The sequence below is a fragment of the Psammomys obesus genome, unplaced genomic scaffold (genome assembly GCF_907164565.1).
Source record: "Psammomys obesus unplaced genomic scaffold, mPsaObe1.curated_primary_1811, whole genome shotgun sequence".
NCBI classification, from domain to species: Eukaryota; Metazoa; Chordata; class Mammalia; order Rodentia; family Muridae; genus Psammomys; species Psammomys obesus.
In genome coordinates, this window is record NW_026596064.1 from 7115551 (window position 1) to 7181850 (window position 66300).

The following is a 66300-nucleotide window of genomic DNA, read 5'->3' on the forward strand; positions in this document are numbered from 1 at the left end:
GAAAGAAAGAAAGAAAGAAAGAAAGAAAGAAAGAAAGAAAGAAAGAAGAAAAATAGAAAGCAAAAGTTAATGTGTTATTTTTTTTTATGTGCAAACGATTCTACTTTGGTGAATTCATGCAGTCAAGGAACATTCTTTGAGGTTTCCTTCTGCAATTTAGAGAGCACATATGTCCTAAGAGATTTTTTAAACCATGGTCTATATTTATTTACTATCAACAACAGAGAAAAATGAAGCTAAATCTGGTCTGTCCCTTTCCTCCCTATAATTTGCTCTGTTTCTATTTTTGTAGCAATCAAGTTTCAATGATTTAATCAAATGTCTCTTGTTTGGCAGGTGCTAGAGTGCTCACTTATATTAGTGTACAAAGTGCCATATTTAGGAACTCAGTCTGTCGGTTTACTGGCTACAGGCATGGCTTTAAAACACTAAATACATGTATTTAAACTCAGCGTTTATTTTTACAGCTCCCTATCCAAATGATCAGGATGTGGCTATCTGTTAGAGGATACATTAAAACTGTTTTTCTATATACACCCAAGCTCCAAAATACATGTGTCAGATATAATCATCAATACTGCGAACACAATCATCCTGTTACATTTATAAGCCTGTGGGCATGGAAGGAACTTGGTTGGTGAGACGTTTGTAAAAATAGTTAAAGAAAGTCCACATAGAAAGACTTGTAAAACAGGGCAATTTGGCACTTGAAAACTATTTTTAGCATAATAAAAACTAAGGGAGGTAAACATCACAATTGTAATTTACCGCTGATTAAATGGGAGTGTTGCTTTTTAAAGTAGATGTATAAAAATATGAGAATATTTTTAGATACAGCTATACTTTTTAAATATCTTTCTCTGTATAGATGAAAATAAAAGAAAAGTAAGCAAAATCTTCAGGAAAAATATAAACAAGAAAGTGGCTGGTTTTCTGAAGGAAAAACTAATGCAATTTTGGTTGATATTTTAATCAAATGATTAAGAACTGTGTTCTCTCAAGATGTATGATTTCTGTGTTTGGAAATATTATCTCATTTATCATTTTCCAGTACTCACTGAAAACCTCAACTCAGTACCAAGTTGGCAAACAGAAACCCCCAAATTTACTGTTCCTTTGTAGGAAATGGTAGAATACAGACAAGGGACTAGTGACTTGTCTTAGTCATAAGACTCCAAAAGAAAATAATTAATGTCATAATGAACAAGTAGCTTATGCTAAATTATTGTTACATTTGGTAAGACAAACATTGTAAACATGGTGATGATATTTTTCATTTTAAATCTTAAGGAACACACATAATAGAGAAGTGACTCTGTCTATACAAAATAATTCATCTTGTAACATATAACAGAAATTGCTAAGAGCTATAGTCAAAGTTCATGACAATAATAAGAAAGTATAAAGTAGGAGGACACATCAACACATGTGTGATTACTAAAGTAATGTTGAGTAATGGCACATAGATGTTCCTTAGCGTGCAAATGATAAGCAGCATTTGAGATAAAGGCTTTAAGGATGAAGCAATTCCATCTCCATGAACTCTTTTGATGTGGTAATTATTTCTCACATCATACATAAGAAAACAGAAGCGCAAGTGAGTTAGATAACCCATGTCCAAGGTCACAGCAATACTAAAGCAAAATGAGACTGAAAACCAATTATTCAACATCCAAAGTCTCTTAATCTTTGTCCCAGAAAGTGTTCTAAGGGATAGTTTATGGAGATATTAACACCCAAGCCTGTGGTCTTTCCTCAGTGGACAATGCCTCTTCCTTCACTGTGCAGTATTTTAATATGGTCATATCAGACTCCCAGGCAGCAAATCTAATGGAATAAATGATGAGTTATAATTAGAAGCATAGTGTTTTAATCTAAAAATTCTGAGATTTGTAAATGATCTTTCCATGCTTACTGCTCAGCATTAACAAGTATAGTTTACTCATGTGTATTTGCTTTCTAAAAATAATTTCCTTATGTTTCTTTCAAATCTTATTCATTTTATTTCTTCTTCTTTTTTCCTTACTCAGAGGCAACCATAATCGAGAATCAAGTTCTATTGAAATACACACACACTATATATAAATGATGATGATGATGATGATAGATAGATGATACATAGGTGATAGATAAATAAATAGATGATAAATTATTGACAGATAATTGATCAGTGTAGATAGATAGATGGCTGATTAGATATATAAATAGATAGATAGAGATAATCCAATATATATAATTACTTCAAATATTTACATAGTACTTTATGTAATGAATATATGTTACATTTCCATATCCACTCAAAAAAATTTATTTGAAATCCACATCTACAAATAAACACTAAATTCATTTTTTAATCATAAATATACATCTGAGTAACATAATTTAAGCCCATATTTTGAATGTCTCTCATTTAATCCTGTCATCATGTCTTGGATAGAACACATAAATTGATTCTTAATTTTTACTGTTAAAACTACAGAGGCTATGAACTTTCCAACAGCTATATCCTTACAAGCATGTGGACATTTGTCAGGGATATAAACCTAGAAGTGAAATGAAGATACACTTGTTAAAACATGACCATTTTCAACCTTTCTTTGTATTGCCCAATTTTCCTCAAACAAGCGTATCTAATTCCACCTTTATCAAGACTTTAAAAAAAATTGTTCAAATATTATTCTAACATTTGCAGTGAAGAATTTCTTTTTCTTAATGTGATATATATAAAACACCATGGTATTTGTGTTGTGGGACATTTATTTCCAATTGCGTTCTCTCTTTTCTATGAAATATCAATTTATAACAGGACTATTTTTATTTACTTGATCGTCAGTTTTTTATACTTATCAGACTTAGTAAGTTTTTCCTTACTTATGCATGTTGAAAATATCATCTGTGTTACACTTTGTTCCTTGATTTTGTTATTTTGATTTTGTTGGTACCTCCATGCAGAATTTTCTAATTTTAGAATGTTAAATTTCAATACTTTAAAATAACATATTCACCTTTTGAATTTTGCTTACAGAATCCTGATCCAACACAAGAATATAAATATATTCTTTTATTTAATGTGTAGTGTTTCAAGGTTTTTAATTCTTGCAGGTGTACCATGATTCTGTCTCAGACATTCAAAGCTTTATTCTCTCACATTTTGCTAATATGCAGCTGTAACCACTACCCCAATAATAAAGTTATATGATATTGTTTTCTCAGATATTTTGCTAGATTTAATTAAATTATTATTAATTATATACATACAATGTAACTTTCCTGGGAAATGAATTCTTTATATAATTTATTACAGGAGATTGTAATAAATTTTTACATAATTTAAATAAAACAAATTTTATTAGGCCTTACTTACGCTGGTAGACATCTACTGCAGACCATACAAGTGATTGGCTTTATTTCTAAGAAGCTTTTCTTTAGATTCTGTTTTCTGTGTTTATACTTCAAATTAACTAATATCAACCCTGATGTATCTGCGCCTAGATGCTGGACTGGAGATTGGCGAGTGCACACTTCGTCCTGGTTATGATTCTGATGCTATGGGGCTCAGGAAAGGCGTTCTCCGTGGACGTAGCAACAGAGGTAATAGAAACCAGCTTAGGATGTCACATGAAAGGGCAAAGGAGATGGCTCAGGCAATAAGACGCTAGCCAAGTAAGCATGTGGACCTGAATTCAGATTCCCAGCACCCACATGCAAGCTGGCTACAGAAACCAGTACTACCGATTCCAGTGCTGGGGGTGTGAAGACAGAATCTCTGGGACTTATTAGCTCCGCTGTCTGGCCTCGTCAGTGAGCTCCAGATTCTTCTAGAGCCCCTATTTTAAAAATTAAACTAAAGGAAAATACTTGATTTTAGCTTCTAGCCTCCATATTCACACACACACACACACACACACACACACACACACACACACAGAGCATGTTTCTATTTTAACAGACATAAGCTTTTTCTACCATAGCCAGAAGATACAAGTGAGAATATCTTCAGAACAGAAAACCAAGAAGACAAGCATTTTTAGGTTACCTTACTCTCATTGCCAATGACATTTAAGTTTGCCAACTTCAAATATATAAATGATGATAACTATTGAGTTCAGATAATTCAGAGAGAGTGACTTTAAATATTTTTAAAAGTTAGTAAAATTTGTATTCCTCAAATAATAAAAAATCTATTATCATTACAAACATATTTTACTTTGCATCAACAGGAGATGTTGTTACATAAAATGTGAAGTTGGTTTCAGGCCAAATTTTAAGTAGTTTTGGTCAAGCCTTTTATTACAATAGGAGACAAAGTTCTAGTTTTTGTATTGTATTAGTTGGAAGAATCAAGCCACTTCCCAGATATTTTAGTTTCCATATTTTCTGACTGTGGCCATTTGTTCTCCCAACAAGAAGCTTTTCCAGTGCTTGGTAGGTTGTGACCGTTGGCTTCAGAAAGCAGCCAAGAGTAGTGGAGGCAGACCAGCAGGGCAGTGCTGAGTGACTAATGTGCCAGCCTTCCTGCAGGCCACAGGTACAGCGTGCTTTCCCTAAGGTGGCAAGTGTTACAACCTGGTGTAGCCCAAGGATGTTCAGCTTTCCCAACCCTTAAAAGCAACATGTGGTACAGTCCCTGGTCCTAAAGCATCTGAGGTCTTAGGTCCTTAAGGCCTGCCAAAATCTCTGGAAGGATTCCGGTAACTACAGTTTTACTTTTCTGGCTGTCCTTCAGACTAGGGTGCCTGATCATTCTTACCTTCTCTTTACTCTCTCCATTTATTTCGTGTCTACCTCGAACCCTGTGTAGTGGAGATCCTTTCAGCTCTCTATATTTGCTGAGGTTGTTGTCACAGCTGCCATCGAAGGGAAAGTAACTGCCATTCCCTTGTACCTCTGTTGATACTGTCTCTGCAGTCAGCCAGCTCCTACTTTTCTGTTGTCGAAATGTCAACTGCTACTGAAGCTTTGCCTTGCCTCTGTAACAACAAAAACAGACAGGAAAAGCCACTGGAGAGAAGAACCTTTGCAATGGGCCTAGTGTTGTTAAGGGCAGAAAAGGGTATCTATCAGCAAGCTTACAAAATGAGCTCAATGAGCTGAACTATCTGCTTGTACAGCCACATACACAGATTATTTACAGAAAAATCCTCATGCAAATGAAGGCATGTGTTTACACCAATTGTGGCATTACTGGTGTTATACCAAGCACATCAGTCCTTCTGCTAGGTCACTCGTCTGGCCTTGGTAGAAATATTTGCAGGGAAAATCTAGCCCAGCCAATCTGAAATAGTCATGAATAGCATCATATCTTCAGGAGCCAGCATCATGCCTCAGCAGGAAACAGCTCCAATTGTCATACAACTTCCTCCAGCTACCTCTCTAGCACCCAAAGTACTAGCATAAGGATAGACCAGCTGGCCCTTTGACTAATAATCAATCCTTTGCTCACGGCCACCAAGAGAAAAGTCTATCAATTGTTATTTAAGGACTTGAGTTACTCCATCCCTCTTTTATTTTGGATAACTCAAAAGAAAATAAACATCAAAGAGAATACCTACAATGAGAACTTATTAAAAATTAATGTTGATTTTTAAGTGCTAGCTGCAGTTTAATGATGCGGACCCTATGGAGAAATAGAACTCCCCAATTTGTCTCTCTTTGGTCAAAGATTGTTGCCCTTTGAAGTTATTTCTGCTACTCTTTAGGGACTCTTTACTATAATGTAACATCCTTCCCCTGTTGTAATCCACCCTGTGGCACAAGAAAGTATGTAACCAAAAGGGAGAAGAGAAGAAATACTGGAGCTCAAACGTCCTCCTGGAAATAGTCTCAGGCATCGAGAACAGAAGTTATATTCCTTAACTACAGAGGAGCCTGGGGTTTTAAACAAAAGCAGTTTCTAAAACTCTTGTTACTAGGCTTCAGAAGGGAAAAAAAGACTTCCCACACTAAACACTCATTGATTTAGACCTACATGAAGTACAAAAAAGAAAACACAGGTAGAAGATAAACAAATCAAATTTGCCTGTAATCGGTGTTATTCTTGGGATGGTTCTACATCTTGTTTATGTTTTGTTAATAAATTACATGAACTGAGATATTCATTTTCTTGGGCACAGAAATAGGATTTTGGTTTTTTTTTTCTTCTTTTTTTGTATTTTTTCTTTTTTATTATTATCATTTATTACAATTTATTCGATTTGTATCCAGGCTGTGGCCCCCTCCCTCGTCTCATCCCAAGCCCACCATCCCTCCCTCTTCTTCCCCTATGCCTCTCCAAATCCTCCTGATTGAGGAGGTCCTCCTCCCCTTCCCTCTGATCCTGACCTATCAGGTGTCATCAGGACTGGCTGCATTGTCTTCCTCTGTGGCCTGGCAAGGCTGCATCCCCCAGAAGGAGGTGATCAGAGAGCCTGCTGTTGAGTTCATGCTAGAAATGGTCCCTACTCCCCTTACTAAGAAAACCACCTGGAGGCTGATTCTATGGGCTACATCTGAGCGGGGGTTTTAGATTATCTCCATGCATTGTCCTTGGTTAGGGTATCATTCTCTTCAGAGACCCCTTTGCCCCAGTTTTTTGGTTCTGTTGCCTCCTTGTGGAGCTCCTGTCCCCTCCAGATCTTCCTCTCTCCCCTTTCTTTCAAAGATTCCCTGCCCTCTGCCCAAAGTTTAGCTATGAGTCTCAGCCTCTGCTTTGATACCTCAATCAGTGAAGTCTTTCAGAGGAATTCCATGGAAAGCTCCTGTCCTGTTCCTTTTTTCTACTTCCAATGTCTATCCTGTTTGCCCCTCTGAATGAGGATTGAGCATCTTTCCTAGGGTCTTCCTTGTTGGTTAGCTTCTTTAGTAGTATAGATTTTAGTATGTTTATCCTATATTATTAGGCTAATGCCCTTTTATGAGTGAGTATATACCATATGTGTCTTTCTGCTCCTGGGATGACTGACTCAGGATGATCTTTTCTAGTTCCCACCGTTTCCATCCAAATTTCATGATTTCCTTGTTTTTAATAGCTGAGTAGTATTCCATTGTGTAAATGTATCACAATTTCAGTATCCATTCCTCCATTGAGGGACATCTAGGTTGTTTCCAGACTCTGGTTATTACGAATAGAGCTACTATGAAGATGGTTGAGCAAATGTCCTTGTTGTATAGTTGAGCATATTTTGGCTATATGCCTAGGAGTGGTATTGCTGTATCTTGAGGTAGCACTATTCCTAATTTTCTGAGAAGGCACCAGATTGATTTCCAAAGTGGTTGCACAAGTTTACACTCCCACCAACAATGGAGGCTTTTTATATGCCTTAGTTCTTATGCAGAACCAGGGACACAATGGGATGTTAGTGGTTTGCATAGATTATAAATAAATCATGAAAGTGAAATATCATGACATTTAGAATTTTGCTTTCAGAAAACAAATACAGATTTTGTTAAATACTGGCATGGGCATTAAACAGAAGAAATAAAAGCTTCATCAGATAACCATGGTTCATACGTTACTTATACTTTAATAGGAAATACGAATTTTTTGTAACAGATATTATTGTAAATAAAATTTGATGAGTGCAGTGATGAAAAGAGATACATGAAAAATGCCAGGAGGTCAAGGAAGGACGCAGCTATATCTGATGCTAAATCTAGAAGACCAATGAGTAAATATATTATATTTTAGAAACGAGCTGGGAGGATTGTTTTGTTATTTTTCTCTTGGGTGTATTCCTCCTCTGTATGTTTCAGTTTCCCCGAGTCTTTAGAAAGAAAACCCCAAGACATCATAAGGTGAGCAACAGGCATGTTATGTTGTGGTAGAAAATGCTTATCCAAACTTGTTTTTCGTGGTCTGAGTGAATGAGTCCACCTCTCTCTGTGCTGTAGGCCTCTGAGTTTGGAGCCACGGGCTTGCAGTCACCACCCACAGTCAAGGAACAGAAGTCGGCCACTGAGCTTTCGTCTAAGCTCCTTCTTCTTGATGACCTGGTGTCACTGGAGAACGACGTATCCGAGACCAAGAGGAAAAGGAGCTTCTCTGGCTTTGGATCTCCCCTTGACAGACTCTCAGCTGGGTCTGTGGAGCACAAAGGGAAACAGAGGTGGGTGAACAAGGAAAAGTACCCCACTCTCCCCATCTTCTGTTCCAGGCTCTGCAGTGGAATCCCACACCTAAAACATCGTCAATAACTTGAATGTGTCCAGAAATTGAGTGTGCTGACCAACGTGTGGGTCAAATTATGAACTGGGATGGAAATGCTTTGGAAGCAGCGGGACTATGGTGGTGTGCTTGAATATCTTACTGTGCTTCCTAGGGAAGAACTTCTTACAAGTAGTTTACAACATAAGTTACTCTAAGACAGCATTGTTTGTAGCAGGTAAGGGAAGAAGTGTCTGTGATGGGTACTCCTGTCACTTGAAATTGATATTTAAGAGGAATAGTCAGAACAGTGGTTTCATGTTTTTTTCCTTTCTTTTTTCTTTTTTTTTTCAGATTATTCTTAATACAGAGCTTTTTAAAAATCATATTAATTTAATTCATCTCCTACAGCGAGAATTAGCAAAGGATGCTCAAAATTTGTTTCATTGTGCATGCGTTTAAAATCAAATTTCTTTTTTGATCATGTGTCTCATACAAAATTCTCCATTGTTCTCAGCTTATTTCTCTCTAAAATGGATATAAGTACTTACCTATATAAAATCAGATGATACAATCAAATGGAAGTGTTTTGTAAGCTACTACTTGTTATAAAATAATTAGAATATATTTCTTGATGCTCTCCCTTACTTAATGACTGAAGAATCATTGAATTACTCTCCATACTGTTAAACCATCATTCTAAACATAATTTATCTTCTACCATCAGCATTTGTTCCTCTTGCATATTTTATATTATAGTGGTATGAGTCCCCTGTACCACATCTTATAGTGACCTGCCATATTTTCACTGTCCTCTAAGCCCTATTTTTTATGTTACATAAATATTTCCCCCTCACTACAGCTTCTCTGATTTTATTTTATTTTAAATTATTTGTTTTTATATTGATTCTTTCTTGGGTCTTTATCTCTTTCTCTGTACTATCCCCACCATTTTTTCACCAGTTCACCTTCTCCTGTCCCTTGATGATAATCATCTATATAGAAACATTTGTCTGAGACATTCCCTACTGATTACAGAGTTAAAATAAACTGCTCATAAAATATTGCACAGGATGTCTGGAAGAGCACCCCATGTTTTTCCATCAGCTGCTTATCCTCTGCCAAGGACCCTTTGGTTTACTTGGAGTTTTATGATTTGCTCTCTTCTGGTCCATGACTATGTTGATAATAAGGGTTTAGAAAGCAATTACTCCCTATCCTGAGAGAGTCTCAGAGTTCTACTAGGAATGACCACTCCTTAAAGATTGAAGTTTGTCTAACCTATAATGAAAACCAATTTCATAACTATTTTGAAATCTATACACTCTAAAATAGACAATCACAAAGTTTTAGACATCACACAAAGGTGTGATGTCGTAATCTAGTTATAAGGAGAATCAACATATAACTCTTTCTCTCTCTCTCTCTGTCTCTGTCTCTCTGTCTCTCTCTCTCTTTCTCTGTCTCTCTCTCACACACACATACACACACACACACACACACACACACACACACACACACACACTTACCCCAGATCCAAAGTATGTCTATCACTATAGATCAACTTCATGAACCAATGAGTTTATTGGGGGTCACTTAGAGAAATGTGGCTGAAGGGTCACGGAAATGACTCAAAGACAGCTGCATCACCAAAGCTCACCCCAGAATGGGGGACAGTACACAAAATCTGGGAACTTGTAACATACTGTGCAGCCTACAGGCAGCGCAACAGATGGGAGAATGTCCTTTCCAGGTTCATCAGTTGTTCTGAGCTTCATCCAGGCAGCTCATCTTGTCTTTGCTTGGCTGGTTTCTGAGCCATCTAGGTCAGGGGTCTACCTCAGTATGACTTTACTACTTATACGCTCTTGGAGAAAGAAAGGGCCAAGTCAGTTTCAGGGACTTTCTGATTCTAATTTGAGTTGTTTATTTCATGTCTGGAGAAGCTTCCCTAAGGACGGCATATTTTTCTTTTTTTAATTAAATTTTTATTAATTACATTTGATTCACTTTGTATCCCAGCTGTAGCACAATCCCTCATCCCCTCCCAAACCTACCTTTCTTCCCTCATCTCCTCCCATGTCCCTTCTCAAGTCCGCTGATAGGGGAAGTCCTCCTCCCTTTCCATCTGAACCTAGCCTATCAGGTCTCTTCAGGACTGGCTGCATTGTTTTCCTCTGTGGCCTAGTAAAGCTGCTCCCCTCTCAGTGAGAGGTGATCAAAGAGCTAGCCACAGAGTTCCTGTTAAGAACAGCCCCTGTTCCCCATACTAGTGCACCCACATGGAGACTGAGCTGCCATGGGCTACATCTGAACAGGTGTATTCTAAGTTATCTTCATGCATGGTCCTTGGTTGGAATATCAGTGTAAGAAAAGACCCTTGGGCTCTGATTTTTTTTTTTTTGGTTCTATTGCTCTCTTTGTGGAGTTCCTGTCCCCTCCAGTTCTTTCTATCTCTCCCTTCTTTCATAAGGTTCCCTGTACTCTGTCCAAAGTTTGGGTATGAGTCTCTGCATCATCCTCAATACACTGCTGGGTAGAGTCTTTCAGAGGCCCTATGTAGTAGGCTCCTGTCCTGTTCCCTGTTTTCTCCCTCTTCCAATGTCTGTCCCATTAGCCTTTCTGAGTGAGGATTGATTCTCTTACCCAAGCAACCTTCTTGCTTAGCTTCTTTAGATTTTAGTGGGTTTATCCTATATTATATGTCTAATATCCACTTATAAGTGAGTATATACCATGTGTGTCTTTCTGCTTCTGGGATACCTCACTCAGGATGATCTTTTCTAATTTCTATCATTTGTCTGCAAATTTCATGATTTCCTTGTTTTTAATGGCTGAGTAGTATTACATTGTGTAAATGTACCACAATTTCTGTATCCATTCCTCAACTGAGGAACGTTTGGGTGGTTTCCAGGGTCTGGCTATTACAAATAAAGCTGCTACAAATACGGTTCAGCAAATGTCCTTGTTGAATACTTGTGCCTATTTGGAGATATCCTAGGAGTGGCATAGCTGGATCTTGAGGAAGTGCTATTCCTAATTGTCTGAGAAAGCACCAGATTGATTTCCAAAGTGGGTGTACAAGTTTACATTCCCACCAGCATTGGAGGAAGGTTCCCCTTACTCCATATCCTCTCCAGCATGTGTTGTCACTTAAGTCTTTGATCTTAGCCATTCTGATGGGTGTAAGGTGAAATCTCAGGGCTGTTTTGATTTGCATTTCCCTGATAACCAAGGACATTGAGCATTTCTTTAAGTGTTTCTCTACCATACAATATTACTCCATTGAGAACGATCTGTTTAGCTCTGTACCCCATTTTTTAATTGGATTACTTGATTTGTTGCTTTTTAACTTCTTGAGTTCTTTATATATTCTGGATATTAGCCCTCTGTCAGATATAGGGTTGGTGAAGATCCTTTCCCAGTCTGCAGGCAGTTGTTTTGTTCTGATGACAGTATCCTTTGCTTTACAGAAGCTTTTCAGTTTCATGATGTCCCATTTATTGATTGTTGCTCTTAGATCCTGTGCTGTTAGTGTTCTGTTCAGGAAGTTGTTTCTTGTGCCAATGAGTTCAAGGCTCTTCCTCACAGTTTATTCTAACAGATGTAGTGTGTCTGGTTTTATATTGAGGTCTTTGATCCACTTGGTCTTTAGTTTTGTTCAGGGTGATACATATGGATCTATTTGCATTTTTCTACATTTAGACATCCAGTTATACCAGCACTGTTTGTTGATGATGCTATCTTTTTTTTCCCCAGTGTATTATTTTGGCTTCTTTGTCAAAAATCAAGTATCTGTTGGTGTGTGGGTTTATTTCTGGGTCTTTTATTCAATTCCGTTGGTCCACTACTCTGTTTCTATGCCATTACCATACAGTTTTTATTACTACTGCTCTGTAGTACAGCTTGAGATCAGGGATGGAAATACTGCCAGATAATCTGTTGTTGTTCAGGATTGTTTTAGTAATTCTGGGTTTTTTGTTTTTCCATATGAAACTGAGAATTGTTCTTTTAAGGTCTGTAAAGAATTGTGTTGGTATTTTGATGGGAATTGCATTGAATCTGTAGATTGCTTTTGGCAGGATGGCCATTTTCACTATGTTAATCCTACCAATCCTTGAGCATGAGAGATCTTTCCAACTTCTGATATCTTCTTCAATTTCTTTCTTCAGAGGCTTGAAGTTTTTTTTTTTTTTTTTGTACAGGTCTTTCACTTGTTAGGTTACAGTCACACCAAGACACTTTATATTATTAGTGGCTATTGTGAAGCATGTAGCTTCCCTAATTTCTTTCTCAGCACTTTTGTTTTCATATACAGGAGGATTACTGATATTTTTGAGCTAATTTTTATCTAGCCACTTTGCGGAAGATGTTTATCAGATGAAGGAGTGCTCTGGTTGAATTTCTGGGGTTACTCATGTATACTATCATATCATCTGCAAATAGTGATATGATAGCATTTTTTTCAATCTCAGATGACCAAAGCAACCGGAAAAACATTGTCTTAAAAATTAGCCACATCATTACTTTCAACACTAAGCTTGAATGTTTGTTTTAAGGAAGAGAGAGTTGTATTGTATTATATGACCTAACTTTATTTATAAGGCATAACTAGCAAACATTCAGGAGTAATGATGATAGCAGATAAAATTCTTAATGAAATGTTATTATTTTATGATTATGAAATGGGAATAAAGCTATTTTACAAGTAGATGCTTGGTGATCTGAAAAACAAGAAAAACAGTAAGATTAAATATTATATTGAATGTCTTTGTCTTAAAGAATAATAGCTAATAGATTTTTAAAAAACTCAAAGTTATATAAAAACATTAGTACAAAAGCACCATAAAATTGAAATTGATAACATTCCTATAAAAAATAAAGATGAAAATGGAAACACCATGGAGGCATTCCATAACATAAAAATTTATAGCCATAACTGCTACAGTATTATTAAAATCAATCATATCCATAAAAGAAAATGGGGTTAATTTGTCTATTAGTATCTGAGTGCTTTCAGGGCATGTGGCACACGAATCCCTGTGCCATTCTCCACACTGAAAATAAAGTGATAAAATATCTGTCTTCTCAGAATGCCTGATAAAGGAAAGTCCAGTCCTGATTTGTATTTAAGGGATACGATTAGAAGGAAGACCGTTTAGAAGTGCCAACAAAAAGGAACATGCAAATGCAAATTACATACCCAATAAATAACTTCAGGAATGGAAAGACTGTTCAGTCATTAAGAGTACTTGCTGCTCTTGTAGAGGACCTGCGTTTGATTCCCAGCACCCACAGAAAAGCTCACAACCACTTGTAATTCCAGTTCTAGGGGATCCGATGACCTCTTTTCCCTTCTGCAGGCACCAGGCATGCATGTCTTAGGCACATATGCATGCAAAATATACATAAAAATCTTAATTTTAAGATGGAAAGTATTCAACAGCATTCATCTAGGAGAAAACACGGAAATTTCTAAGAAGTAGAAAATTAAATATTAAATCATGAAATACTGCTATCTAAATATTTAAAGTATTTATTAAAATGTAATATAAAGTACTGCTAGATAATATAGCTAGTTCATGAGCTGAAAAAATGAAATTATATATTTCAGTTGATAATATAGTTACTACAAGAAAAGGATTTACACCAAAGTAACAGTAAGAAATAATTTTAGCACACATCTCTGGGAAAATAAATAGGAAAAAGCAACATTGGTGATAAGGGTGCATGTTTAGATGCACAAACTTGTGAGGTTGAAAATAATAAATAAAACAAGAAAATAATGAATAAAACAAACCTTAAATTTTTCTCCAGAAATTATATTATGGCTGGCAATTTGATATTTCTATCCTAACAGTATTGATCATATATTATACGATGAAGTGTATAAACATTTATTTAATAATCTTTTTCTGTAGTTCCTGATGCTAACAAGAACTGAAGTTCACAGAAGGAAAAGAAATGAGATAAATGAGATAAAGTGATTAGGTGAAATTTCCAAACAAAATTTAAGCCCCAGATATCACAAGATTTCAAATGGCTTATAAAATATTTGTATTACTCTAAACAACAAAACTTTTGATTCAATTTGTGTATATTGAATAATTCCTCAGAAAAAAAAATTAAGCAATTTTTAACAAGCAGTCTGAGGTCCAGACTGTCATCATGCAATGTCACTTCTTATGTCAAGGAACAGTGAGACTTCTCAGAGACAGAGAAGTACTGAATTGGCTTCAAGATTTTGATATAGCTGATATAATAGAGCTTTCTGGTACGAAGTCCTGGGCAAGCAAAATAATCTGATCTGCCGTTGAAACACAAGCTAGAGAGTGCTAAACCTTCACAAATAGGAATGGTGATTAAAACTATTTGTTCCCTTTAAAGAATGCCGTTTTCCAGCTCACAGTGTAAAAACTTCTAAATGAAGGGGGTGTAAAGCCTCCCTTTCTTATGTGAGCTGTACCAGTAACAGATGCGGAATTTTCTATTTATTCTCAAATATCTGAAACAATTAAGGAATGATGAACTGATAGATGAGGAGGAAAGCTTCTTTTACAGAAATATTGCGGCTAACAAATGCAAAATGGAATAATAGTGAATCTGTAACCTAAAGTTTTAAAGCTGTGCTGGATCCAGACATTGTTACTGCTGCTGCCACTGAAAAACAGAAAGAAAGGGGGAAAAAAAGAGAAAAGAAACAAAAATCATTCCTATCTTTATCTCAATTTTAGCAACTCTGAACTCAAGGAAAGCAAGCAAGTGCAAAATCTAGACTGCAGAAAACAAAAACAAAAACAAACAAACAAAAAACCAAATAGCTTGAATTTTGAAATACACAATTACAAGAATTTGTGTAGGCAAAAATAATGGAAGAAAAGGGGATACTAACATAAGTAGACAAAAGAGACTCGTGGACTGCTTCAGTGCCTTTGCGAAGTCCTGATTTTGTTTAAAGTGAAATCTGTAATCATGAATTTATAGGTGCCGCTTCATTTGATTTGTTGTTTTCAAATCAACAACAGAGTAGACTGGAAGCTCTATCAGTGTAATAAGTGTTTATCACACCTAAGACACTGCTTAGTGATGTATCACCTGTAGAAGTTGTCATATTCACTCTGGCTGAGTGGAGCTCCAAAGAACCATCTAGATTTCCAGCTTGGGAATAGACCAGAATTCAAAAGACAATTTCTACTAAATATCCATGGCTTTCCTGCTATCATAAAAACAAAAATTGTACCACAATTTCTGTATCCATTCCTCTGTTGAGGAATATCTAGGTTGTTTCCAGATTTTGGCTATTACGAATAAAGCTGCTACGAATATGGTTGAGCAAATGTCCTAGTTGTGTACTTGAGAATATTTTGGATATATGCCTAGAAGTGGTATAGCTGGATCTTGAGGTAGCGCTATTCCTAATTGTCTGAGAAAGTACCAGATTGATTTCCAAAGTGGTTGTCATTCACACCAACAATGGAGGAGGGTTCCCCTTTCTCCACAACCTCCCCAGCATGTGTTGTCATTTCAGTTTTTGATCTTAGCCATTCTGATAGGTGTAGGTGAAATCTCAGGGTTGTTTTGATTTGCATTTCCTGATGACTAAGAAAATGCTGATGGTCAAAGGCCACCCATATCTATCTGAAATTTGCTTGAAAATAATACAGTAGTGGGGACAAAAGAGAATGAAGCAAGATAAGGGGTCCATTGTACTATTTTATCTTGGAAACTGAATGAAACATCATACAAATTTTCAATTAAATGATGAAACAAATAGTAAATTAGACCAGACATATGAAGAGATAAGGAAGTGACTCTAAATAAGTCCAAAACATCTGGAGAATAGAGTGAGAAATTGAAACGTGTCATTCAAGCTACCAAGGATTTTTATGGAAACAAAAGGAAGAGCAGAAATAATATTTAAAGATACAATTTTTGGAAGCTTGTCATAAATAGTATATATTTTTTTCAAGTAGAACAATAACCACAAATTTTGACAGAGATAGCTAGTAATTTTTTGACAGATTAAGTGAATTAAGGACATTATTTTTCATGATAGCACATGCTTGTAGTCCCACTATATGGGAGGCTAAAGGAGATTGTGGATTCAAGGAAACAACAACCACAGAAACAGAAAGGGAGAAAAGAAAAGAAAAGAAAAGAAAAAAAAAAGAAAAGAAAAATGTCCTTACTAAAAAGAAAATCAAAACAGAACAAACTATAAGACAAACCTGTAGGACAAGTTCTTGAGAGGACTACAGAGGTCAGTGCAAGCTCCACATGGGGAGAACAGGAAAGACATGAATATATGTAAAGGGTAAAAAGAGAAAAGAAAATATAATAAAATTAAAATAAAAATACCCCAACTAGGTAAAATTGGAAAAATAAAAAAGAAAAGTCCTGGCACAACATAATGAGACAACAAACCTTCAAGGAATATATAAAAAGAGAGAGAGAGAGATAGAGAAAGAAACAAAAATAAAACCCACAGGAGGAGAACTACTGCCACACACCGGGATGCTACATTTCACAGCAATTCATACCATTGGCCTCAGGATCTACACTGCAAAGCCAGAGTAGCATTAGGCAATATTTTTGGAGCCAGGTTGTGGAGAAAGCACCATCCAATGTGGACTCTCATAGAGCTGATTGCTAAGTTGAGGTGGAAGGGGGTCTTTTATCTTTTTCCCTTTTCACTGGCTTCCCCTCACCTCCAAGCATTTGGCCATGCTGAAGAGAAGGAAGGCATTTGTTCATCCAGTGGTTGGCCTTCATGTTTGAGAAATTTAAGATTTATTCTAATTTAACGTCTTAAATGATTCATGCTTAATTTGAAACTTGCGTTACGTATTAGAATCACAGTTCAAGGGCATTCCCTCTAAGGTTTGCGTCGTTTGTTCTCATGGGAAGATCATGGGACTTCTTGTTCTTACCCTTAAAGAAAATAGTAAGTCATTTGTATACTGAAAAGGCAGAAAACTGAAAGTGGTGTGTAGTGTAGAAAGCATTTCTACAGACCTGGAATCTGAAAACATTTTTATTCATACTCAAGGTTTTCTACATGTGACAAAGTTCCAAGCATTTAATACCTTAGAACTGACAATTGAAGGAAAGACCACATTTCAGTTACAAGCTAATAAACCGAAAGAGCCATTCCTGTCCACATTTGCAGATGAGGTTTATATGAGTGCATGTCCCTGGTTTGAGAGAACATAGTCGTGAGTGTACACACACTATTGTATACCCATAATACAATATTCAGGAATTAAAAAAAAAAACATCCTATGCTTTGGAAAGGACTATTAAGAGGTGAACTCAGAAGGATGGAGGAACAACTAAGGAAAACTAAAACATAATAAGTGAGAAGAGAATTAAATAGAGCAGGGTCTGTGTCAGAGTCTATGAAGTAAAGAGGAATCCAATCCTGATTTTCTCCTATTTGACATATTTCTCATCTGAATATGATGCCAAATTTATTTCCAGAAGCTTAGGAAAATTACTTTAAGGTAAATTTAACTATGTTTCAAATGTAAATATTTTCCCATGTCAGCATATGTATTTAATATCTGAAGTAAATGACTGTTCCTAGTATTTGTGTAAATTAAAAGAAGTAGGCATAATTGCATCCTCAGTTAATAGAATGATCCTTTAATGAAATTTATACTGATGATTAGCCTGGTATTTTTCTCAAGAATGACTTCCCACAATATTGAACATACTTTGCAAATGCAATAACACTAGTCTCTACATTTGAACATTTTTGCAAGTATTATTCGTATCATCCCTTTAATATTTTGAGGTCAGCAGAGCAAGTGATGTTATTGTATCCCTCTGTCTCGCAGCAAGAAATAGGTGACACTTCAAAAATAGAGATTTTTGAAGATGCTATGTCACCAGAAAGCTGTTTACAAATTCTAAATATAGACAAATGACAGAGGATGAACAATGGCCAAGGGCTTGGCCTAAGCACACGCTGAAAGAGGTTTCAGCAAGTCAGAGCAAAATTAGGAAGTTAAGAGCCCTGTGGATTTCATTCAAGAACATAATTCACTGGAAATATTCACACTTGAGTTTGAAGAGAACAGGGAAAAATAATCCCAAGTTCTCTCTTGTTCTTCCTCTCCTATTTCTACGCAAGGCCAGCGATCGCTTGACTCAACGTAAAACCAAAAGACAGGGAACATTTAAGTAATCCAAATAGTTTAACCTCCTAGGGAATGAATGTTAAATGAGAAAAGATAAACAGACAAATCTGAAGAGAAGATGAAAGACACATAATCCTACCACACACACTCTACGGATCTGGATCTGTGCACACTTCGTTCTACATCATTATTTTTATAAATTTCGGACGGAAGAACCCCATAGGATATAATCAGAATGTTTATACCTCACCCACAAGTATTTAGGTCAACCTGGGAAGATTTTCTCCATTCTTTGGTTGATATCAAAGGCAGGTACTATGATGCCCCTACTCACATGTACATAATAAGCATGTTTCTCTCTACCTGTGTCTTTTTAAAAAGTCACTAATTAACATATCCACTTATGTTCCTTCATCCAATCTTCAGTCTTACAAAAACTTTCCTTTGTCTGACTTCAGCCCAAGCATGGGAGTTAAACTGAGGGGGCTGTGATCTCTTATATTTATTCTGTTTTCTCCATGACTTCCCTGCACGAAGCTGTCATTTTCTCTCTTCCAACCAAATTCGAAGTAGAGCAATACTGACATGCACTACCAAAACCTTCTCAATTGTGGTCCCAAAGACCAAGATGAGCAGCCTAATCTGTCTCAACCTTTTTGATTCCTTGTAAAGCAGCGAGCGTGACAAACCTGGGCCAGCTGAGTCATCTCACAGTCTGTGATAGTTTTTTTTCCAGTTTCTATTTGGTGATGCCTGGAGGCGGGTAATTCAGATGGGCGCCATTTCCAATGTCAGAACACAGGAAGGGACCTAGAAGGTAATATGCCTTTTACAGGCCCCTGTGCTCCTTGTTAAAAGGCCTGGCTAAGCACAGAGAAATGCCATTGAGCATAATGATCTTGGTGCCCGCTTGTCAGAGCTTGCTTTTTATTGGCAGTCTCTTCTCACCTCAGGTCAGCACCACAGGGTTGTCAACCTTGCATAACTTTCATGTGAAAGTCGAAAACTCTCTCAAAAGGATAATGCTGAGTGAATAGTGTGTAATGTGCCTTATTCGCCCTTCCAAACAGAGATTTCTATGCCATATTTTAGTGTAAATATTTGCTACATGGGCATGCAGTCAGGATGTAACGGATGTCTTTAAAAAAAATAAGGATGTTTTTATAAGTACAAAGTAGAGAAATAAAAAGTTAAAAGTTAAAGAAAAAAGTTTTGTTAGCTCCTTAAGGCGGTCGTGAGTAAAGCCAGTAAGGCTTGTCATTGCCTCCAAAGGTGCAGAGTGTTCTTAGTGAGTTGAGACTGGGTTATTTTGGTTCCTAAAAGTCTCACTATTCAATTAAGTGCTTGTAGTTTCTGGCTGAATGCCAGTTTGTTCACACAACTCATTCCTTGGAGAAAATACTTTATTAGATAACATGACAGGGTCAGCACTATCATCACAAATATAATAAGATCCGTGTAAGCTAAACTGCTACTTTGAGGTAGAACGCTCAATCAGATATAACCTCTCACTGGAGCAGTGTTTCCCTTTATGATCTGAACTCACCCATGCCCCACAACTTAAGAAAGCACTTGTTAGGAAATGACTGACACCTTGCCCCACCCCTTAATCTTCCCTTCCTGGGGAAAGAATAGCCTCTAGCTGCTTGCTCATTTGGGCAAAGAGGGACACAACATGTTCACCTCATCTGCTTCCTTCCTGTCTTGATGTGACAACAAGACATTTCCGTGCAACTCTAGCTAATGCCCGGAGGCCTTTGACATGCTGGCAGACCGCTATGTTTTTCTTTGTTTCCTTTGGAGAAAAATCAAGGCATGTTTGTCTTCCTCATTATGCACAGAAACTATATGAGAACAAAAGTCTTGGAATACTCAGTTTTAAATATTTTTGCCTAGTAGTTCATTGTCTAATAGGGCAAGATAAGTGAGACTAGAGGCATACTTAATTGGTGGGGGGGGGGGGTTCTCTGAACAACTTAGGGAGCATACAGAAGTGTGTGGTCAGACACCCTTGACTTCTGCAATTTTCATTACTGATATGGTAATTAAAGAAAGCGTGAGGGTTACACTGAAATGTAACTAACCAGCTTGCAATGAATAGTATGACATTTGACAGCAGACTAAAGAGGGCCCCAGCAAGGACCTGAAAAGTACTAAAGAAACGCCCACAACTCATGTTTAATTTTGAAAATAGACAGCTAGACTTTAAGTTCCAATCCCCCAATATTAGGGTGACAAAGAACACTTAATCTGAGTCATGAAGTTGTATTAAGTAGTCAGGCAGAATATAATGCCTTTTTTTTTCTTCAAAACCACATTTAGGGATAATAATAATAAAAAAAGATGTAAATATCAACACACGTCCTTGGCTTAACTTCTCTGCAAGGCTGCAGTCATCTGTGGTTCCCTGAAAGCCAGAAAGAACATCTGCTTTCAAAATGTCCCACTCACATGAATAGAGTGTCTCGTTTTCTCTCAGATTATTGACAGGAGGTTTTGGTAGTTTGCCATGTGGACTTTTTATGGGACTCTTGGGGAAATGGCTGCTAGCTGCCCAGCAGAACTAGTGGTTCAGCTAGGAAAGGGAGAAGGCACAGCAGTTTACAGGACTTTGCACGGTGCTCTTTCCACACTGGCTGTAGAAGTTGGCTCTGTCCAGGGTAGGAGACCACAGAGTGAGAGAATTATTGGGGCCCTAAATTGGAGCCTGGCTGTTTCAGCCTTGTTGATTTTTTTTTAACTATAATACAATTCCTAGTTTTCTAATCTAAATTGCAGACCTATTGAAAATAATGATTACTGCATCCTCTTCACAGTGTTGGTTAGATGATGGCCTTTGCCAAAGGAGCCTAGCATTTTATTGTGTTCTTAAAATTCAACAACAAGCCCAGAGTGTTGTTGTTGGGGAACATCACCCATATCTATATTCTAAGTTTCTTTCCTTGGTACCTGAAACTACAAACAGTACAAGCAAAATGTTTCATACCCACGAGTTGGCACACATGAACCAACATTTACATATAAAATTCATGCACTTCTAGTCTGCAAGTGAGCCTTAAAAACCCAACAGGATTACCTCCCTTCCCTGGAAAGAAGGTGTAATCCTCATCCCATTTAATGAAAGTTGCCCAAATATTAAAACCACATAGAGAATGAACAGAAAAAGCAACCGCAGAATACACTCTTCTTGCAAAAATAGCTCAGTGAATTCGGTAAGGTATGTAAAACAACACACTATTATCTCACTGGATTGCTCTAAAAACGTGATTTACTTTAGAAAATTAAATAAAGGAGTTAACACATCATCACAACAAATGCTAGAATTCACTCCACAAAATCTAATTCCATTCATGACTAAAGTCACCAGTAAATTAACACTACAAGTAAAATTTTTAAACAAGAAAAAGACAGATATGTATGTATATGTATATATGTATATGTATACATATATGATAAATCATCTTGGATAGCAAGACATATTCATAAAGATTTTACTTTTGTACAGAACAACTTACACCCTAGAGTCAGTGCAACCCTAGTCAAAGCTGCAATAAGATTTCCAAAACACTCAATAAGCTGGATCTGTTACTACGAGAGGAAATAAACTCATTAACTAAAATGAAAACATATTGATATGCATTGAGGTAACATTAAAGATTGCCTTAATAAAAACAGGAATGTCCATGGCAGAGGCAGAAGATACTAATTACATAAAACTGACAAAGTGTCATATTCAGTGTCTTCGAAGCCCATGTTCCATCAATATTTGAAAGAAAAGCAATTTAATATGAAAAAATGAACAGATTTATTCAGACACCTTCAAAAGAAGAAATCCAAGTAAACAATGAGCAGATGAAATGTTAGGAGGCTACATGAGCAACGTAAGAGTCAATTATAACCAGTATGAGATGGTGGTTAAGATATCAGACTGTCAAAACTATAAAGACATGTCCCAGGGCCTGGCATAATCTTGACATAGGTCTCAGGTGTGTAAAAGGGTGAAAATGGGAAAAACATTCTGGTAATAAATAATAAAATTAAATATAGTCATAGATGGCAACATTAATTTTGGACATACACTGTCCAGAAGTCCATAAAATTGAAAGATGTTCATGAGGCAGTTTTCAACTGAACATTATATAACAACACCAAACAATTCAATTCCTGAGACATTCCTGGGAAACAGGATGAATGGATGAATGCTATATAGCCATTCAAAGCAACACTCTAGAAAAGAAAAAAGAAGAAAAGAAAATCAGCTATAGCCATAGTGTCAACACAAACACATTTCAAAATGCACAGCCTTGCTGAAATAGAAAATTCATATATGATGCCTTTTATTTCCGATTTACGAATGACAAATATAAAGTTTCTGCTTTGACATAAACTTGGGCTGGCAATATGACTCAGAGAGTAAAGATGCTTGCCTAGTGGCTGGTTGAACTCCTGGGACCCACATCGTTAAGAGAACTGATTCCCAAAAGTTTCACCTAAACCACATACCAAAGGGGGTTGGGGACAGGGACAGACAGACAGAGATTTAAATACAAAAACAAATACAAATAAAAAATGATACTTGACATGTAGATGCATTGTGGAATTATTGCCATAGTCAAGCCAATTGACACATCCATTGCCTCACATGGTACCTGATTTTATAATGAGAACACAGGACTTACTCTTCTAACAAACTACTGCTGTATCATACATTCTACAGGTGTAATTAGTAATGCAGGTATTTGTAATAACAGTATTACTCACACTTGTAACACAATCCATCATAACTAGCATTAGTTTGTATGTTAGATCTGCAGCACATAAAATTCTAAAACTGCCTGAAGTAAGTATCGTGGTTTTGAACAATGCCCACAAGATAATGAGATCCAAGAACAAGACTGAACTAAGCTTGAGTTCACAGACAACTCCTGGGACTGGGCCACCAAAAGCATGTCACCTAGGAGGGGAGAGTGTGATGTTTACTGTATCATTTGCTGGTGCTGCAAGTACGGATGCTCTTTTATGTTTCCTTTAATCATGCAGAGATGATTCGTGGATCCATTGGCATATGTGGGGTAATCCTTCATAGAATGCTTAAATACAGTTTTATCTACTGCTCTTTTACAATGGTAAGCCAGCTTTACAAAGAAGAATAGACAGGGATATTAAAGAAAATCCTATTGACATGAAAAGTGTATGTATATTGCAAATATAAAAGTCATGTTGAAAATAAACAATCAAAACACTGAGCTTGCATTGACAGATAATCCATCTCTTTAAACTTCAAACAGGCTATTTTTCAGTGAAAAGCGAAGATTCTTCCTCCTGCATCTAATCTAAGCCATGTCATTCCATCATTTAGTCACAAGAGGGCCTAGACAGTTAGAAGTGTGTGATCTTAGCTTGCCTAACTTTCCTTCTGTGCACCCGGCACTACTGTCAGTGTAAATTCTGTTACAGAATTAGGTATGTATTCGGTATCAGCAAAAATGTTAAGGAAACCATCAGCTTGCCATTTTGTTTCTGAGTTGCTATGAAAATATAGAGAAACTCCTTGACTTCATAAGCCATTTTGACTTTTAAGGAACCTTTTGAATATAATTGTTTTTGTGTTTTATATGTGCTAATCTTTTTATATGTTGAGAAGATTTATATGTACAAGCCTCTAATCAATTTTTTTCTAAATAACTGTAAGCTTTTGCAGTGCATCCACATTTGTTTCTGTCCACTGATCCTGGTCCTCTGATCTGAAGGTAGCTCAAATAGTCCAGAAATAATTAAGCTGGACTAGTGAGAGCACCAGCTGAAGATGTGTATAAATGTGTGTGTGTGTGTGTGTGTGTGTGTGTGTGTGTGTGTGTGTGTATCACCACAGTTACTGTTTTCAACACCAACTAGGCACTTGGAGAAGTAAAACAAAAATATAACCAAACAGTACCTAACAAGTAAGTGTGCTGGATGAAAAAATAATTTCAACAGATAGGAATACCAGGTATTATTGGAATTTTACCAGAAAATAAAGTTTCTTAGAATAACAGAATTGTAAAGGATCCCAGAAACATTAAATAAAAGAATTAATAAAGACCACATCCTATTTCCTGGTTCTGCACACAGATCATATCTGGAAACAGTCAGAGTATAGAATATTTGTGGGGTTCAGATAGAGGGAAGTTAATTATTTTGCTTTCTCCACTAGCACAGCCTCTGCTCATTTGTTTAAGCAGGAAAGCATCAGCTACAGCAAAGCAAGAAAACTGTTATTTACAGTTATTTTACCTTAGTTTTGGAAAATAATTGTAATAGCCAATGAATGTTCTGTTGTGACTTATATACTCTGTAAGAATAGAATGATTTTTTTTTTCCCATCTGTGATCTTAAAGTGCTGAGATCGGTAAGCATGACATTTAAATCTCAGCTGCCATTTCCTTCCCCTTTTCAAACTTGGGAGGATTTGATTACTTACTTCCTTTTCTGCTTGTTGCCCTGAGCATTCTCCTCTGTCCATTATTGGCTCTGCTTACACATGTCCTGGGGTTGTAATGATGGATAGTCAGTGAAGAAATCAATTTAAAGAAAGGGGAAAATATCATATCAATTTACTATCATGTATATATTAGCCCGATAGTACTTAGACACAAACCCTATAGATTACACAGAAATGTATTTGTTCTTGTTTATACCATAATAAATTACAATCAACTGCTCTCTCACGGTTTTGTTGGTTGTGCACTCCCCATCATTTCAGGATGATTTTCCCATTCTCTTCTGTGAGGTGGAGGTGTGGCTGATTTCTGGCCAATGGGTGGTGTATAAACTCCCTTTGTGTCCTTGCACTCTCTTGCCTTCTCTTCCACCTGGACACAGATGTTGTGAAAGTGTCAGCAGGCTGTAATCTTCCACCTATCTCTGGGGGGAAGCATGTTCATCTTATTTGAACTGCTGGAAGAATTTACTCTTTAAGCTTGAAGGTATGGAGTCCCATTTTCCTTGCAAACACTTCAAGGGGCCATAGCATTTCTTCATTCTTGACTCCTCTGTCTTTCTTCTGTCATATGTACACAATCTATATCTATATCATCTATATCTATATACCATCTATATCCGCAGTAAATAGTTTTTTTCCTAGATTTACTCTTAGGTATTTAATTTGTTTAGGAGATAATTCCTTATAATATGGCATATAATCAATGCACATAAGTAAATCAAGAGCCTAAGAAGGGGGATGATGTACTAATGGCAAAGAAGGTTGAATAGGGGACAATACAGCATGGGACCCTTGTTCTTATGACTCACTTGATGGCAAGCACTGCATCAGGTTCTGTATTTGTGCCATCTTTGTATACACCACATCAAAAGCGGCCATGTAGAAGGCACTGGGGAAACATTAGCTTCTCTTGAATTAAAGCAGCATTTACAGATTTTTACATGCAAGGTATGGGTGTAAAAATCCCTCGGTGTCCTCACAGCCTTTAAATACATTGCTTTTTTAAAAAAACTAATAACATAATTAATGGAAAACTTGAACCCAATAAAATAGAACAGTTATTCCTGTACTATTTGCCTTCAGCCATCATCACTTCTGAGAGTAACCGAGGCTTTTGAAAACAAGTAACTATTTCTGATTGCGAATTTCAGGACACACAAAAGAAGCTCCTTATACATATAGAGACATAGTAAATTATAGATGAAATGTTTATTGAATGATAGAAAATCACTGAGGTCTTCATTCATTTTCAGTATTTATGGTGTGAAACTGACAGCCCAACACAAGTACATAGGAAAATAGAATAAAGGCCTTGAAGACCTTCTGAAGCAAGTCTTTGTTTTTTTCAGTTCTGAGGTGTTAAACATTGAGTTATCTTATAAGGTAGTAAGTTTCGCTTCGTGGAAGTGGTGATAACCTGAATGAGAGTGTGCCCCTTAGGGAAGGCTCAACCATTGGAGTATTTGGTCTCAAGTCAGTGGTGCTGTTTGAGCAGCTTTAGGAAATGTGACTTTGCTGGAGGAGGTATGTCACTGCAGATGGGCTTTGAGGGAAAACTTCCCACCATTCCTAGTGCACTCCCACTGCTAGGTGCTGGGGATTTCAGCTGTAAACTCTCTAGGCTTGCTGCTCCAGCTGACATGCCTGCTCTCTGCTACACTTCCCTGCTGTGATGGGAAATAACTCTCATCCTTCTGGAACCCCAGTCCCAAATAAACCCTTCCTTCTACAAGTCGCCTTGGCCATGGTGTCTTACAACAGCAATAGAAAATTAATACAAAAGTCAGCAAGCAGGAAATTGCATTATTATAGTTCATTTCTTCAACCAATACTTGGCATAAAAAAAAAAAACATCTATGCAGACATAGATCACATACAAAGCATTTCTAAGTGAAAACATCTAAGTGAAGGCAGGGGAGATAGTCTTCCTCCAGGTCAGTTTTAGATCTATTTATTTTCTTTTGGCCAACCATCATCCTTCCTCACAGGAACCATTCAGAATCACAAGAGCAACAAGAGAATGCATCGACAGAAGGAGAGAGGTTTATCATTAGGTCATAAGCAGTTTAATATGCTAAGATCTGGGTTTTCATGTGAGCAAACTGATTTTAATCAGCCTCTCAAACTTTAATTTTCTTGACAACCTGGCAGAGATGAGAATGGTAACTGATAAACACTAACTATAATGTTTTGTTCCCACTTCTGAAGAGAGCCCCAGGACTGCAGAAAGAAAAAAAAAAAAACACAAAAGTAATTTTTAAAAACTTGGACATTAGTTTGAAATATTCTCTATGGTATGTTACAGGAAAGTAGTAGATCATTCAAAAAAGCGTTTTGGTATCCCCATGGATCGGATTGGTAGAAACCGGCTTTCCAGTTCCAGAGGCTGATGGATTCTCTTCCTGAGTTCAGTTCCAACAAGAAGCCCATGGGTGAGTGCTGGAAAACATCTCACTCTAGATGAATGGATTCATCCTTACCTGCAAATGTCCCACTTGGATTTATTTTTTAGCTCATATATACACATTTGCAAATATGTCTTTGGTCAATTAATGTACTCAAGTTACATAATTTATGGGACTTTTAGAAATGAAACAAACATCCTACCAAGACTGTCCAAACTTTTGAGACTAAACATGGCATTTTTATCTATTTGCAAAGTTCACACTCAACATAAAATCACGTTTAAAAATTCACACACACACATGTACACACCAATCTTATAAAAGGTGAAGCAAGTTGACAGTTTGTATTGGGCTGCATTCATAGATACCAGGAGGCATATGCAGCTAAGGCTGCAGGCTGGAGACACTTGGGGGACACCTAGATTTTATCTTTCAAATAGAAAAGTCACCCATGCATATGCTTCATAGAATAAATTTAATTATTTTCATCCAGTCCTGAGCAATTATCTGTTAACATTCAAGGAAGGGTTCAGATTCCATTTAACATATTTTCTAGTTAACATTCGTTATTAATGTTGCATAGCACAGAATTCTCTGAGAGCCAAGAGGAATGCTGCCTTCTGAATAGCGCCACCTTCAAATTCATATGGAGCTCTTTCCCTCACATCTACAAATAGACTAAATGTGATCACTCCTTGGGTCTGCTAACAACTGCTGCACTTATATTTGAGCATCCATTAGCTAATACCTATTAAAAGCCAAGTACTTCCTAGAATCAAGGGCACATCTTCCAATTCCCTGATCCATTAATATAACCCTGAGATTGATATAATTCTCACTGATTACTGCATATTATTTTGCCACTCCTCATTATCACATACTTTAATAGCTATGAAATTCTGAAAAATGTTCAAGATACCCAACATTGGAAATTCATTTTCATATAAACTTTGATACAACGGCACTCTCGACAGAAAGAAGATAGTGCAGCTGTTACCATGTCCAATACCGATGTCCAAGCTTGTGCATTAACATACCCTGAACAAACTTCAAAGTGTCTTCACAAGTCTGGTTCTTACCACTCAAACCTGTAGACAGTTCTATGATCAGAGAAGGCTTAGAAGAGAATTTAACATCGCATATTTTCTCTCTTTCTATCAGTCACTGTGGTTCACCTGCTCAGTCCTTATATTTTTGAAAACTCCCACCATTTTCACCAGTGTGACCTATTCTCTGGCTCCAGGCTGTTGATGTTGATTGTGAGTCTCACTGGTCATACCAAAAACGACCGTTTTCAACATTTATTCTCAGATATTTGTTTCCTCATGTGAAATATTGTGTTTTGAATGGGTAACAAAACCAATAAAATAGCATGTAATTTTCATTCATATTTCTGTTATTTCTAATACATTTTTCTTACGGTCACAATATCCCTTTGAATTAAACAGTACGTGTAATTTGTACAGCATAGCATTTACAAAATAAGATTCTGAGCGTTGTTAAATAATGATCACACAGTTAGATAATTAGATAATTAAAGATTAGAGAACATAAAGTCTTGTGTAACCCAAGCAATTAAGAAATGTGAGCTGCTGCTGGACATTTCTATAATCTCCATCGAACTATTCTTGTGCAGAGCAAGATGGAGAAATGAGCTGTTTCACCTTCCAGGCCAGTGTTCCCTTTGTGACCCATCACACTCTCTGGTTCCAGGCTGTTGATGTTGATTCTGAGCCTCACCGGTCATTTTTGGTCAGTCAGTTGGTGCCATGGATCAAACACAAATGTCTTTTATATGCTAGGCAAGTGTAAAACCCCTAAGCTATACCTCCAACCCTAACTTGTCACATGGTGGCAAGCCACAGAGAAAGCATCCTCTGACCATCTCTGTTTCACTTCTGTAGAGATGAAGTGCTTTCCCTTGCAGAAGGCTTGGCTGTGGGTTTTTACCTTCTGAGTTTCGCTTTCAGTTTTCACACTAAGTGAAACTTCCCCCTAGTCAAAGAAAATTTGCTTGGTTTAAGGTCAAGTCTATATTTAGCTGCTGGAAACTAACAAATCTCCAGAGAAAATGCCAATTTCTTCTCTGTTGTATTTTGGAGAGGAATAAAATCTGATATATATATATCTGATTTATTCTAACCATCACTAAAGTTTTAAGATTGTAGAAGTATTGACTTACGCAACTTACATTAAGTAGGTATTCTGCCTGCACTTTCATAGCTTTTCTATGTGCAATTAGAAACTGCAGTATTGAAGTCAGAATTGCCTACCTAATGATGTTAAAAACAGAGCCATTGACATGGCAGTCTCTTGCTAGCACTTGAATTAAGACTCCCTTTTAGTTTTGTGAAGCATGTATCATTGTTTTAAACTGACAATTTTATTTTACCATGATATTGACACCATTTTTCATATAACTTAGTAGAACCCTGAAATGAAACAGGAATTTCACATGTAAATGGGAACATCAGGTTACATTCTTGGTATCAGGAGCAAAATACACAGTTTTCAATGTGTACCTAAAATTAAAGAAACTGTAGTCATTTTTCCTTGTATTTCCTTTCTTTTTCATGACAACATCTTTTGATATAAAACCTAACAGAAATAGGATACTGTTGATATCTGAAGAAAGAACTGAAAAATAGAATTTTCACTAACACTTGAGCATAAGCTCTTAGCATACACATCACAATGGTCTTTAAACTCACAGTTATTTGAAATTATCATTTTACCTTATGGTATGAAATAAATCAATAAAATACGTCATGTGACTAAAAGCTGACATGCGGTACCATATGATTGAAGGATTATATCATCGCTGTTGAAGTTGTGGATTTCCATGTGATTTACAGAGTACAATAAACAATTTTCTAACATCAACTTTCACATTTACAGATAGGACTTACTTGCATGAGACGGCACAGACCTACAGAAGATGCTTCAGTGAAGTTCTTCATTACTCCTCCAGGTTAAACTGTTAAGGAACTGACCTTCTGCAAACCTTCCCGAAGCTTGAACCTCAATTCATCACGTCATACTGTTGCCTTGGATGTAGTTAAGTTGTGTAGATCGTTTCAGTGCATGAATATATTTGGAGATATTCTGTAATGATTCATAAATTGTAACATGAACCCAAACATACTTTTTAGAATAATAGTCAACCATTATTCACTCTTATGGCGTTAATGTTTTCACAATTCAATTACTCAATGTGCTCTCTAGTAACCTCGTATTTAAGTATCTGATGATGTAAAGAAATGAGCATGTTTAGAGAATCCATAGTGATTTATACAAGGCTTTTTGCTTGTTCTCAAGTTTGTCAAATTGTTGAAATTTTCAGGTCCAAGCTTAGAAAAAAAAAAAAAAAAGCAACAAATGAGTATTTGATTCAACCGTATCAGAAGACTGTAGCGAACGGAAATAAAGTTTGAGTAAGCTGAGCAATGTGTTCTCTGGGAACTAATAACTAAAAGTTAATATAAGGAAAGCTAATATAATTGGCCCATGTGTAATATTCCACATAACTCTGAATTTAAAAGATTTATCTGAAATGAAGTTACTCTTTTGTTTACATTTCTCACCCTTGGAGTGAATTGTACAAAGGTTTCATATGTTAGAAGCTTTTTTTTACTTTTTCTCTCCATTAGATGTTTATAAGCTATCAGTCTGATCAAATAGTGTTTTGTGCTTTGAAAAAGGGGGTATTAAAATCAACATTAGCCTAAAACATCTCACATTAAAAGTTTGAATTTGAGCTTAACTGATTTTCTGTATTATTTTAATTAAAAAATAGGCTGTGAGAGCAAAGAACACAGATCAATGGCAAAATTCCTGCCTAGAATGAAAGAGACAAATTTTCTGTCTAATTAGTACAATGGCTCATGCCTGTCATCCCAGCACTGGGAAGTAAGGGCAGGAAGATCCGGAATTCAAGGCCACCATCAGCTAAGTAGAAAGTTTAAGGCCACGGTACGCAACATGAGACCTCTGTTCCAAAAGGAGAAAGAAACAGGGAGAGAAAGACAGACAGAAAGACAGAGAAAGAAAAGACAATTATGCAATCATGTCCATTTTAAATAGGTCACAACATATTGATCTGTGCTTCATTCTGTGTAGCGAGTGCACTTCTCTCATAATATGAACATCAATGAAGAAAAAGAGAAACAATCTTCTTAACTTAAAATTACTTTACTTCATAAGTCTTAGGTTTTACCACCACATTGGAAAAAGTAGAAAACTAAACAGCAATATTGCAGCTGAAATGGAGTCTTCTTAACCATAAATTAAAACATTAGTTATGTTGATAATGTGATGTCATTTATGTTAATACAATATATATCAGTTAACTTAACTATATTTCCCTGGTACGTCACCAGTTTAAAAAGTCATGATTTAGAGATTTATATTGACCTTTGACTCTTTGCTTCTAAATAGAGATACACAGAATAATTGAATATATAAATATGAATTTCTGAGTTATACTGTTAATTACATAACCAACACTGCATGTGAGGGTGTAGTATAGGCTACAACGTCTTAAAATTTACACAACACAAAATCTATCAAATTGTGTACTTTTAATCTTCACATTATTTGGGAAATTAAATTTCTTAATTTATTAAAAACTGAATTGAATCTTCTAAAGCACAGCAGTGTCATTCTGTTTGATGCCTAAGTTTCAATGCACCTGGAATATTATCCAACTCTTCCAAAATAAATAAATGAAGGATGAGGGAGGAACGCAGAAGTTTTAATCTTTTTTTTAATAGCATTGGGATTGTGCTCACAAATCTTGTAATACATAGAGCTTCCAATTCTTGTCACCTCATGTTTAGTCGTGTGTGTTTGTGTAGCTCCCGAAGGGCACACTAGCATGTAGTTAAGCTGGTTGCTTCACTTTCTCCTTGCTTTCCTTTTTATTTAATGGGAGATCTAGTTTTAATCCAATCTGTTATCTATATTTCCAGATTTTTTAAAGCTTTTAAGTAGACAATACCATTTATAGGTAAATTTTATGCCTAAATATTTAGTTAACAGACACTGAAATTTATTATCTGCAAGCTCATTCCACAGCAGCTGTGGCTAGAATAAGAGCCTTGTGGTCAGAGGAGCATCATCTGTGCCCTGTGGCTTGTCCTTCCTGACAGGTGAAGGAAAGAGGCATCCTCTGTGGTCTCAAAGCGGGGAAGTCATGTCTCAAAGACTTGAAACGTGTGGATCTTGTTCTGGTTTTCATCTGTCAGAGGAAAGGTTGTTTGTTTATTTGTTTGTTTGTTTAGAATAAAATACCAGCCATTTGTCTTTGCCTAATGGGCTGTAAACCACCAGCCTAACTTAGTGCACAAACACACCGACTCATTAAATACCGCACAATTAGTAGTACGTAGACAAAAATGCACTTCTCAGTATTATAAAGAAAAAAGAATGGATGTGACCCGCATCCCAGCGCAGTCATTCATATTTCTTAATTATGAAGTTACTTTGAGAATGCCTCTGTGCCAGAATGGATGTCAGACAAGAGTAAGCTCAAACTCTGAGCCTTGAATTCATTTAGCAGGCTTGTTCATCTATAAGAAACAAACAAACAAAACAAAACAATGTAGTGATGGGAAATTAAAACTAAATAAGGAAAAGCCTATGCGTTCTGAACTCAGAGTCTCACCTGTTCGACTAGGCATACAGAGTTACAAAGAGTTCCTGGTGCTCTGCAGGAAGCATATGTAATGAATAAGAATCCCAAAGCAAGTCATTTTATTAACCTTTTCTTCATACTATTTTTGAGAAATCCAGTATTACTGTCTTCTATACTTAGGTAAGCTAAGTATCTCTGTTCCTTAGTGGTGTATTCATTCTTATAATTCTCAGTGGCCAACTGTCCTAATTAATACAGAAGAAGCACAATGATAAAAATGAGAAGGAAGCACCATGCATATTTTCCACGTGAATTGAGACAATATCATTTATTTTAACATTCTAAGATGCTTTTTCAACATATTTTTTTATTGACAGCCAACAACAGTACATTGAGAGAGAGAGAGAGAGAGAGAGAGAGAGAGAGAGAGAGAGAGAAAGAGAGACAATGGACTTCTACAAAGCATACAATAGATAAAAAAAAAAAAAACCTCTCCCAGTTTCACCTCTAAAGTCATTTTAATGGAGAGTTCCATCCAAGAGGTCACCAGGTGTCAATCTTCACCACACGAGCATTAATCAAACCGTAACCCAGGTGGCAGAAGTTTAACAAAGTGAGAAAAATGATGCAAGTACAAGGGTCAGTTTCTTAACACTTGAAACAAATGTAAACTTTAAGCAGAATATACGTATATAATTTTTCTAGTGTTCTTTCCTTTTGTATATTCAGAGAGGACTCAGACACAGTATTTCCAAAAGCAAGCTAAAAAAGAAAACAAAGCACGTTATTAAAAGGATTATTTTTCAGTCTTCCATTTGCATAAAATAATCTATGTGCTCAAGGAAGAGTCAGAAACAATTTAAAAAAATTTTGTTCAATATGGTAGTTGCTAGATTTATGTGGACTTAAAATTAAATAAGCTAATTGTAGTATTTAGCCATAGGTCTTCGCTGTACTGGCTAGAAATATGTGACGTTCACAATAACACCTTGAGGCCAGTGACTATCAGAATGGGCAGTGTAAATCAGAAAATGGTCCCACTGTGAAAGTTCTGTGGGGCACACTCTTGCATTATGGTGTATGTTACTACAATCCAAGAACCTCAGGAGCTGATCTGGAGACTCACACTTCTATTTCACGTTTTGTATAACAGCAAGGCTAAGGAGGACATAGTATAAGTAAAAGGGGGAGCTACATGATGTTCTACTTATTAAGGGAAGAAAATGGGAGCTTACTGATCAGTCACCTTCCAAATTACCAAATGATATTTAGGTAAGGTATTCTTCATCACACTGAGCCTTAATGTTCTGATCATTAACTTCCTTCAGACAAATAAAAACCAAATTTAGCATATTTCAGTCTTCAGACACATCAGTGAGTCATTTTAAAACTTTTCAGCAGGAAGAGCTCTCCTTCTGAAAACTTGATTTCGCTCCTGTGTAGGCAGGAGTCTATTTTCAGGTCTGAGCTGAGAACTGGCCCTTTAATCCATTCTTCCTTTAATAGAGTGTTATGGAAAGTCCTCGTCACCGTGCAGTTTGTTCCTTTAGATATCTTTGGATATCTCTGTCTGGCACAAAAATACAACGAACACAGAGCCAAGACTTACATCACATGAGCAGTGCAGTTAAGTCTGAAATGGAATACAGTTTGGGGAAATATTTTGGGCCTGGTTGAAAGGGACTACCATCAGTGGCACTACGAATACAGTCAGCTCTTTTCATGCAAATCATCTCTCAGCTTCATGAAGTGAACTCCCTTCCAGCTTAACTGCTGCTGGCCCTTGAGGTCTGTTCAGTGCTGAGCACCGTTGCTTATAGCAGCTCTCAGCTGGCTATATTCGATTTGTTAAGAAAATTATTTCAGTAATTGAAAATTCTTACTGTCTTCAGCAAGATTTGGGCGTCTATTTCACCTTCTTACATGGCTGCTCATAATGACTACTTTTTAGATATACCCATCCTACTGACTTCATGAAGAATGTGTATTTTTTCATGAGCTAAGCTTGCCATCTACTCCATGTAGTCATCACTACAACACCCTCTTGTTTGCTAGCACATAGGAGCATGCCTTCATATCTCTGCTTAAAAACAAAAGACTTTACTGGATGCTAAAATCACCACAAAAAAAAAAGTGTTCTTCAAAAGAGCTGTCTATACACGTAGAACTCTATGTGTAGCTGGCTTTCCAGCTGGCACAGCCTAACTGGAAAACTCACGCAGCATTATGAGGCATTGTCTCAAAAAATATGGTTGACAGTGTCTAAAGAACACCTGAGATTATCCTCTGGCCTCTACACAAACTGTTGTATGCACTTGTGTTCATATACACACATGAATTCATATACACTCAAGACAATGGATGTTGTCTGTGTTTCCAATTGTTTAATCATAACCCTTTCCGTAAAGAGTTGGCCCACTTGCGATGACCTTTTTGTTTCTGTATTCATCTGGAAGGGCTTGGCTTTCACCTTACTGGCGCTATCATAATTCAGATGCAGTGAAGTGTCTTAAAGTTTGTTTGTACTTGGCTTCCATGAATTTTGTTCTGTGCTGCTTCCTTCCTTAGCATCTGCTTCTGATCAACCCTTGTTGCTTATTTTCTCTCATTTTCACAACATCTGCTCTTTAACTGGCATGAAAGTTAGTTCTTGAATAGCATCTCTCTACAGTATCACTCCACGGATGATCTCATCAAAATTCCAGATGTGAATTCATCGATAAATGTCAAATTTATACTTTCTATCTGAATTGCTTTCCTAAGTTTCAGATTCATCTATTCACTACCAGCACACCTTTGTTATCCATGACATAAGTCAAAATATCAGTACATGGACAGGGTTTATAACTATCCATTATGCTCCCTGATATCCTCAACTTCACACAACCTCATTCCATTAAAATCGGGGTCACTCAAAAAGTTCTAGAAGGAAAAGTCCTTTTGCCCTCTTTTTCCCTTATTTACCCTGTATGAGGACACTGGACACTGTGTCCCAGATAGTGTATTGACAAAGCTCTCTGTCTGGGTGCCAAACACTACCAATTAAGCTGCCTTAATCCAACTTTTTAAATAAGCCTTTTGTGTTGGAGAAAGTTTTGATTTACAGAAAAGTTGGAAATCACTACAGAGAAATTATGTATGTCCCTTTGGTTATCATCAATGAAACAAAAACAACAACCAAAAAATGTTGGGTGAAAAAAAAAAAAAAAAAGAGGAGCGGGGACAAATTTTTGTTCGTGGATGGAAGGACTGTAAATTAGCCTACTTCTTATGGAAATCATTGTGGGGCTTCCTCAAAAAAAATTATAAGTCAGAGCTGTAGACATGGCTTAGCGATTAAGAGCACTGCTCTTAAAAAAAAAAAATAGCTGTGCCTATACTGGGTAGCTTACAACCATGTTTACATCCAGACCTTAGAGATTTGATGCCTGCTTATATACTGCAGATGCCTGCAGTATCCTGCAGATACACAGAGAGACTCAAACATATCCATATTATTTAAAAGTTTTGAGGTAGTCATTCTGTGGATCAAATTATGTACTTGTTTAATTTCTCTCTCACACACACACTCATCCACATACACTTTTGGAAGGTAGTAGGAGAAAACGAGTGAAGCACAAAAGAAAATACAAAGTTGTGCTTAGCCATAAATGCAAAAATTCTATCATTCCCATGTAAATGAATGACACTGGAGATGATCATTTTAAGTGAAATAAACAGATTTTAAAATTGCATCAAATAGCAGCTGGAATAAAGAGCTCAGTGGAAAATCAAATGAAGAATGTGGAGTTTAAGGACTATTTCAACAGCATTCTACAAAGTTGGTATAAGCTGTGGATGACAATTAAAAAAATAACTAAAATATTTAAGAAAATTAAATATTTGAGTATAAAAATAATTGATAAGCTTTCTTGGTTTCTTTTTTAGTCTTTTTAAAAATATTTATTTATCTATCATCTATCTATCTATCTGTTTATTTATTTGTTACAATTTGTTTACTTCGTATCCCCTCTGTTACTCCCTCCCTTGTCTCCTCCCAGTCCCATCCACCCTCCCTCTTCTCCCCCTATCTCTCTCCCCTATTCCACAGATAGGGGAGGAACTCCTCCCCTTCTATCTGATCCTAGCTTATCATGTCTTATCAAGGCTGACTGCATCATCTTCCTCTGTGGTCTAGCAAGGCTGCACCCCTCAGGGGGAGATGATCGAAGAGACAGCCCTGTGTTCATGTCAGAGACAGACCCTGTACACCTTACTAGGAAGCCTATTTGGAGACTGAGCAGCCAATGGGCTTTCTTTGAACAGCGGGTCTAGGTCCTCTCCATGCATAGTCCTTACTTGGAGTATTGGTCTCTGTAGGTGTCCCTGGGCCCAGGTGTTTGGGCTCTGCTGTTCTCCTTGTAAAGTTCCTTCCAGATCTTTCTATCTTCCTTTGCTATTATTTTGTTTGTTTGTTTGTTTGTTTGTTTTGTTCTCTTTTCTTTTCACTAAAAAAGGAACCTTGACCCTTTAGATGAAAACTGTCTCTGGTCGTTTAAGACAAAAGAAAACTTGTACCTCCAGCTGTAAGAGTTAGAAGAGAGTCAGAAATATTTAAGATTATTATATATTTTATAAATGTTTAATAATGTTTTCTCAAGGAAATATCCTAAGTAAGACATATGTCCACGGTTAAGAATGAAAAATCAAAAATATCTGGAAGGGTAAAACAATACAATAGACAGAGAAATCCTAGAAACCACCAATTCCTAGGAGAACCCACCTGTCATTCTCAGAGTTAGGGCATGCCCTCAATAGCTGGTCAGCAAAATTTCAGAACGGCTAAGGATATCACTCCAGATGTCTCTGTCTTCTCTTCTCCTTCTTGAAGGAGATAAGCGATTGTACTTATTTCCCTGTTCCTCTCGCAATGATTGTGATTGTGTGGGGTAAATAATCTGGCTTTTTATTCTGTGTTGCCACACTGATCCTGATGGGACATGCCCAGGATAATTAGTCATTTATCCCTTAGGTCACTGAGGTTGGGGTTGTGCAGTCCCTTCAGGAATGGAATGAGTATAGTATAGTACACATATATATTAAAAAGCAAAGGATCTGGTGGAGTGCTAACTACATACTATGTGGACGTCCTGATAGGCACTATTTTGACTTGTCAGTATGTTGGGGCAGCCCGTGACTAATCCTTCTAGTAGTAGGAGGAAGTATAACTTTGGAACTGAAGCAGTTCATAACCTGAATGTTGCTTCTGGGCTCTGTATTTGCCACGAGCATCCTGGAAGCAGTTAAAATAGTCTAGGTGATATAGTGGCAAAACATAAAGATGCAGAGCTATATGCTTTGAACACAGCTATACTAAGTGTCTGAGACATGAATTAACACTAAATTCACAGCAGAGTTTAAGTTACACTAATGGAAAGTCCAACCAATCTGTATTTCTACCTTTCTTCAACATTTCTCCTCTTCTCTGCTTTCTCCTCCTTAAATATAAGGAGGACATACAAGGCTTGACAAATGTAAATTAGCCTATTTCCTACTTTCTCAGAAAGTTTTTAATACTATTTTCTTTTCATTAGTAATATTGTAACTAAATGCTTTTACTGTAGTTATAGATAAATTGGGGTGGTGATAAGAAAAGTCAAATTCACCTTAATAAATTCACATCCCTAATAAACTGGAAAAACACATAGGATATTTACTTTTTCAAAAATCAGAACCAAGTTGGCAAGAAACAAGGAAATCCTGGGAGAGCTATGGAAACCCAGTGATTCAAAAGAATAAATTTCATAAGATTACATGTTCGAGTCAAATCTTTGTTCATAACAAATATTGTAGCAACGGAGCTTCTATTTATGTAAAGAGAAATTAACTTGTTTCAAACTTGGTTATTTCTACTTCCATTCTCCTAGATTTAATTGTTAGGCCAAAATAAGAAGAGTAGATGAGAGTTTTAATCACTAAGGACTTTTTTCATTTAAACCTGAAAAGTATGACCTAGTTACACACTGTTGCTGCTATTACAGGATCAGGTACATCTGTACTGGGACACTACCATTAGACTCTTTTCCTTAAAATAAATCTCTGACCTTTATCTCAACCAGAGGCCAAAAAATTGCCATTATTATGTCTTTATTCAGAGAGATTTTTACCAAAACAGTTTTTTGGAAGTCAATTTTACAAGTAAAATAAAAGCTCACCTCGTTTATTAGGTTGGGAAGGGGATAGCTTCTCTATAGCGTTGGATAGCTCAGCGTTCTTTGCTTCCATAGTCCATTCTTTCCGCTTCTTTAGTTATGAGAAATCAAAGAATAGGAAGATGAAAAGAAAGAAAGAAAAAGATTTAGAAACAGGGAGGAAAAAAAAAAGAAAAGTTATGAGAAAAAAATTAAGCAAGAATAAATTAAAAAAAAAAAAGGCCCTAAGACTGGCATTCAGGGGTTGTGTGGAATAAGCATGAGAGTTAAACCAACATTGAAAAGAAAGAGGTTGGAGTCATGTGAATAATAATGGCTTCCATAGGTGCATATATTTGAAAGTTTGCTTCCCAACTGGTGGACTGTTTAAGGAGGATTAGGAGGTGTGGCTTTGTTGGAGAAGGTATGTCACTAGGGATAGACTTTGAGGTTTCAAAAGCTCATGTGAGTCCCAGTCTCACCCTGTCTGCCTGCTGTTTATAGCCCAGAAGTGAGCTATCAGCTCCTGCCACAGCACCATGCCTGCCTGCCTGCTACAATGTTCCTTGACATGGTGTTCAAGGACTCACCCTCATATATTATAAGCAAATTCCCAATTAAATGCTTCCTTTTATAAGTTGCCTTGGCCATGGTATCTTTTCCCAGCAATAGAACTGTACCTAAGACACACTTTGTTAATAAATCAAGTCAGCCTGGGTATAGCCTAGGTAGCTAGACTTAACATGATGTGCCTCATATGATCAGTCCCCTCCAAAAAAATTCCAGAGAACTGTGTGATTGCTCAACTTCCAGGAGTCCTTTTCCTTTCCAGGAGAAAGAAACAAATTTCAGGCCCTACAGTTTTCACTCAGCATTTCAACCCAACCTTAATATTTAGCAAGCTTTCCAAATACTGAATACCTACAAACCAACTCTACCAATGTAGGGTTGGATTCCACATTGCCTGTCCATCATGTTCTTGCTCCTCAGAAGAGTAAGATGGGCCTAATTCTGTTTCCAAATGGCCAGCCTGTTTGTATAATAATGGAGCAGCACCAAGTTAACTGGAAGAAGTTGAGAAATAGTATGATGCATACATTAAAATGCTTTGTATGAGCTATTAAGGAGCAGAGAAAATAAAGCTGGTGGAGAAGACAGAGCTCACTGTCAAGATGGCAGAACTCAGTCTCTACAAGCAGCTCCTTGAGGCCAAGTGGCTGTACTCACTCACATGTTTCCTTTTCTGAAACCATGTATCTTCTACTAGCATGAAATAGAATTCCAATATTTAAAAAGTATAACTTCAGAAAACACCAACTTATAACTTCTGATTTTACAGACGACAAGTTCAGAGAATCTTATTTATCACACCGTCCCATGGTAAGGTCACTGGTGTCATCACATTTGCTGTAGTGTGTGTGTGATTTTTGTCTCAGTATAATTTGTTTCCTGTTCCTTAGAGAATTACTTTATTCTTTCTCTAGCAGAAATAGAAGTTTCACATTGTAATATTTATACTTTTTGAAAAAATAAGGTGTCAAAGATTTATCTAATAATAGTTCTTAAAATCTAGCATGGAACTATTTTGAACTCTCACCTGTTTAAGTTCCTCCAATTTGCTAGGCAGATCTACACCTGTAAGAGACATTTGTCAAGTGAAAAACAAACCATTTTAATTCACTTAAGATATGCACTTATGCTCTTAGTAGAAGGCAGAGATCTTTGTTATATGATCTGAGGTTCTCCTCTTACTCCTAACACCAAATACTAAACGTATTTCTAATGTTTATAGTAACGAATTATAATAATCTATATCATAAAAAGTACCTATGACCCTCAGTAAGCACAAAGTTTTTTTAAGTATAACATAGTTCTATTATGAAGTATTATTTATGCACAAATCATAATATTTTACTGAGCTAGAAAAATTATCATGAGGCAATATAAAATGGAAGAGATAAAAATTCTTCATAAAATCCAAAGAAAAAGAAAAATTTCAAAAGCTCTAAGTTTTATTACTCGGGTATGAATTTTTCTCCATTCTATACTTTTAATTACTTTTCAAATAAAAATAAATTTTAATTATGCGATGTTTGCATCATCTTGCTTTTTAAAGTATTAATATTTTTGAGGGTTTTGTGTTTGTTTGTTTTACAAGTTATGAAAAAAAGCTGGAGCCATGGACTTAGGCACAAGGTCTGCCACTGGGACGCATCCCCACTCCTAATGTAGTTTTTTTTTTTAACTAATATTTTATCCAACGAATATAAACTTTAAAAACGCATCAGATGATGTCTGAGAAGGAACCACTCTGTCAGTCGTCACACTCTCTCTTGGGTTGTCCTCACTATATTTAGGGCAGAATATTGACAATTTATGAGGTCATATCTTCTTCCTCAAAGGACTGTTGTGTCCCAGTTGATGCAGCCCGGATGGTCAACTTGTTGTCTCTGCCTCCATTTCAGAGAGTAAAGGAACACAACAGAAAATTGCCAGGCCACTGTGATGTGACTTGATGTGCTTGGGTAGGTTGGTGTGGGGTCCCCTTTTCTGAGGGAAGGGAGATAAGGGAAAGAGAGAGGGAGGGGGTTACCACTGGGATGTAAAGTGAATAAATATTTTTTTTTAACTGCAGTTAGTTGGTGAAATTCCTAGTGGAAACCTATCAACAGAATATTTTTGAAATGTCTGATGTAGAAAATACTACCTATTTTATCGAGAGTCAAAAATATAAGAGAGTAAGATGACATCAGCACTTACCAACTCGTTCACACTTCTCATATAAAATAAAATGTGTTTTTATTATTTTAAATGACTCTGTGACTTTTATCATGAATGTATAACGGTGATCTTTACTTAAGGCTTCTAGATAACATCTAAGGCCCATTGAAGTCATGGACCTGGGAGGAGAGCCTACGGACTCACATTTTACTAACCTGGCAGAATGGCTAACTACATTCTAAATATTTGTCCTTACACCCAAAGATAAGTGTAGTCCTCGCTCCTTGACAAGGAAACTTCTATTTGCAACAGGCAGAGAAAACTCCAGAAAACCACAACCAATCAAAATGTGGTTTGTGGAGCCCAGTGTAGATAGATATGTCTACAAAACATGCCCACACCTAAGCCTTGGGGGATTAAAGGAGGCAGAAGGATTGTAAGAGCCAGAGGATCTCAGATTATCAGTGAAACTGCTATTGTTTTGTTTTTGACAGACATGGTATGCCTTGTTCTTGACTTACCAGTGTGGGAGGGTCTCTGGAAACCAGGGTTTCGGTTCAGCAGAGCCTGCGGCAGTTTCTTGTAAGCGGTACTTTCTTTAGCTGGAAACAACTCATATCCTGTAACAATCAAATGTCAACATGTTTTATGAGTCACTGAATATGCTTCTAGGCCATTGGGATTTGCAGTCAACTCTTGATGCATATATTCACCATTGTCAGAGGAAGAGAGGTGTATACGGCCCAAAAGACAGGCCATTCTGAAACTTATCGGATAAGTGCCATCATCCTGAGAGAGTGGGACAGACATGAACCTGAAAAAGTAGTGGCATGGGAGAATAACTTTACTTTTATTTTTGTGGGTTTATTTTTTTTAATCATCTGCAGCTGCTTTTGAACATATGAAGTAAAGATTAAAAATTGGTTTTTGAGAGAAAAGAGTAACACTTCATTCTGTGATTTTTTGATAAGTTTTATTTAAATATGAGACTATCTGTGTTACTAGGTTCACTTTAAAGACCTTGAGGAAGAGCTAGAATGCTTTCTATTTATCCGTCTACTTCTTTCCATTGTCCTTGATTTACCCCACAGGCATTTAGGGCTTAGTTCTCCACATGTCTCAGCATTATAAAATGTTTATATTCTGGGACAACATACTTCATTCAATCTGTGAAGTATGAGTATTCAAAAACATTTTGATTAACAATGATGCCTTTAGAATAACAATTAGTATAATACAATGAACTTAAATGAAGGCCTAAAAGAAATGAAAAGTTGATTCTTATACCATATACAGTCCATTTCCCTTCCCCATCTCCTCTCTCTCATTGTTACTGCATGGACAGGAAGTAGGTTAATGAGGGTTGTCTACAATAGATGTGTTATCTAAGCTGACCTCAGTGGTTAAAAGTGAAGTTTACTATAATAGTTTCAGCAAAGAAAATGGCTCAGAACCTGACTAAATTATCTTCTTTTTATAAAAAAAAAAAAAAAAATGCCCTGTAGTCATTTATTTATAGAAGAGTTGTACTTAAAACCCTTTACATTTTTCTTTTTCTGTCTTTCTCTCTCTTCTCTCTCTCTCTCTCTCTCTCTCTCTCTCTTTTTACAATTTTAATCTGGATTGAAGCCCCCTCCCTCAATTCCTCCAGTCCTACTCTCCTTCCCTCTTCTCCCCTATCTCCTTCCCCGAATCCACTGAAAGGGGGAGTTCTCCTCCTCTGCCATCTGCTCCTAACTTATCAAGTCTCATCAGGACTGCATGGATCCTCTTCCTCTGTGGCCTGAGAAGGTGGCATCGGCAATGGCAAGTGATCAAAGAGCAGGGAACTGAGTTCATGACAGAGGCAGCCCCTGCTCTCCTTACTTGGGAACCCACATGGAGACTGAAGTGCCAATTGGCAACATCTGAACAGGGTTTCTAGGTCCTCCCCATGCATGGTCCTTGATTGGTGCATCAGTCTCTGCAGGATCACCTGGGCTCGTATATTTAGCTTTGTTGAGGTCCTTGTGGGGGTCCCTGTTCCCTTTGTGTTCTATCCTTACCCTCCCCCCCCCCGCTGCTTAAACACAAACACACACATATTTAAAAATTAGTAAAAATAAATTTAAAAAAATTAAAAAAAAAAAAGAATTACACTGTTTTGCTCTTACTCCTTGGGTGGGGAGCTACATTTTAAATCACATTCTGTGTTTGTAAGTAGAACATTTTCCAAATTGATACAGATCAATTGCTTTCACCTGTTTTGTTTCCAATGATACTGTCTATATAATGTTTGCTCTCAGACATTCTTTCCCGCTTAGAACAAGCACCATTTACAAGAATCTCTCAAGAAAGGGAGTTTGGAAAGATTTTTTAAAAAGCATTATATCTAAAGAAATTAAGATGATAACTGGGAAAAATATGAAAATGATCATGTTTCTGTTCTTGTCTCCATTTTTAACTTGTAAGTTGTAGCTAAAAGCCTTAAGAGAAAAATAAAAAATAAAAAGAACTTGTTCCTTTAACAAACTTCCATGTTAATCATTGAGCAGGGTTACCATCGACTAAGAAAATAGCTGCGTACTAAACATCTGAATTTGAGGAGTCTTTGTCACAAAGGGAGATAAACTGCTCAGCTGGGAGAGAGTGAGTGATAGAGGCACAGAAAATACTGGTCCGTGTCCACTCAAGGGGCTCAGGTCAAACCAGCAGCTCTCTTCTTGCTCACAAGAATGTGTGAAGCTCATAATCAAGAGAAACAAGAAAATTCTACCAGACAAAATTCTAGAAACTTGCCAGATAATAACACAACCAAGATAGCCCATAGTCTTCTTGGCTATGTTTTCCTTTTCTGTTCTTCTGCTCAACTGTTTTCCAGTTTCACACTTTTTGCTAAAGCATGCTTTAAATTTTTGAATAAAAATGAATGAAAGCTAGTAGCACTGCGCTAGTTGTAATGGATATTTAATATTTATAGGGAAAATCTTATTTAATTCTTGAAATATTTAGAACAGAAAAAAAGCTCTACTTAAAAGTTAATCATTTTCAGTATGTTCAATGATTCTGAGATGGAGGAGAGTCTGAGAGAGAAGTCCCCCCTCCCAACACACACACTATGCTTGCTAGAGATATAGGCAAGGCAAGTCACCTTGTGGAATCCTAAGGATAGAGGTGTGGTTTATCAATCTTACCGATGCTATAGAGTCATATATGTGTGTTTATATTTCACAGATTTGTGAAGCCAGAGTTATAATAACCAGTGACACATATGACTGCTGCAAATTCTGCAACAGATCACATTTTTTCTCACATGCTTATGCTATGCCAGAACCACCAGAAATCTTATTTTGCAAAGAGAGCAGTAGAGACCTACAAATGACGTGATTTGGATGGAGACAACAAAATATGAGTGCCATCAACAGAATACAGAATGTATAAGTCCCACCCTTGAGTTTGCTTTTCTGATGGTATTTAGTTGTCAATAAGAAAATGATTAATAAGTATGCTTTATAAATTTCCTTTCTACAGCCAAACATAGCAGGCTTTTAAAACCAGTTATGTTTCATTGGCTTATAAAATCACATTAGGGGTAGCAAAGTACAGTAAAGGTGGATTAGATCCATATGGGAGAAACTTGATCCCTTTTCTAACCTTAATGTCACATGATGTTTGTTAAATTCCCTCTGACTTCCGCCTGTATATGATAAAAATCTAGCTCCATCCTGTAGATTAGATAAAGGAAGGAAAATCCCACAGTTTCAAGCCTAGAAGGAATATTGTTTTAAGAGCAGTATTTTAAGTTATTACTTTTAAAACAAGAAAGCTTACAAAAGTTTTGGAATGTAACTTGTTTGCCTAATAAATCAACACTACTTGCAGGTGGACCAGGTCACAGAGAAGGGGTTATTTGCACACATTGCAGTAACATTTTCCAAGTTTTTGTTACAAGGTGATACCCACCTAACTTTTCTTGCAGCAGTTTTACAACGGTATATTCTTATAGATGCCACAGTTATATTATTTGCTTAGTGTGCATACTATATATTTGGTGACACACATAAACTCAGCTAATACTTAATCCCAGTGTTTGCACCCACCTACAACCCCCCCCAGCTTGCCGTCCTCTCAGCTCTTAAAAGCACATCTGTTATCTTCTACTTTCTCTGAGATGTGCTTTTCATGAGCACTGAGATAATAATCTTGTATGACAGAAGCCTTTTTTATCTTTCTCCAAGGTACTTCCAGAATGTGACTGACTCTACAGCTCCTTACACATTTTAAACCTCTGACCATATATTGCAAATGTAAAATAAATGCCTGCCATTAGAAAAAAAAATAAAGCTGAAGTTAATACTACATTGGGCAAATTTGGCATGATTTACCAAATCTCTGAGAAGAAAAGCTTCACAGAGCACCTTCAATTCAGAATAGCAACTACTTAAGGAGGGTTCGTTGATGAATTTATATTAACTGCCTTACAAAGATATTTCGGTAATGGGAGAAAAATAAGCGAAACAAGCAGAAAGACAAGGATTACTTGTCTTTCTGTACACCTGTACAACTTTAGATTCATTACTCACCCACATACCTGAGAGCCACATCTGTGGCTGACCATTCACACACTTTAAAAGGTCCATCACAGACAAGAGAGCCAGGAGTTCAAAGCAGAGAGAGGTCGAGAAGAGTTTCATATTAAAAATCTCCTGTGTCAACAGAGAAGCTAAAATTTCAAACCACAACAGATATTTTAGTGGCTGTAGAGCGTAGCAGAGCCTGCCTTTTAGAGGCGAGTGTGTTTCAGTTATGAGTCTCCTAGATAAGGGGAGAATTTTACAGAATGTAATGCATCTTGTCAACATGATTCACTCTCTGGAGAAGGGACAGATTGGCTACAGGGTCAATGGCAGAAAGAACCAGATCGATATTGCTTGTATCTGCCCATTTATTCCTACACATGCTCACACAGTCTAACACATGCATAAGCCCAAAGCAGTTATTCAGAAAATAGAATGTATATGTTGAACTTCTGTAAACTTCTGTTTATTTTCCTTGCTACAGGATTAGTTGTCCTGAAATCCTAATGATGTTCAGGTTGAGAACATAGGAAGATGGTAAAAGTTGGACCAATTTCACTAATTTAGAGCCAAGTGGTTATATTCTTAATAGTAACATAACCATCATCACATTCTTAACCGACAATAAGGATGAAAGTTGGAAAGAGCTTGGGTTAAAAAGCAGTGCTGCGCTAGAGAAAGATGGGTCCATTCTGCTACATGCAGCACTTTCTTAAATGAAGGCTCAATTTAATTAATTCAAAGTTGGCAAATGTCCCATCAATTACTCTCTTTAATACTTGCCTTAATTGAGATGGTTTTATTTTAAGTCAGAGTATTTCATTATATCCTGAATGCAGATTTAATGGCCCTAGAGATGCTGTAATGACCTCTAGTCTTGTATTTGCTTCTCCTAAGGGACTGAGGACATATCAGCTCTACAGCAGACTCTGTTGTAAGCGTGCAAAGTACACACAGGATTTAAAAGGGGTATACACCAAAATTTTGTTACCCAGTTCCTTTGTTATTTTCCTAAATAAATCTAAGCTACTCATTTGGATCTCCATGCATGTTCTTCCACTGGTTCATGTTCCAGTTCTAATCTTGACATGCTTCTGGCTGGCTGATGTCCTTTGTTCTCTGCCCACTTTCCCTGCTCATTTCAAAAGACTGATATGCCACCCACTCCAAGATTTTAATGTCTTTGTTCTTTCATCTGGGTCTGAGTTGTGACATTTCTTTCACCCTTTGGACTGTGTCTCATAGTCTCTTCCCCTTTTATTTATTGTATGTCTGTCTCTACTTGCAAACTGGAAAGATTTCCAGAGACATTCTAGCCATTTTTGTCCTTGGATTAAAGTTTTCAATGAATTAAAGAAAAAACAAGGGAGAACATCATGCTTGTTGTGGGAACAAACGATTGCATTTCCGGGTAGTTGAAAAGAAAAAAAAAAATGGAATAATAACCCCAGATTTAGAGCAGATAGAGCGTCCGTGTGAGTCACTGACGGCAAGCCCAACCATGCACAGGGTTTTCAAATATTCTATGCTAAAAAAAATTGGATAGGGAACCTTGTTCCTTTTTATTACTTTATCTATTAAAAGCAGCTGATTCTTTAAAGAATAGGCACAACTTTAACTTTTTAATTTGTTTGTTTCCATTGTCCTTCTGGCCAGAAATGTGGATGGTTTTAATGGAAGCAAACCCATGGCCTTTTGAATATCTCACCGAATTAGTCATCTTCTAGGCAGGAAACATGTTATGATCAACACAATTTAACTGAAAGGCACACAACTGAAAGACTTTTTGCAGGGATGTTGGCAGGACTGAGGCAACTAGCAGCAGAGAGAAGCCATTCCACCCAAGTGCTGCAGGGGCATTGGAAGGAAATGTGACCATTAGAGACCCAGGCCAGTTTGAAGCCATAAAAAAGGAAGCCTGTCGGGCTCTGTGCTGATTATATCTGTCACCCTCACCCTCAGGCTCAACCTACAAGGCCATTCCTTAAATCCTTTTTATTAATCTCAGACCACATAGGATACAGCCCCCATTTCCCATTTCACCATCTCCCATTTCACCAGGGAACTGGTACACAGTAATTGGTAAGTCCTAACCTAGCTTGAGTCCCTTCTGCTCCATGGGGAGTTTCCAAAAACAAATTCAAACAAAACAACCTCCCCCCAAACTGAAGAAGCAATCCTCCTTTTCCCTTTTTATTCCCCCATTGCATAACAGGCTAACTGTGCCTTTCTGCCCTTTTGCCTAATGGGTAAAACCATTTCTGTGCCAGGCCTGCTGGGTTTCTTTTGGCTGCTGGGTTTTATAATCATTATTTAGACTGAGGTATCCATGCTGCTGCCTTTCTTACCTACCTAATGAGAGTCCTCATTTTGCTTTAAATTTTTGGTGTCTATATCTTTCAATGGCTAAGTGGGCTTACTTTTTCCTGAATTAAACAGATTTCAAATGGTTATAAATACTTTTAATATTAATCTAATTTTTGACCTACTCAAAATCTGCTTAGCTGTGTTCAAATCCCTCCTTCCTCTCCCCTTTTATAGCATACCTTATCATATGGGAGCAGCTATGACCTTTACTTTTCTAATTAAAAACAACTCAGTCTTTTTCTTACCCCTGCCTCAATACTGAGGACCTTATATGGTTTTTTGTTTTGTTTTTTGTTTGTTTGTTTGTTTGTTTGGTGTGGTCCAGGACTATCTCTGCTGCTAGGCCAATGGACTGGAAGATAAATATTACCATTTATTCTCCCCAAATCACACTGAGTAAGAGTAAATATTTCTACAACTACAAACTGAGCCCAAACTAAAAGAAAAAAGCTGTAGTGTTATTAGTTTCTCTTGGCCTCATCTTAGCCATATCTACAGGAGTGGTAAGGTCTTATGAATGCTTAGTACTCCCTAGACTTCACAAGGCAAATAACTAAAATAGCCAAGAATTTTAAGCCAGGTACTGGTATTGCTTGTCTTTAAGCACAGCAGAGGCAGGCTGATCTTTGAGGTCAAAGCAAGCCTGGTCTATAGTGGGAGTTCTAGGACAGACAGGGCTACATAGCAAATCACTGTCTCAAAAAAACCTAAACCAAACCAAACCAACCAACTAACCAACAACACAAACAAACAAAAGAAAGAACTTTTAATAATTCAGAACCAATTAAATTCACTTAAAGCAGTCATATTTCACAAATATCAGGTCCTAGATTTACTTGTAATTGCTTACAGCAGAGCCTGTCTACATCAGAATAAGCAAGCAAACAAACACCTTTGTTTTGAAAGTAAAAAACTTAGAACAAGTACAACAAAATCTCCAAAACACCATTAAAAACACTAGTGATTTTTCAAAAGCAAGGAATAAAATGGAGCCTTAGCTGCTGATTTTTAAAAAGATTTATTTTTAGTGTGTGTATGTGTACCACATGTATGTGTAATGTTTGCTGAAGCCAGAAGAGGGCATCACATGCCCTGGAAATAGAATTACAGACAATGGTGAGCCATCTTGTGGGTGCTGGAAACTTAACCTAGACCCTCTGCAAGAGCAACAGCTACTCTTAAAAACTAAAGCAACTTTCTGATCCTGACTGGTGAATTTTGAATAAATGTCTATGGGCCTGTGAGTTGGCTCAAAGAGCGAAGGTGTGTGCCTTTGGTCCCTGGAAACCAGTGGGAAGAAAGAGTGACCCCTTCCAAGTTGTCCTCCGTTCCATCATGGTTAGGTTTAGCATAAGGAAAAAAGAACATAATATAGATTCTGTCATTTTTCTCTTCTGATTTTTTTTTTCTCCTGGTTTGACTTAACAGGAAGCAAAAACAAGGAGCCCCAAATGATAAGTCTATGGATATCAGTCTCCCAGGATAGATCTTGGTAGGGAAGTGGAAATAATTTAGGGATAAGGAAAGAAAAGAAGAGATACTGTCATTATACATGTTCTCTCAAACTGCAGAAAATTAAAAAAAAATCCATATATGGCAGGACAATTAAAAACACCCCCAAACGTACTTGCTACATAGCTTCCTTCTTCACAATTTATGGAGTGCTCTATTACAGGGTTGTACAAACTTTTCTTGTAAAGGCTTTGGCAGTGCTTTAGACCATGAGCTTAAAGAACAATATTGAAAAGCAATCAGATTTTTAAAAATCATTTAAAATGTAGTATTTGGACAGTTATAAAGTAGTCACTCAAATTCAGTGGGCTGGGTTTGGCCTGCGGACAGCAGCTTGCCAAACTCTGATCTAAAATTTGCTGATTTCCACTTTAATTTTTTTTGCTAACCAATTTTAGTGTCAAGTTAAAACCGTATGACTTCCTCCTGAGCTCTCACACTAGGATGCTGAACTGAGACAGAGAGCCAGCTTAAGGCGGTGGCTGTAGCCACACAGCGAACTTTGACAAGACGCTGGGCTGAGATTTCCCCCCTCCTGCTAAATAAAGCAAGCGGCCCAGTTTTGCTACTGTGTTTCCATCAGAAAGTGCCCTCTTCTAGGCTTCCTCTGATTTGGGCTTATCTTCAGTTTAGTTTCATTGTCCGCTAGTGAGAGTGCCCTCCCACTCGGGAGACAGAACACTAATTTGCTACCCTGCCCTTTATGTAGCAAGCCCAGGAAAGGATTCTGCTCCACCCGATTTGATCGCACACCCACTCATTGATAAATACGCACGACTTGTGGACTAATGGACTGAAAGATAAGACCAGGGACAGCGCAAGTTGAGGACAGGAATGTTCTCCTTAGGAGGGAGAGGCAGTTCCTAAAGGAGAGTGAATGCTGTACCCTTGGGATGAAACAGGAGAGGTCGGTATTTCAGGGAAACACAAATGTAAGAATTACAGACCAATGTGGTGTGGCATGTTAGAACAGTGGGGAGTCTGGTACAAGTCTCTGTCACAATCTCCCCGCTCCCATACTGAACGTCAGCTATGGTAGACATTTACAGGTTTTTGTTGAATGAATGAATGACCCAGTTCTCCTCGATGCTTGCGAAGATTCTTTTTTCCAGAAAGGCCCAGAATTTAATTCAATGTCTTGTATTCTGGTTCCTTTTAAAAAGAGGAATAGGAAACATATACAAATGAAGTAAATATACTCAAATATTAATATAAATATATGTATATATAAATATACTCAAATATATCTCTATATCCACATCTGTTCTATCTATATACTCAAAACCTACTAACACTAGATAGAGGAGCGCCTGCTTGGCACTCAGTAAGCATTTTACACAAGTCTTAATCACAGAGCGCAGCTCAGACAGGACTTATCCCGGCGCCTGACTGGCAGGTGCAGCCTTTGGTCCGGGCCTTCAGGACACAGCTGCAGCCGGGGCTGGGCGCGGCGGGCACAAAAGCGAGGAGGAGGAGGAAGAAGAAGAGGAGGAGGAGGAGGAGGTCTGGCTCGCGCGCCTCTGTGTGCGGTGCAGCCTAGCAGCTCCCGCCCCCACCGCCGCGGCCGCCGCCGCCTTTCTGTCTCCTCTCTCCCTCCGTACTAGACTCCGGTGCATTTCCGGCCCGGGGGAATTCGGCGGTCGAGCGGGTCGGGGCGAGCGGGTGGCTGCGGCCGGCCCGCGGAGTGGGCGTGGGCCGAGGTTTCCGAGCGCCCAAGGCCGAGCCGCAGCCATGGCCGACGTGAGCGTCGATCAGTCCAAGCTGCCGGGCGTGAAGGAAGGTAGGCCGGGGCCGGCGGGTTCCGGGGCGCGGGGCGGAGCGGGAGCGCGGGGCCCGGGGCGCGAGGCTGCGCGGGGCGCGGGGCGGCGAGCTGGCCTGGCCTGCCACGGACTGCGGAAGGCCCGTGCGGCCTTGTCCTGCGCAGTGGACGCCTAGTGTAGAAATCACAGCCCAGCCGGGATGCCCAGGGACAGGGATTGGCGTTCAGAGTGGAGCCTTTGTTTTGAAACATGACCCTCTCTCTCCCTCCTCTGTTCCTCCTGCTCCTCTCTGCTGCCTTTTTTCTTTATTTTCTCCCTCTTTCCTTCTGTCTCTCCTCTCCCTTCTCCTAGGCTACTGTCTAGTTGGCTCTTTCCTCACCTTCCAAAAGGTTTAAAATTGTAGGCTTGGCATTGCTTCAAGTGGATGGTTCCCAAGCAGCTGTAAGTCCTCTCTACCCTACCCCAGTCCGCGTGCATGCATACACACACCTCTTCTTTTTTAATGAAGACCAGACTGGGGGTGAGGGGGAAGCTTGCGACCATGGACCCTGTTTCGTTTTGTTTTGTTTTGTTTTGTTTTTTTCCATGGCTCCCTTTATTGAAGTCCAGGAACATGAGGATGACTAGTACTGTCCAGGCCTAGCTAACTCCAAACAGCCTTCATCACATGCCCCTGGGCCAGCAATTTTTTTTTATTTTTTTTAATTTTAGTTGCTGGCTCATCTCATTGTCACTCTTTGGCCCTCCCATATCAGGAAGCCCTGAAGTTCCAGACTTAAGTATTGCTAAACTTAAAATGTTCAAGAGTGCTCTCGTAAAGCCAGAAGTTCTGCAGGGCCTTTGTTGTGGGTCTCATTTGTTCCACCTGGGATCTGTGGCCAACACTGTTTGGGGGGGGGGGGGGGCGTGGAAGTAAAAATACCGAGTTTTGCTTTCTTGGGACTTAGTTTCATTGCTAACTTAATGTGACTCAGATGGTCTTGCTCTCAGGCCAACGTAGAAATCCCAAGACAGCGTTTGCTTGTCTGCCTCTGCCCTAAAATTTCAAAGGAGCACAGTGGCTTGGGGGCCAGTGATTTTATGTTCAGATTGCAGTAGGCTTGGATCTACTACTTTGTTGCTAAAGAGTAATAATGGCCCCAGGCTGAGCTTTTGGTGTTAGTGTTTTTCCATCCGTTCTTGTTCCTAGCTTGACTTTGGTTATTACAGTTTTTCATTCTCTGAGACTAAGGACCTGAGCCATCAGGAAGACAGATTGGTTCTTCACCGTGAGACCTGTTCTAGAGCTTGTTTGTCTTTTGCTTTTGGATAAGGGCTTTGTGTGCAAGTATGTTGGTCTTATGTTGGAGTAAATTCGCTAGTACTCTCCTTGTTGGTGGGTATCCCAGAGAATGGAGCTCAAACAAAACCTCAGGGGCATAGCTTCAGTGCCCTCCCCAGCCTTCCATCTTGTTTCAGTGACCTGGAAAGAACCTGTGTCTATGTAAGCTTTGAAACCTTGAGGTTTTCTGATTTCTTACCAAGACATGTCTAATTTGTGCTAGTATTTTATTTCTTAAGTAGTTCCACACTTTCCATCTAAATCTGCAAGTTGTTTTTTTTTTTTTTTTTTTTTTTTTTTCCTAAACAAATTGGTTTTCATTCTGGATAGCATATGCTTGGCAGCCCTATTTATCTATTCTGATGAAGTGACATGGACATTTAGTATGGCTCTTTCATGTGTCTTTGTTAAATTAGAATTTGATACTTGCTCACTTTGAAGGAGATCAAAAGCTGTTGGGATCATTGTCCTTAACACCTAGCACCTGGCTCTAAGATCATTAAGGAGCACGATGGGTTTACTAGGCGTGCTCCCACAGTAGTGAGGTTTTGATCTGGGCTGTATTCAGGTCCAATGACTTGTATCTTTCATGTGATCCTTAATTATGGCCCAGTTACCATCTAACAGTATCTTTTCCCTAATTAAAGAGAACTCCAAGATGCCCATGAAGTAGGGCATGTCCTGCGCTGAGTGGCCCTGAAACTCACAGCTTAGCCCAAGTCATTTAGTAGCGCTTGCTTTGCTTAATATTTTGGATCAGATATTTGAATCTTTTGTAAAAAGCCATTATCTCTTGTGCTTTTCACTTTTCTTTTGAATGTAAACCTTTATGTACAGTTTACATACAGTTACATTTGACATTGTGGAATGAATTCTAAGACCAAGAAGAATGTGGGCATGCGTTTCTTCCCATTTTGCTTTCTTTAAGGAAGGTAGGGCACTTTGATATTTGCTGTATCAAAAACAAATATCAGGGTACTGGACTATCTAAAAATCTTCTTCCCTAGATTAACATTTAATGCTTGTGTGTTTGGTTTTATGGCAGTCATAGCTTCATTGGAACACCCCTTATAGCATACACAGTTGGGAAGTGTGTGTACTTTTAAAAATAACAAACTAGGAGACTAAAGAAATCTGAGTTTATACAAGTGAAAAGGGCTAAGTCAGTTAAATGTCAGTACACACCTATTTCCTAATCAAAATATATTTGGAACATCCATTTTCTCTTTAAAGGCAAATGTATCTTCTCTGTCACTCTTCTCTTTTCTTTCTGTTTAGTAGTTCTCCAAATCTTATTTTGTTTTGTTTGTGTTCTTATTGTTCAGGATGGCAAGGCTCATCATTCCTCACATCCTTAATAGTCTGCCCCCCCGCCCCGACTCCTCCTGTGCATGTGTGTAGCAACATGCTTAACATCTAAAACTCGTGCACCTGGGAGCTAGTTATTTTTAGAGTATAGACCTTGTTTTTGAAGTTATTTTATATACTAAAGGATAAAATTTAATACAGTTTTAGAAATAGCTATACAAAAAAGTCACACCTGGAAACCACTGGTTGTTTTTCAGTCTCAGACTCTCAGCTGGCATAGTGGTGTAAATTAAATTATTGGTGTAACTTCAGAACTTCAAGAGGAAGACAAAATAATGCCTGCTATGATGTTTATTCAGTAGTTCCAGAGATCCCGCACTTACACCTGCCCCTGGGCAGCTGATGTGGTATCAGCATTTGTCTGATTCCAGGGACGACTTTGCCTTTTCTTTTTTCCCTCCCAAGTTCCACAGCAAAAAACAGCAGGTTGTGCTGTTTTTAATGAGACCATGATTAGACCTCTTTGAAAAAATTTTCTCGCTTTATTCTCCTCATGTAGATTCATGGCTTTTATAGCACCAACAATTATTCAGGAAATCTTTAAATATGTGAATGAATGAATAACTGAATGGGAGCACATATTTTATATGTTCCCTTTCTGTTTTAGAAATTCTGTTTATAACATAACTTTTAGATTCATTCTCAGGCTATAGGCTTTTAAAGACACAATTTCTTTTAATTATGTATATCACGTACCAATAATGTCTCCACTGAATTTACAGTCACACACACCTCTTCTACATATACACATACATATATATTTATGTAACTATATATTAGTAGAATTCATCTAATATAAACATATAAAACATACAGAAGAAATTTTTTGCTTTACATTCTGGCTTTGAAGATGATACTAGAATAAGATTATACCAAAAATGTTATTTTCTTTACATACAAAGCAGTGTTATAATTTGGGATCTGTATGGACAGCTTTTTTTTTTTTTAATATATGTATGTTTTAAAATTTTATGTGTTTTAGTGATTAGTTTGCATGTATACCTTCACCCACCATGTGGGTGCTTGTCCTTGGGGAGCACAGAAAATGGTGTTGGAACCCCCGGAAATGGCTTTACAGATGGTTATATGCTGCCACATGGGTTCTGGGCTTACAGAGAGGGATTCTGGAAGAGCACTCAGTGCCCTTACCCTCTGACCCATCTCTGTGCCTCCAGATGCAGATTTAAAAAAAAAAAAAACAATTTGCTCCTTGCCATATAAGGTAACTCCATAATAACAGTGCCCTGGGCTACATGGCTGTGATCTTGCTTGCGATTTATAATGTGCTGAGTTGTAAAGAACCCTCCAGATTTAGCTGCCTGTGCCTGCAGTCTCAACAAGCAGGAGGGTTATAAATTTGGGGCGTTCTTCAGCTACATAGACAATTTTTAGAAACAAAACACCTTATACACGTTTACATTCATATGTGTTCTAAAAATACCTCTGGCTTAAGGAGGCAAAAGCCTGTCACTTTATTGCAGTCTGCAGACATGTAATAGTTTCTTGAATGAGTAAGTGTATTTTTTCCCCAATGGGTATGCTGTTTGTAAAATAGAAAACAACAGCACAAGCAAACAAAGCACACAAAACCCCCTCAACAGTCCTGCAGGTACAGAGAATACAATTTCCATTTAGAAAACATAAAAACTCATTGTCATTTTTAAAAAGGATAGAGTAGAAAGCACTAAAACCTACATATGCTGGCAATGTAATCCATCAAATTATGAAAATTTGGGGATCAGACAGGGGAAATGAGTAATTGTACTAAACAGGTGAAGTTGTTATTGGGATTTGCTGCTGGTTCAGTCTTCCCTCCTTTCCTACCCTTTCTCACCCTTTCTTCCTTCTGTTTTCTTGTGTAGATAGGTAAATATAACTTCTGAAGGTCTTCATTAGTGCCATCATGTTTAAAACACTGGAATGAAAATTATGAATGACAAGACTGTTTCGTGGATTTTTCTGAGGAGGTATTTTGGAGATGTTTCCTGTGTTGCCTTATAGACTTCTTTTTTAAAGTAACATTTTTTTTCTTTTGAGAGCTCTCATGTTTGAGGAAATAAATTGAGTTATTGAAAGTCACCTTCCTGTCTTGGTCTTTTTTTTTTTTTTTTTTTTTTTTTGCTTGAAAACACACACACACACAATTGTATACTCAGCCTTCATGAAAGGGTCAGTATTTACGGATTTAAAACTAACTTTTTAAAGACATGAACTCAAGGGAAATCATAGTTCCTGGTCTTTCCTTACTTCCTATAAGCATTTTCCAGATAAATGAATTTTTACTTCAGTGACCAAAAGTTCTTTGAGAGTGCCATTGGGTGAAGAATTTTAACTGGTGGCACACTTAAAGATGTCCTTACTTCATGAACAGACAAGTAGGACGCCTAGATCTTGGATAAGACCTACAAAAGATAATCCATTTTATATTCAAGAGGACTTGAGAGATTATTTTGATGTTTGAAATAAGGAACTAGTGTAAAGGATTGCTTGGGTACTATCACTTGAAACCGAGACCGTTTGCCATAAACACACACACACACACACACAGATGGGTGTGAGCACAGGAGAGTGTCATGACAACATTAGAGTTCACCTAGTACTTTACATTTTACTTCATCTTCTTCTTCTTTTGCTTCATTTTTCAGTAGAATTCATTGAGTTATGATTTATATACAGTAAAATGTTCTTTTCAGTGTATGGTTGTAAATAGTTGTAAAGTCTGTTTAAAATGTTTGCCTGCTTTTATAATTAGACTTCTTACTGAGCTTGGACAATTCTCTATGCATTCTGAATGTACATCTTTGAGATATATAATTTACAAATGATGTCAGTTTTAAATCTCTGTTTACTGTCTCATCATTCTGTGCACCTTTATTAAGTACGTAACCACTTTTTATGTCAGCAAGAGGTCTTGTTCCAGGAGGTTCTCCTTATACACAGACTTTTGTACATTGAGCATTTGCAAAATACAGATGGAGAATATTGTGGCAGCCTCAGCCTAAGGATCCTTGAGTTTTGAAAGTTTTCAAAGTGACCACATATATGCTTTCTTGGTGGGTGAACTGAGGTCACGTTTTGAGGTTTTAATGTTTTAAAGGAGAATGTGGTTTATGGAAGCAGGGAACCTAGAGTCTCAGCAAGTAGTGTTCTGTAGGAGCAGCTGGGGGGGGGGTGTGTGGCTGCCACGGCACAGTGCCGCTGTCTGGTGCTTTAGGAATAACAAATCTTTTAAACATAGTTCGGTGGGATTTGCCCAAGATACCTCTTTTGGTACTTCAGGCGGCAGTGTGAGCACTACTGTAACTTTGATCTCAAACCCCGGCTTAACACATGCCAGGCAATCATTCTACCACTGAACTACAGACCTAGTCCCAAGAAACCCAACTTTTAAAATAACATGGATCCCTCATTTCCTTCCTTCCTGCATTTCTTTTAGTTTATTGCTTAAATAATTGGCTGTCTTAAAAAACAAAAACAAAAAACCCCCAAACTGTACATCTGCATGGATGAAGCACCACTTTAGAGACTCTGTGTTTGGTGTGTACTTAGGCCAGTTTGCCACCAAACCTGGAAAGCTTTGTATCTGAGGGACAGTTGCTATCCTGAGGTAGCGCCTCAATGGCAGACAGTTTTACTTTGTCTTTTATAATGAGTCTTCAAGATGGGGTTAATTTCCTTCAATTTTTGCTAGTTTACTCACTTTACCGTAGTTAAATTTTTTTCTTCACTTTACTATAGTAAAAGTGTGAATGAAGTCTGTGCTTCCGTCTTCTCTGTCTGTACCAAGAGCATGATTAGTTTTTTTCCTGACTGTAGAGGAACTTGCAACATTCTCCAATTTTGAGGACATTGGGAAACTGGAAGCAGAGAAAGATGCAGAAAAGACTCAAATAACATTCTGTTAATTCCCATCTATAGTGTTCATTTGTTCCAACATCTGGGCTAGCAGCTCTTTTAGAAAACACCAGTGTCTTCATTTATAGATCATATTCTGGCTTAGCCTACAAATATTCCTTGTTTAGTCAGTGATAGGTGGATTCTAAGTAGAGATCTGTTTCTATTGTTTTCCCAGATGTCTATTGTCTGGCTTTGTTATTTTAAGCTGGATTTTATTGTATATACAACTCATTTTCCCCTTTTATTAGAAGTAGATTATTTTCTCATGCATTATATTCCGATTGTAGTTTCTCTTCATTCTATTCTTCCCAGTTTACACCAACCTCTCTTCCCTACCAGAAACACTCCCTTTCTGTCTCTTATTAGAAAAGAACAGGCTTCTAAGAGATAACCAGCAAGTATAAGAAAATAAAATGTAATATGATAAAGCAAAGGCCATCATATCAAAGTTGGACATGGCAACCCAACAAGAGGAAAAGAGTCCCAAGAGCAGGCACAAGAATTATACACCATCTCATTCTCAAATTATGGAGTCTTATAAAAATAGTAAGTTAAAAGCTATACTATCTATGCAAACGTCCTGGTCCAGACCCATGGTGTAGACCCTTTGCTTGCTACTTCAGTCTCTTGTGCTCTGTGTCCCTTGCCTAGTTGATTTTGGAGGGCCTTATTCTCCTAGTATCTTCCGTTCCCTCTTTGTTCTTACATTCTGTTTGTCTCCTTTTCCAAGGGTTTTCTGTGAGCTCTGGGGTGAGGGATTTGATGGAGCCATCCCATTTAGAGTTGTGTGTTTCAAGGTCTCTCTGTCTTTCTTTTTCTCACTCTCTGTATAATGTCTGGTTGTGGGTCTCTGCATCTATCCATGTCTGCTGCTAGAGGAAGTTTCTCTGATGATGAAGGAATAAGGAACTGATCTGTCGGTATAACAGAATATTAATAGGAGTCATTTTATTGATAGGTTTTTTTTTTTGTTATTTTGTTTGTTTTTTTTAAGACCAGTAGTATTTGGTTTTACCTTAGGTTTTTTGAGCTATCTAGGCTCTGGTTCTTGTTTATTATTCTAGGAGTGTCAGGTATGAGTCTAATTTCATGGAGTGGGCCTAAATCCGACATTGTTTGGATACTCCCACAAGTTTGATGACAACATTGCCCTAGTATATTTTGCAGGCAAAACAGATTATATAGGTCAAAGGTTTTATGGCTGGGTTGGTGTTTTTCTCTTTTGGAAGCCTGCAGAGTACCTTCCTTTACCAAAGATAGTACTTTTGATTAGTGACATTAAGGGTTTTTTGGTTGCTGTTTCCTCTAAGGCTGATGGGATATTTTGTCACCCGTCCTTTGCTCTTGGGCTCCAGTAGCTGAGGCTGTGCTTGCTCATGCTGTCTGCTCCCATGCTTTCTGGATGGCTTTTGATGACCTCCTTCCTCCTTGCATCACATGTCAGGCATTCCTTTCCAAGGTTGTCACCCCTACTGGTTAGAATGGTGGGCCATGTTCAACAGGGTGCCTCTTCCTTTTTGTTTCTCCATTAACGGTCTGTAGAATTGATATTTGAAAGTTATTAACAGAAAGGGGGCGTTGCTGAAAGACCAGGGATGTAATGACTAGTGGAGTCCTTGTTAGATACTTTCTGGTTGTGTACATGTACAGTTCATTGGCTGGTAAAAACTGGAGATTTCTGTCTCCCATACTGTCTTGAGGGTCGTAATTTGTTTTTAAATTCTGAATTATTAAGCAAAACATAAAGTATACACTATAAAATGCAGTAGAAATGATTGAAGCTTCATGCATTCAGTACTAATTTCACAAAGACTCTCCTTGTCTTAGTTAGCTTTCTGCTTGCTCTTTATTCATGGGTTTCCCTGTGTATTTTCTAAAAAAATGTTAGAAACAGATGTTGAACTGATTTTTGCAGGGCAGGAGTGCTAAGAAATGTGTGCATTTCCAATTCCTCGTTAGCAATGTGTAATATAACCATCATTTCTATTTTAATTTTAAGACCAAGTAAAGCTAGCTACTCTTTAGCTATACCCATTTCTGCCATATACTTTTCCAGTAACTGAGCCACCCCTAGAATTACTTTGCAATATGTGTTTCAGTTTAACATACATTGAATTTGACATCTGTTTGCAAGGTAAAATTTCAATTCAGTTGAGAAGCTTCTTTGTAAAGGAAAATATTTGTGCCTCAATCTGTAATACCTGGTTTGTCTCTGCTTTACCATACTGGTTCTCAATTGTGGGTCACAACTTTTTTTGGGTTTGAATCACGCTTTCACAGGGGTTGCCTAAGACCGTCAGACAAATATTTACATTATGATTTAGAAGAGTAGCAAAATTACAGTTATGAAGTATCAACAAAAATAATTATTATTATTATTTTTTTTTTGTTGGAGATCTCCACAACATCAGAAACTGTATTAAAGTGCAGCAGCATTAGGAAGGTTGAGAACCAACTCAGAGAAACTAGTCCAATCTTTTGATTCCCACTTATCTTTTCATCAGAGATAATGTTTACTGGGCCAAGTACACAAGCTTGCTGTGAGAGTTATCCTAGAACTAGATATTTTGTTGGACATCCCGTAAGGTGGTACTGCTGTCCAGGTTGCTTTGTAATCGTGACAGCATTGATTCAGTGAGACCTAATCTCAGCCCTCTGCTTGGAGTTTATGTCTTCACTATGTAAATATGGCCTTTCATAACCTTTGGCTTACTTAGCTAGCTCAAAAAGTGATCCTCTGTAATTTTGAGAGAATTACTTCTTTCCCATGTGTCTCACGAGTACCTTTGAAGTATTTACTCCTTGAGCAGCCTGCCTCATTTTCTGAATGCTCTCCTAGTCTGTTGAATAGGTCACAGGCTGATTGCTCTCACTAATTTTTATGGTTTTTGTGTAATAGATAGTATTCCAGAAAAACCTGTCTTTCTCTGGTCGGATGAACTGTTAACTAGTAAGAACTAGGGTCCTTTTCATGAATTCACTAGGGTAACAGGGATTAAATCATGTTTACTTTTTCTTATATAAATGGTCTCATCTTTCAACTATCTAAAGGAGTTTGTTGTTTGGGTTTATAAGGGAATAGTCTCATCTGTTTAAATATTAATTTTAGTTTTCTGAGATCCTGGTAAAATATGCATATTATCCAGTAATAATGTGCAATATCATTGTTGATACTGTAAAATATAGGTTTTTAGATAGTGTTGCAATGAAGTTGGAATTCTTATGTGTACTGTTTTCTGCTTTAGGTTTATTTTTAGATAAAGGGCGTTAAAAAAACATTTAAGCTAAACAGATCAACTAAGTGTCTTTGGAAATAAAGGGAGAAAACAACAAAGAATTATGAAAGTTTTGAATAGGAAACAAAAATTATGTACAAGTTGTAATCTTGTAATCATGTATAATGAAAAGAGGGAGAAAAAAATAATGATCCAAATAGCTCTGAGTTTGTTTGGTTTAGTTACATTTAATTTGTACTTACTTTAGAATGATCTCATTTAGTTTAAGTGGCAAAAGAAACAGTCCTTTAAAAACACTAATATCACAAATATATCTGAGAATTTCTCATGAATACATTATATTTTTTCTTTTTTTAAATTTTATTTTATTTTATTAATTACATTTTATTCACTTTGTATCCCCACATAAGCCCCTCCCTCCTTCCCTCCCGCCCCACCCTCCCCTCCCCCTTCTTCAGGCATGCCCCTCCCCAAGTCCACTGATAAGGAAGGTCCTCCTCTCCTTCCTTCTGATCTTAGTTTATCAGATCACATCAGGAGTGGCTGTATTGTCATCTTCTGTGGCTTGGTAAGGCTGCTCCCCCCTCAGGGGGAGGTGATCAAAGAGCAGGCCAATCAGTTCATGTCAGAAGTAGTCCCTCTTCCCATTCCTATGGAACCCTCTTGGACACTAAACTGCCATGGGCTACATCTGTGCAGGGGTTCTAGGTTATTTCCATGCCTGGTACTTGGTTGGCGTATGAGTCTCTGGGAAGACCCCGTGTTCAAATTTTCTGGTTCTGTTGCTCTCCTTGTGGGGTTCCTGTCCTCTCCAGATCTTACTATTTCCCACTTCTTACATAAGATTCCATACTGTTGGCCATAAGTCTCAGCATCTGCTTTGATAGTCTACAGGGCAGAGACTTTCAGAGGCCCTCTGTGGCAGGTTTCTAGATTGTTTCCTGTTTTTTTTCTTTTTCAGATGTCCATTCTCTTTGCCTTTCTGGATGGAGATTGAGCATTTTAGTCAGGGTCCTCCCTCTTGATTAGTTTCTTTAGATGTACAGATTTTTGTAGGTTTATCCTATGTTATATGTCCATATTTTGATTGTATTCACTCTCTCCCATTCCAGCTCTTTTCAGACCTTTTCCTCATAACACCTCTCTCAACTTCATACATTCCTCCGTTTTAAACCTGCTTCCTTTAAAATAAATTTTCATTATTTTTGATTCTGTGTATATATATGCACCTGTGTGTGGGTATGTGCACATGAATGCAGGATCCACGGAGGTTAGAGGTCTCAGATTTTCTGGAGCTGAAGCTATACATGTGTGGGATCCTGCTGTTAAGGTCAAAGTCTGGCATTGATACAAGGAAGCCCCTGACCTTGCTGACAAATGACGAACTCCCTCTGCGGGGTTCCCTCCTCTCTGGCTGATCTGGGGAACCCCAGATCCTCTAAGGAGTGTCACATAGCCCTCAGGTAGATTACAGGCCAACCATTTCCCAATAAAAAACTTGTTCAGTGTGCACCTGGGGATTCCTGGAAATACCCTCCCAATGCTAATGAGATGTCTTGGTACCTTAGCTTTCAGCCAATGACCTTTTTCATACCTGTAACCATGCCTGAAGTTCTTTCCTCAGCTCCTGCTGTCCATAGGATAAATAAATACAGTATTCCCCTTTGCATGGTAGGACTGTGCTCCTGCATGTAAAGTATCTCTACCACTCCTAGCCCCAGCCAATCACACACATTCACCCTTGAAACCCCTCCTACTGTCCAAGGTTTATAATGTCTCTGATTCATGAAATAAACTCTCTCTCACTTCATTCTTCCACCATGATTGTCTGAGACTCACCATTTATTCTGGGGAAAGAAAGGCTCCCCTTCTCCCAGAAGAATTCACCACTTGATCTCTGGCCTGGCCTTGACTGTGGGTCAGGCAGCCAGTGCTGCTGGCCTAGAGCTTCCGCCGTTAACCAGCTCAGATTGCTGCCATCTGTCTTGTGCTGCTCTGCCCATTGTAGTGCCCATCTGCAGAGAGAAGTGGCTGGCTGTTGTTGAAGCAGCCATCTGTCCTCCCAAACCAAACAAGCCTCCCATCACCGCCTCTCCGTTTCAGAGCTCCAAGCTTCTATTACTTCCTTTTCTTAAAGCAGCCATCAACTTACCCAAGTCAGGCAGGGCCCTTGGTGTCATCTGGATCATGTTTTGGAGCCCTGTGCTCCCTGCTGCCACCTGGCCTAGTACTGGCAGCCTAGCTAAAAGAGCAGTAACACTTGTGGAGAAATCTTCTCTCCTACCTCCACCCCGCATCTGCGGCTGAACTGGAGTTGTTCTGGCACAGAACTCAGTTCCATGTTCCATTGTTCTCTGCCTGAAGACCAGTGTTCCTCAAACAGAGGGAACCTTTGGTCCCATGCTTCATCTTTTGCTTCCCAGAAGCTAACTGGAGCTCGGATCATACTGATGGAGAAGCTTGAACTTCTGGTGGGGTAGCATCCAGGCCTCTGGGAAAATGGAACCAATAGGTGGTTATGGGCCTCCTGACATATGGGTGCTGGGAACTGAACTTGGGTACTCAGCAAAATCTTTTAACTGATAAGCCCTCTCTTCAGTGCCCTTCATGTAGGCTGCAGTGGAACAGATTTGTGTAATTATATCAAGTAGATTCTGTTTCATGCATCTCTGTCTCTTGAATGACTTCATCAGGATAATCCAGACTTACCTCAGCAGTGCAGAGTATAAGGCTCTTAAGTGAACCTGTCAGAATTCATTGTTATTAGCTCACAGAGGTTAGACTAAAACTTTAAATGTTTTCTAGAAGCAGATGTACCAACAGTAAGGGCATTGCATTTTTGCATATTGGTTAAACAATACCATCCTTCCTACAGTAAAGACACCAAAATTGTATATAGATTTAGTACAGAGTTTCTGCTGTAAAGTTATTCAAAGTACACAACTTAGGAAAATTCACCAAGCATTAGTCATATAAAATTGTTTTCCTATAGTTTTTAATGTGTTACTTGGATTTTGCACAGCTGTATTGCTCATTATAGGCATTTTAGTTGTGATGCTTTGATTATTCTCTTTCACAAACTATAACTATGTAATTTTCATAGAGAATGTTGCATTCAGCTGAAAATTTGAAATTGTGAAACTAATCAAATGTTCTAGATGTTCTGGTTTCCCCTTAACTTCTACTTACTTCCTTTTGGAAATGTGTTGTCTTTCTGTTGGATGGTAGTTACAGAGAAGTATAGAAATGTGCTTAGCTCTTCATTGCCTCTGATTTCTATTCCTCACTCCTCATAGTAATAGCTGATGTCCAGCCTTCATTGAAATAAGTAACTATCTGATGTTCTTGTGTGGAGCAGGAGAGGTGGCTCAGCAGTTAAGAACACTTACACAGGTTAGTAAATGCCCATAATAACTTCAACTCCCAGGGTAGAAGATTAGATCTAAGTCACTAGTGAGATAATAAGACCTGTCTGGAAGAGATACTTAAGAGAAAGTAACTTTTTTTTTAATTACAAGAAGTTATTAACGGTGATGATGCCAACACTAATGATAGGCTTTAATGGATCACTTATTAAATGGCAAGCACTTTCTTTGCCCTTCCTGTGACATAATTTATTTTATTTTAGGAAAACACTTGCCCCCATTTTTTAAAATAAAATTTTATTTTCTGGCTATAAAAATAAATATTTGTTCAGAGTTAAATCCTGGTATTTTGATACATGGATACATGACATAATGTTTAAACCAGAGTAAACACCTGTCTAAATATTTATCCTAAAGTCCTTTTAGTCTATGGCAATATTTATCTTATTGCCATTTTATATGGAGTTCTACTATTCTGTAATGTACCAGAACCTCTTATTCTTGGTCCCCAGAACTTAGTTCCCTAGAACTACATTCTGCAGATGAGAAATATGAGGTTGAGAGTCCTCAGATGAGAAGCAAAGACATTAAAGAATTTGCTTAGGGTTTTTAGCTGACAAATAAGCAATATATGAATCCCAATCCATATAGTTCCAAAGCTGATGTTTTGTCCTTCTTGGAAATAGTGCTATGAAATAAATACTAAATAAAATTCACAACATATTATTGTGCTGTTTACCTTTGATTTTACTGTGATTTCTTTTTATTTTTAATAAAACATTTGCCCCCATTTTTAAAATAAAATTATATTTTGTGGCTATAAAGATAAATAGTTGTACATACTAAAATCCTTGCATTTTGAAACATGGATGCATGACATATGTTTAAACCATAGTAAATTCCAGTCCAAATATTTATTTGGACGTCTCTGTGATTTTTGCTTCTGTCCTCTTATAATAATAGCTGAGATTTCAGGTTTGTTGCAAATAGAGAGCTATCAAGCATCCACATGTATGGCTGGAGAGATGGCTTAGCAGGTAAGAACACTAGGTACACTTTGCACCCACATGGGAATTCACAATTGTCTGTATCTTCAGTCCCAGGAGATGCAAAGCCATCATTTGCCTGTGCAGACACAACACACATATGCTGTATCCAGACTGCATTCAGGCAATAGATCCATATACATACATACATACATACATACATACATACATACATACATACATACATACATACATA

General features: G+C 37.7%; 3 protein-coding genes across 3 annotated transcripts in view; 2 read left to right on the forward strand and 1 right to left on the reverse strand.

Annotated features, from left to right (window-relative positions):
• Positions 1–3492: 3492 nt before the first annotated feature.
• Positions 3493–27135, forward strand: Ostn (osteocrin). The gene is made up of 3 exons (XM_055624805.1): positions 3493–3591; positions 7870–8084; positions 27051–27135. Exons 1-3 carry the CDS (start codon positions 3493–3495, stop codon positions 27133–27135), a joined length of 399 nt encoding a protein of 132 aa, XP_055480780.1.
• Positions 27136–33521: 6386 nt separating this feature from the next.
• On the reverse strand, positions 33522–46349 carry Uts2b (urotensin 2B). Its single transcript, XM_055624904.1, has 5 exons — positions 46247–46349; positions 42198–42296; positions 40547–40590; positions 38980–39067; positions 33522–33547 (listed from the first exon to the last, which is right to left on the reverse strand). Exons 1-5 carry the CDS (start codon positions 46347–46349, stop codon positions 33522–33524), a joined length of 360 nt encoding a protein of 119 aa, XP_055480879.1.
• A 5215-nt stretch (positions 46350–51564) lies between these two features.
• Ccdc50 (coiled-coil domain containing 50) overlaps positions 51565–66300 on the forward strand; it is a 69988-nt gene continuing 55252 nt past the window's right edge. The window contains exon 1 of the mRNA XM_055624893.1: positions 51565–51891. Within this exon, the coding sequence (XP_055480868.1) occupies positions 51843–51891 (49 nt within the window). The 5' untranslated portion in view covers positions 51565–51842. The remainder of the gene's footprint in view (positions 51892–66300) is intronic.

What these genes read in the sequence shown, in the direction of transcription:
- Uts2b (XM_055624904.1), bottom strand. Translation starts at nt 46,349, where the DNA reads ATGAAACTCTTCTCGACCTCTCTCTGCTTTGAACTCCTGGCTCTCTTG. An exon ending in GCCACAGATGTGGCTCTCAG is followed by an intron (nt 42,297 to 46,246) that starts GTATGTGGGTGA and finishes TGATTGTTACAG; the next exon opens with GATATGAGTTGTTTCCAGCT. An exon ending in AGGAACTTAAACAGGTGAGA is followed by an intron (nt 39,068 to 40,546) that starts GTTCAAAATAGT and finishes TCATAACTAAAG; the next exon opens with AAGCGGAAAGAATGGACTAT.
- Ostn (XM_055624805.1), top strand. Translation starts at nt 3,493, where the DNA reads ATGCTGGACTGGAGATTGGCGAGTGCACACTTCGTCCTGGTTATGATT. An exon ending in CCGTGGACGTAGCAACAGAG is followed by an intron (nt 3,592 to 7,869) that starts GTAATAGAAACC and finishes TCTGTGCTGTAG; the next exon opens with GCCTCTGAGTTTGGAGCCAC. An exon ending in GAGCACAAAGGGAAACAGAG is followed by an intron (nt 8,085 to 27,050) that starts GTGGGTGAACAA and finishes GGTATGTTACAG; the next exon opens with GAAAGTAGTAGATCATTCAA.